The sequence below is a fragment of the Struthio camelus genome, chromosome 2 (genome assembly GCF_040807025.1).
Source record: "Struthio camelus isolate bStrCam1 chromosome 2, bStrCam1.hap1, whole genome shotgun sequence".
Classification (NCBI taxonomy): Eukaryota; Metazoa; Chordata; class Aves; order Struthioniformes; family Struthionidae; genus Struthio; species Struthio camelus.
Window position 1 is genome coordinate 107,128,515 of NC_090943.1, and position 72,089 is coordinate 107,200,603.

A 72,089-nucleotide genomic window follows, 5' to 3' on the forward strand; every position below is an offset into this window, starting at 1 on the left:
GCCTGCCCCCCTCGGAGGGTTTCTGGTAATGTCTTTGTAAAACTTTTTTCCCTAGACTGACCTGCAATTGGCATGGGCTTCAGTCAGTTCTGTGGAGATGTCGCTCCCCGTAGCACTGTGGGCTTCACACCGTAACATGATGATGTCACTTCAGATAGCACTGTGGGCTTCAAGTCACAAGGTGGAGATGTCACTTCTCTATTACTAACTGCTGCAGGAGAATCTGTCCTTTTTGATGGAGCTAGCCCCATACTTTGCTAATACCCTCTTGATGTCCCTCTCAGTGGGCTTGACTTCACTGGAACAGCATGACAAGTTAAAACAGGTCCTTGAGAAGTCATGTTAACTAATGCAGTGATGACCGTGACTACACAATGTGTCTGGGCAGGGACAAAGTGTCGTTTCAATCATGGAAAAACCTTACTCTAGTGAGGACTGACTCACAATCTGCAAAGTTGGTACTGGATACAACTTATCTCTGTCCACAATGACTGCAAACCCATGGTCATCATTGTGTCAGTTAACATGACTTCTCAAGGTTATGCTCTACACTGCTATAAATTTTGGAGGAAGATAAAGGGGCCTCAGGAATTTATTTTCTTTCTAGATGCCTCTTTGGCTCAGTTAACCTTTAACAGTGGTCTCCTCTTAAGTGGCTAAAACAATAAAGAACAATGCCATAAAGATAAGAGCATGAATCATAAGTTTCAGGCCAGTCTAGAAAGTTGGGGCTGTTTTTTACTTCATAATTCTAAACAAAATAAAGGTCTATTGATGAAAATACCCATGTATCTTGCCATTGTAAATTCTGAATTTCAATCATTCCGGCGTTTGCTGTGCGAAGAATAAAATTTCTAACCAAAAAATTGCCCAATGTGCTTTTCCCAGTTAAACTCAATGTGTGATCCCGTAAGTACAGATGACGCTTGGCAGTGCCCCTTTTGTAATTGCTTTAAATTAAAAAGCAATTAGAAGCCCACTAATTTCAGACTAGACCCCTTGGGTCAGGACTGAGATCACTGATAGAGCAGTCAGAAAGTATGCATTACACATCCCTCGCTCCATGAAGGCCAAGTTTATATTGGAGGTAGGTCAGTAATTCCTACTACTGTCAGTGGCAGCCTTTTAAGGCGGCCTAGGGACACAAGAAGTGTTCATTCATCCTTTGGCAGGTGGTGGTACTACAGACAAATTCACCTTCTGTCATTTTGCTACTTGTGAGTAATATAAAACTCAGACCTTCATGAGGTGGCAGGAACTGCAAGTCTCTGGAGCAGTCAAGTTTAGAGGGAATGAAGGTCTCCACTGTCTTGTTGCTGTACTTGGAACGGATGGGAAGATTCCAGCTGCCCAGCTACTCTTCTGCACACGTCTTCCCATCCCCTCCCTGACAACCCTCCCCCCTGCCCCCATCCCTACCTGGCTTTCTTTTACTGATCCACATCCTCTTACAGTGTCGCTGATTGCAGAGTTTATTTAACCAGGGAAGAGAGCAATGAGGATGAGATTACTGAGCATCGCTGATTGCCTGCCCTACCTGAAGGGCACAGCAAATGACCTGGGCCTGCTCTGTCCACAGTGAGGGGTGGCCCCGGGTGTCTAGTGGGCCTCCTCTGGAGCAGCACCCACAAGCATCCTCACTAACCCCTCAGTTGAACTTTCGCCTCAGAAAGGCTTTTCCCAAGATCCAATTTTTCTTGGCATGGCTTCCTGCTTTTTTATTTTTTCACAGAAACTGTGAAAACTTTTCCTAAAATGATCCTGCTCTGCTTTCTGGCTGAAGAGTATGACTGATGCCTTTTCTTCCCCAGTGAAGTAGTACATCTGTGGAGTAGAGACACTAGGTAACCAGCTGTCATGTCAGGTTCCCTAAACATACTTGCTTGTCATTTCTCACTTGTTGGTCTGTATCAAAGCAGAGAGCCTCTGCTGCTAGCTCCGTTGCACATCAGGGCTAAAAAATCATTTCATTAAGGCTGAAAAAAGTGTTGTAGTTAAGTCAAAATCAGTCTGTTCCTGGATCTGTTATTTCTGCTTCCCCCTTAGACAGGCTGATAACACTTATCCGTCTCTTCTCTCTTTCCTTCTTTCCTACATCAAAGATACTAACTGCTGTGTTCTTTAATTTAACAGCTTCGCAAGCACAAGGGAGAATAACTTCATTTCATAAATAGTGAATCCCTGTATAATATCATCTTCACGTAATCTCTGTTTTGCTGCTCTGAAAAAGATTTTATTTCAGTAAATGTACAGTCCACCATAACACTGACACTGTAGTGACTAAAGAAAGTGCTGCTACAACTGTAATCATTCTGTTTTAGAGCAAGCTGCTGAGGTGTGCTAATTACTCTGTTCTTCTAGCTGTCTAATGAAAAGCTCTTTGGTTACTTATTCCTGCCAAAGGGAATGGCATTACCACAGGTCAGCATATGAAACTGGCAACTTTAGGCATTGAAGCAAAAGCAGAGGCCTGTGACACCTATAAGTTATAGTTACAATTTGGATACACATTATACTTTAGCTATAGTTAGGATATAATTAATATTTGCTTGGCTTGCATGCTCAACTAGCTTAAACAACAATATAAGTATTTTGTAACACTGTCATGGCATAGCCATACATAATGTAAAATCATTTTAAGTAAGCATGGGAGCAACGTGTCCATCAAAGGGTAAATAAAAGCTTGTGTAATTGCAAGTATGAAGTATGGGAAAACATTTGAACAGCAACCCAAGTAACAGAATTTGCAAGATAAAGAACAAAGAAGGAGATGAGCACAAGGGAGAGTGAATAGGCAGGATGTTCTGCTGAATACATAAATATCCAAAGAGGATGACTGGCAAAACCGAAACCATGGTAAGCAGCACTGGGAGCTTAGCACAGCTAATTTAGGACTAATTTAGCGGACTAACAATTTGGTATATGTAATGATAAGGAGTGATAATGTGAGAGAACTAACCATTGGCACAAAATATGTCATTAATGAATGTCAGTCTGTAAAAGTTTTATTTTAAAGTCTAAAACTGTCCAGAATTACCAATCTTCTAAACATTCTCATCACAGTTATCTCAAATTCCCTAACTGGTATGTGTGTATATATATACATGTATATGTATATACACACATACACATATATTTGTATGTATATACTTGTATATTCTGTTGCAATAGTCTTTACAAAAACATCACTGTTATGTTGAATAGCGTGAGCAATTGGTACTTCACATCGAAAGAAGGTAGAGAATGATAGGTCTCCTCATTCAAAGGATCAATTCCTTGTGAAAGAGTCAGAGGCCAGTCACTGCCGCATGCAGGTAGTATATGGCCTATAGGACACAAATGAGCATCTCTGATCCTGTCTGAAATGGCATATATAGCTACACACTCTACACTGCTAACCAATAAAACACGGTTTCTTGTAGAGCGGACAAGAGATACTCTCTAATTTCTACTGCTTTGAAACATCAAAGGAAATATACCACTGCTACAATGATTAGTAGTGGAGTAGCTGGGTTCTGTTTATGTGAAAAGTTCTGATTTTTTTTTAATAACTTTTTTTACTCTTTGAGAGCCTGTGGAATGATCTGCAAAATAACTACAACCCATAGCATATCCTGAAGCCTCTGAAGTATTTGTTTAAATTTTAAATGCTGCATCTGTACTCAGTTTCAGATATTAAACCACGAAGTATGTTTCGAATGCCTACAGATTACTCTAGTTTTCTTTTCCTTTCCTGCTGCTTCTCCTCTCACAATACTACCATATGCAATTCTTCATTGCATACCAGGACTGATACTGATTTCATCTACAAAACCCAGGCTAGTCACAAGTTACTTCATCACCAAGACACAAATTTTTTACATTCATTAATAGAAGAGTAGTAGCAACAGTCCATGTAACCTTGGCTATCATTTTGCATTCTTCTCTTTCATATTTAATATCATGCTTTTAAACTGTTAGTCAGGATCTTCACCTGATGTAAAGTTATGCCATCACCTTGACTTATTCCAGGCTCAGAAAAGATTGTATGGTCACATAGAGACGATCTAGAATTAAAATATCAAAGTCCTAGTATAACATGAATTTGTCCTGCACATCTCATTTGAAAAGTGTTGGTATACATGTCAAAGTTCGAGGCATGCTATACTAGCTCTGTTGTGTGAAGATTTGTAAATGTATATGTGAAGATATAAAAAAGTACTACAATGTTCATGCCAATCTTTCTTTTTATTATTATTATTATTATTACTTTTTTTTATTTTGATAGACTACCTGGATACAGAGTCCATAGTTTTGAAACTGCAAGGCTGGATGGAGTTGGACTATATCAACAGGGATGACAGTAATTCTGCAGGCGGGTACAAAATATGCTAAATGTTGTGAATGGTTTCAGTCTTTGAGGGTGGGTCACACGGACACAGCAGAACATGCGAGGGAGGGGTGGCTTCACAATGTTGAGCTGCAGTAGGATGCTCTGGTCCTGCAGTGTAAGTTGAAATTTTCAGCTGTCCTAAATGCTCACAAAGTCTAGAAATAGCTGGAGCAAGACAATGTGAAAGAAGAATTGTCATGGCACTTTTCCTTCAACTGCCTGCAAGGAGCAATGTATGAGCTGCATGCTGCTACCATGTCTTCCTGCGTGGGTATGATTTGCCCATGACTGTGTGCACAAGCCGTGAGGAGCTGGACTTGCGTGCATAACACCGAGTAGAACTGCTGTGGCTCAGGTCAATGCTGTAAATATTACTGAACCGCAATTTCCATCTGATCTATAGTGAAGAGATTAAGTTTAGTAAACCGAACATGCTCAGGAGTATTCTTTGACACAGAGGTCAATTACCATGGTGGCCTGGGTGTGAACTACTTGCTAGTGAGCCCTCAAAACTGAATTCCTGTTGGTAAACAGCCTACTGGAGATGGTCCTTGGAGTATATGTACACTTTGGTGCCTGAGAACATCCCTAACCACGCTTTAATTGACTACTATAGACCTAGCCTTAGCGATAGGACTCCTTTAGGACGTAGAAATTTTAAAATGATTTTGGTATTGAGGCTGCTAGTGAGTTTAGAACCAGTGATGCAGTTACATGCAACTGTAGCTTCCCAGCATTTGAAATAAATTTTTCTGGATTACTGAATAGTATTATCTGGCTACCCTATGTCCTACTGTGTATAGGTTTTCACATTGCCTACTTGCCATAGTATATGTGTCTTGTAATGATTTGATTAAGTGATATCACTGAAACTCTTAGTTCTTCCTCTCCTCCTGTGTTCATGAGGGGAAGGAGGAATATGAGGTAGATGTTATTATTTTGAAAGGACATTTAAATTATATGTATATATTTTTAAATGGTGCTATATAGTCATGCTAAAGAAGGTGAAAGAAAAAGACACATTTCATGAAACACAGTGAGGTTTGTTGTTATCCTTAGACCCTTTGTTAAATCATTCCACAGTCTAGGATTGATCATGAAAGCAGTTTCCTGTGCAGATAAGATAATTCCAGAACATCTATACTGCAGTGACTTTTGTATTATTTGAACTGTGGTTGAGAAATAATTAAAATTAGAGACTGTGCTTGTCTAAAATGTCTCAAAATACTCTTCCTACCTCTAGATTCCAACTAAAACATTAAAACAACAGTGATTATTTGTGTTTATTTTCTTCCTAGCAAAATTTAAACCCAACTAAAGAAGTGAGATTTTTAGGGGGGAAAAAATCTTAGATAGGCTTCACAGATTACCTCTTACCTTTCTTATTTGTGTTTATACAAGGTAAAATTGATTAGTGATGGGCTAAATGGAATACAAAATCCACTTTGAATTCAAATGAATATGAATTTGGTAAACATTTCCATGTATTTTCTGCATTTACTAAGATTGGAGGAAAAAATATATAAAAAATTGGATTAGTATTGCAGTAGGATCTTAAGGCCTGAAATAAATTAAGTGAGGCAGTATATAAACGTATAACAACATAACAGCTTTTGTCCTTAAGGGTTACAATCTAAGTATTAAACAAGATGCAGCTGTTTGTTACAACAGATAGATAAGGTAAATATTTCATATCTGTTGGTCTGGTTTTGTTATTTTTATTCAGGACAACTTCTACTGAAATTAAAAATTCAAAGGAAGTGTTATCTGATGAAGAGAGGTAAGATCAGGTGATTTTTGATTTGAATATCACTAGGAAGCAAAGGCAACCAGCTTTATCTTGCTAGGAAGGAAGATTCTGCTATCAAAAAATGTCCGGGTTTGACTTTTGACCAGCAGTCTTCAGATGTCTTTTGATATGATATGTTAAGTGCGTCTGGTGTGGGAAGTTACTCTTGGCTTAATATCCGAAAAATGAGGGTTTTTCCTATCACTGCTGTGGCTCTTCTTCCAGCAGAAAAGAATTTAGCTTAAATTTTTACCTAATCCATTTATTCTAGTAAAGGTGTTTGGAATATAATTTCCTTTGTAATCAAAGAAGCATGAAGTTTTATTTCCAGGCTCTCCAAAGGTGAGGTATTTATCACCTGTTTTCAGACTTTCGGAGGAAGGGATAGGTTTTTTTTTTTCCTCTAAACCACATCACTGACATACTCTACACTGCAGGCTCCACACCAGACTCTTCTATGAAATTTGAAATGGCTTTACAATTTGGTCATTCTCAACTCTTTCTTTAATATGATTTGGTTTTGCATAGAAAGAGGTTGCACAATGTTTAGGCTGAATTCTGGGATACTTGCAAGTCTCTCTGGTGAAACTCCTGTGATCTTCAACAGGATTTAAAATTCATTCTTCATGTCTAGTTTCCTACTTTTCTTATCCTTTTCTTTCTAAAACAGTTAGACCTCCCCCCCCCTTAATTTATAAGTCACAATCTCTGCTGTAGACAGAAGTAAATTATGGTGTTTTTTTGGATTATGCTTTATATCCCTGACCAAAGGGATTTTAAAAGTATTGGAATATAGTATAGCTTTATCTTGCCCGTAAAAAAAACTGCAAAACAGCTATGAACCTAGGAATCTTTTATTATGGTAAGGAACACCAAATATCAGCTTGAAATACCATTTATTTAAAAAGATGATTTTAATATAGTTTCAGATTTTCCATTTTCTTCTGTCTTTCAAAGACTTTGTGGCCTTAACATTCGTTTTGTGATAAGTGGTGTTTTTCTTTAAGGCCTCGTTGTTTTAACAATAACAGAGAAGCTCAATCTTCATAAAAAAAGGTGACGCTTCTAAACCTTGTGACTGTGAAAAAGCTTGGATATACAAACCTTAAGAGTTTTAATCCCACACAAGGAGAAGAATAGCATAGTATTTATTATTTTTAAAATTTTGTGATTTTAAGTCAGTCTCTTGGTTTGTAAGTATGTGCGTTTGTCCGCACTAGGTCCTAAATCTATTCTGAAACAGCTCTGCTCATATTTGCATTTTTAGAATCAAATTTTGCTATTTGACAAACATTTTTCCTCTCCTGCTGCTATGTGGAAGACCTACACCAACAAAAGAATTTGACTACCTGGGTAAAATCATGAAGCTGAATACAATAATGTCAGAAATTTTGCAGCACAAAAATTATATTGGAAAAATATTTTTCTTTTGTCTTTCAGTTATAGCATACATAAGTGTTTTTTCATACCAGTAATACAGCTTCAGGCTTGACGTAGATGTATCACTTGACTTTGTTTAAGCTGGATATACTCCTTTAAGATCTATACATAAGCAAAAAAAATTTTATAGAGTTGACAGGAAAGCAAAATTCTAGCCCCTAAAAGATGGAAGAATCCATTGAGTCCTCTAGTGCCAGCCCAGTTCCTTGGCAAAAGGAGGATGTTTCCCAGGCTACGTTTACTCGTGCAAGAATAAAAATCAGCTTGCACTTGCTAGGCTAGAGTTTAGAAACTGCATTAACATTTACAAAAACAAGTTTTACAGTAAAATAGTGTTTTGACAGTAAAACATACACTCGTGACTTAGGACATACATATAGGGCTGATTTGTTAAATAAGATCTGCTGCATTTTTGCATAAGCAATTCTGAAGGATAAAAAACTGCCCGTTCTGTTCAGTAAGAGCTCACTTTTTTTCCTATGTCCTTTTAACCAATGAATGGATGATGAAAGTTAGCCTGTAGTAGCCGGATTTACCTGCTGACTTCATGGATTATCTGCCAGACGACTGTCTTCTTGTCTTGCAAAACTGTTGTGTGTCTGTTTTGGCTTTGAGTTTTGTCAATACTCACAGTAGTTCCATGCCAATAAGCCTTGATCAGCATTTTTTATTTCCAATTTTTTTCTAACACATGTGGCCTTGGAATCATTATTTGAAATTAGATGAGCTGGCTGCCCCCAGGATTTGCTTATCTGATGGATTTAATACATTTTTTTAAAGAGTATAAACTTCCTTCATTAAAGGAATACTATCAGCTTGTCATGAAAACTTTACCACTGCTTTTGCTCTCAGATAACTCCTAAATTTCTTAGACTGGCAAAGGTTCATCGGAAAAAAAAAAATAGTGCAAAAAAAAAAATTGGTCAGTGCAATTTGTGTTTTAGGGAATGACACTCTTCTGTGGACATCTGAGCAAGAAGGTTTTGGGTGGGAGTAGCAGCAACAAAATGAGATCTGAAAATGCAGTAAGCTGTGGCTGGAAAGGAGGAAAGGAATGTGAGATAGATAAAGGCCCTGCATTTACTGTGATCCAGAAAATGCCTTTAGCTCACCCACACCTTTTCTCTCTTGTGTGGTCTTACTTCACAATGTCTTCTGCTGATTCTCTCAGTAGAATCTGCTGTAGCACAAGGGTCAATCAACTTTTTTTTGAAATAAAATAATTTTTGCCTTTTTGAAGAAAATGAAAGGAAATAAAAATACATTTATATTGGAACTGAAAAGTGGCTAGGTCTCAACTCAGCCAGAACGATTTTGTTAGGATTTTGCTCATCTTTTGTTTCTTTTGATCAGTATTACAATAGCCTTCAAAATAAACCAGCTGTTTCACAAAGCTTTATTCTTGTCTTTGACCTACTCTATGAGTATCTTTCCCCGCTGATACGTATTAACTGATTTTTTGAACTGGAGGAAGGTGGTGTTTAAATGTTAAGGATGCAACTTTGGGAGCACTTGGTGAGTAGGCTCAAATCTCAGCAGAAAGAGTGAAGTGACAAGGGAAGGGAGAAGGTGAAAAAAGCACATTTGGCTGCTTTTGAAATGGTCCCATTTTGTTTCTTTCACCAGGGCCATGTCATCTGCATGGTACCACTTGTTCAGCACCCAGGAAATTTGACTTTCTGCTGAACAAGATCCAGACACTTTGGATTTTATTGGTTAGATTTTTCATTTCTGTAGTTGGACAAAGATATACAATGTTTAGGGATTATGTTTTTCCTTTTTCAATTGCAACCTATATACTTCATTGCCTAAGTGCTACTTTAGCATCACTTGCAAGAATATAAATAAAAACCACTACTCTATATTTGTTCATCTAAGACCTTGAAAAGTAGTAAATCAAAATCCTTCCGTGGTCTACCTTCAGTTCTCACGACAGGACCAATACATTTGGACTGCTGCAACGTATTTAGATGATGTTTGTCAAGATGGTGGATTTAAAACACATAGTAGCTTTTCCACAGCAATGCTGATTGCTATTTTATGTGTCTAGCCCCACGGCAAAGTGAACCCTAAACATTTGCCTTCCCAAGCAAGTTTACTCAGTGGCTGAAGACAGTGACAGTCTTCGTGTTCCCAGGGACTGCTCAGGCTTGCTTGTGTTTATTGTCCTTTGGAAGAAGCAGGATCTTGTCTCTTCCACCCCTTCCCCAATGCACTGACCTCCAATCTTTGCTTGCTCTTGAGGGGGTCAGTGAGAGAGAGTGAGACCAGGGCACTGAAAAGAATGGTATTTTCCACCCTAGAAAATTAAGCATCCTGCACATTTTCCTCACAGAGGAAAATAATCTAATCGACACTGTGGCTTGACAGCTGCAATTGAGTTTACCCTGTCTAAAAGCCTGATTCTGCCTTTCAGTATATGCTGAATAACATGGAACTTACCCTGTACCAGGTAAGGGCCCCAAATAGTTCAGTAAATGACGTTTTTGGTACACGCATCTTTTCTGGGGGAAGTCAGAGCAAAAAAAAAAAGTTTGTGTTTTGTCAAGAGAGATTGAATGCAAAGCACAGAACTTTCTTAATGTTCTATGGAAAAAAAACTCACGCTACATTCCTGTTTCCAAGAGTTTAATGGTGATTACTGTTTGGTCCTTGAAAGTATTTTATTCCCACTCTGACTTTTTCAGCTAGCACCCTTTTTTTAGGGCATGACTTTGAGTGCAGGTTAAATCTTCAAAAATATGTCAATGAATTTTGGTACTCAGACCTGTAATTAATCTTCATATATCTCAGGTGGTAATGCAAACACACCTGTAGGATGTTTTCCATTGAAAACACAAGGAGAGAACCTGTAATAAATCTCAGAGTGACAGCTTTACTGTGACTGACAGAGCTGCTGGAGGCCTCTTCTTTATGAGTATAATTTGAGAGTATATAAAGGAGAGATTGATTTCCACAGAACATTCTCTTTTCTTTAGTGTTTATTCCTAGTCTATTCAACCCACCTTAGTTTGTATTTTACAGAAAGGCCTAGCATATGTGACTTGATTAAAAGTCACATATTGCATTTCTATTAATCAGCACAGGCCAATGTGAACACAATTTAATTTTGTACTTTGTGCGTTCCATGAACAACATGATTTATCAGGGAGTTGCAGCTCTCTTTCTTGTCAAGACTTGTTCTTCTGGATCCTTTGGAAACAGTAGTTTAACCTTTCAAGCTGAGCCGGTACCTACCAGAAGGAGAGGATGAAGTGCTTTGAAAAGAGGCTATAGGAGTAACGAGATGTGACCATGAGATGAGCCTTGCTTGACAACATACAACAACTCTCAGGTCTCATGCTAAGAAGCAGCTGTCATGCTGATCTGCATGAAGTTTAGCGCTTCGTGGATTTGAGACACTGTGCATGTGTTGAGCTAAATCTTTCTTTTTCAGGTGGAAAGTTCTGCTGATGTCTACAGAGCCTATTAGTGAGTTAAAAGGCAAGAAACTGGCTTCTCGACTAACTGGCACAGCCTTCTTTTGTTGCGTATTGTTATCACCTTGCACTGATAGGGAAACTGAAACCTTATATTTAAAACAGCTTGCTTAAGGTTTCCCCACCCTAAGCTGAAACTCTTGTACCGTATTACCTTTAAAACCTTTTCTTTTTTTACAAATCAGATATCCCTGAAAATCCATGATAGCTGTTTTCATATATGCCCCTCCATTATGAATCATGATAATTTCTTATTTATTCTGTGGTATGACTAAGCAGTAATTCCACATGTGACAGAGAAAATGAGTGTTAATGGGAGTTTACCAATACACTAAATGAAATGTTGATGGAAATAATAGGACCTATAGAACAAATAATCTTCTTTCTGCTTGCTTTTGCTGCTTTATTCTTACCCAAATCCACAATAGGACCTTTTCTCTGACGCTTCTTTCATTCTGAATGCAATCAGAATGAGGAGAATATAGCCTGACCACAACATGTCTTCATTTCAGTTGATCTCAGTGCTGCGTCAAACAGTGTATTAGAGAGAGAGAGAGAGAGTTAGCTGAAGTAAATCACTGCAAGTGATTATTTTCTTTAACAGTTCATCCTGATGAAAGTATTAATGAAATAAATAGAGTTTTTTTTGATTGTGATGTAATTCAATGCCAGCTGGCTGACCAAAAGCCTGGACTAGTCTATATCTCTCACCCCCTCAATAGGAAGAATGGATTTTTCTTCGTAAAAAAACCTTGTATGCTTGGCTGTACTAGACCAAATAGATTGCTTGAAGTGATGGTTGCCAGTGTAATTTGTGTTGGTAAATAAATATAAAATGTTGAGATCTTTCAAAGATGGAATCAGGAGGCAATGACTGATGCCAAGAAGAGTGAAGTCATTTCCTGAGCAATAAAACTGCTCTATAAGCTCACCTTAAGCTCTGTCTGCACATGCTCCATTTGTTGTGCCCCTTCATAAGCAAAGCAGTTAAACTGAAAAATTCCCTGTGGCTATTTTGTAATGCCAAGCTCACCTGACTCCCTCTAAACCAGCCTAAATAAAGGGCTATCCATAGCCTTTTCGCATAAGGTTCTTTTTTTGTCTTCCTGTAAACCAGTTTAGCAATGCTCACTAACAGGCTTGCTGACGTGAAATAGTTGGACAATAGATCTGGACTTGGAAAGAAACTAGCTCAGATTCTGGGGCAGTATTTCCAGGTTTGGAAATTCTTCCAGAGGAGGGAAGGTTACTACACAACATGAGGCAATCTCTTCTTTGCCTGAAGAAGTTAGTACTACTTCAGAAGTGGGTAGTGCTCGTTGGAAAAAGATATAGAGAAATTCTGCTGCAGCTTCTATTGAAAGATCTGCTGTCCAAGTCTCTTTTCTTTCCATTCCCTGGCAAAAGCTCTAGAAAAAGGAGTAATAGAGTATTGCCTGTTGTCAGTAGGAATAAATTAATTCCATACTGCACTGGACTTCACTGACACTGGAAACTCGGATTGGCTTTTCCTGCATCACGGGGAAGATTGAAGGTAAATTGAGAGTTATTACTGAGATAGGCATGTGGTCAGAGGAGAGAGAAAAAACAATTATTCTATCTGTAGAACAATTCAGAAAGGGAAAAATCCTTTGCAGAAAGAAATAAACTCTACTAAAAGCAAACTACTATGCAGTTCAATAAAAGGTTGCCCTCCCCAGTCAAACAGATACAATTTGCCTCTGTGTGTATAAAGAGGATCTTTTTCAATTTAGCTATTTCCATTAATGTATGAACCACTGATCAATATTAGACATTGCTTAGCTTCTCAGGTCATGAGAAACAACTCCCTGGCATGCATTGTAGTTCTGGGAGACAAAGTCTTGGTGCAGTAAATATATGACCATGCAAACAAATTGAATACTTTCCTTGGAAGCTGAGGGCCAAATTAATAATTCTCCCTCATTGTGTCAAAGGTGTAAAGGGCCATTCCAAAAGCTACGACTTTCTAGAAGTTCATGTGAGCACCATTCTCAGATACATCTGAAGAACTCTAGACAGAGAAAAAGGCCTTTGGTGGAGCCTCGTCTGTCCTTGTAACCTTGCAAGTTCTAGCGTTTTTACATTTAAGGAGGCTCTGGATAAGAAGCCTAGAGAAACATAATCAGAAAGCTACATGTCAAAAACATTATCTGTGATTTCTGAGGGCATTTTGTTGGAGTAACTTTCTGAGGCCTCAACTATCAACACATCATCATATCCAGCGCCCAGCATAGTAGTAATTGGACACTGTTATTGTTCTGCAGTCTAGAACAATCAAGACAACTGGTATATCGGCTGTTATACAGATGGAGGACTGGGAGATGAAATACCTTGTCTGGGGTCACACTGGAAATGTGTGACAAGTCTGGGACTTGTGAAGCTGGAAATGTCTAGTTAAAGGCCTGAGCTGTAGCTGTATATTTACTTTTGAGTGTTAGCTGGCTGCACCTTTAACAAAACACTCCAAAAGATACCAATATGTTACTATTCCTATTGGAAAATGACTCAACAACCACACTTCTTTTGACAAGTAGCCAAATCTTGCCTGAGCAAATTACTCGGTTTTGATAAATTGTACAAAGTAAAATGAAGAATAGATTGTTTTGTCTTCTGAGTACTCTTGTACAGACTCTTTGGAGAAGAAACTGTGCCTTCTTCTTGTAAATATTAATAAATAATGCTTTTTAGATTTCACTCAGGAGCAATCAAACAGGCAAGAAATAACCACAATTGTAAAAGCTGAGCTACGAACTCAGTTCAATGCCCTCAGAAGAGCTTTAGTCAACAGTGAGTTCAGACAGTTAGAAAAGATGAACTAAATACAGCAGGAATTTTGCCTTGTTTGAACTGCAGAGCTTCTCTTTTAGCTTGGGAAAAGAACAAATGCTTTGGGAATCAGTGACCCAGGTTATGACTCCATTGGTAGTTTGGCCCAAACTTAATTAGCTGATGATGTGTGCACATCTCTTGCTAATAAGGGATGTAATGATTTTAGATGCACGTTGTTATAAAGTTCCCCACCAAAAGTTATGCTTGCACTGTCCAACATTAAGCCTTCTAGGCTCTTCTGGGTCATTTCCATTTCAAGTGGGAAGCCTGTAAGGATATCCAAGATTGAATGCAGCAGAGATCCTGAGCGCAGAGCCTTCCTGACTGGTGCTGTACTACAGCGGCTTTTGACAGCTGGCTAACCAAATTCTCCCTGTAATTAATTGTGTACTGAGGGTCCATTAGAAAGGCACATGATGGCCCCAAGCCACAGATTTATGGCCTCACCATGGCCCTGGAAATATCAGGTTAGCAGTGAAATAATTTCAGTTTACATTGTGTGACTGAAATGGAGGTAAGCTTTTTAATACTATGAGTAGAGGGGTAGGAGGTCACTGAAGATAGCATAGATGGTGCTTTTTCAAAGAGAGTTATTTATTCTTTTCCATGTCGCAGAAAAAGAAAAAAGAGTAAATATTTATTAATCAAAACACTTGAAGAGACTAATTTCTTGCTCTCTATTTCATACGTGTGCCCTCTTCAGCAGTGAGACCTGTTCTTCTGAGCAACAAATGAGGGAGTTTATAATTTCATGTCAAGGGGGATTCATAGCATCTAATTTTTGCAGTCTAATAGAGTTTCCTATATGGAAAAGGAGAGAGGCAGGCCCCTCCAGAAAGGCGGTTCAGCACATTTTAGATGCCTATGACAGAAAATATGGGCCCCTCATTGAGTTTTGAAAATAGAGTGAATGCGTGTGTGTGTTCGTGTGCGTGTGCTTGTGATGTAAGGAGGTGTTATTTTTATTTCTTAGCAAAACGCTTCATAAAAAACACAATCAAATGTATTTTAAAACACCTGTTTACCAATAATGCTTCTCATCAAAAGAGAAAAAGTGAAATGCCTAGTAAAATACCCTAGATATGATCAGGAAAATGACCATCCACACTAACAGAGGAAGCTCTGTGCAATGTATTACCAGTGCCAGAGGATCTTACTTTTCTAAATTCTGCAATAATTCAAAGGAGCCTCAAAGTTGTTCCACATTTCCTCTCTCCACTCTTCAGTTTCTATATTTGCTTATTTACTGGAGTTTCTGCCTCTGAGAAAAACGAAGTGAGCAGCTCCTTCCCTTATAATAAGGTTGCATATAGAGCTTAACTAGGTGCTGGATCTTAGCAGACCCTAGGGGATTGCCAATCTTAGAGGAAAACCAAATTCAAAAGTAACACTGCTGGGACTGGCAGCTCTGCAAAGCTCATTGTCAGGCTGACCTTCTGCTAAAATCCCCAAATAGGTGTGGCAAACCCCTTTGGGTGCCTAATGGCAATGTAGTATTCCGTTTTCATTAACTTTTGTATACAGGCAGCTATCGTGCTGACTGGATACTAAGCACTTTACTGCCCATCTGCATCGAAGTCAATGCTACTTAAGGCTAATCACATACTAACTACACATCCCAGTGACAAAGCTACATCCCCACTCTGTCTGTATTGATCTCCCATCAGTCATTTGTAAAGTGACCGTGCTAGACATGGCCCTTGGGCATTTTTCCAATACAAAAGCCACTTAACATTAAAATTGCAGGATCTCTTTTGGCTGTTTTACAAGCCTTTATCAAAACCATTTAAAATCCTACCTTTAATCATAACTACTCTATGAATTTTTTTCACCTTTGACCATTGACCCCTTTAAGATAACAAGAGCGTATGTGCACCAGATTGCCCTTCGTCAAGTTTTATTCGTTGTCTGAGAGAACCATGAGAAGTGGTGGCAAAAATATTGAAAAGAATACCCTCTTATAGCAGTGTTTGCTTCATTTTAACAATAGCAACATTAAAAAAAAAGACCAGGTCATTATTTGAGACATTTCTATATCTTTTGCCTCAGGTACCAATACCTTTATTTCCTTTAAATGAGTAGGCAATCAGGCTGCTTCTTTCTGGTTTTCTACTTTATACCCTTTCACTTCTTGGCGTGGAGACTGTGTTTGTTTTGTATGTCTATGTGAAAAGCCAAACTAGTACAAATTCTTTTACTCCATCATTGCCACATATGAATGCTGAATACATAATTTCAGACACTCTTTGGTTGTTGGATCTTGTTCAGGAGGTTAGGCAGGAGTTTTAGTTGCATAATCCTGCCATCCTTCCTTTTTTGCACTGTTTCAGGTTCTCCCTAATTTAAGGATACATCTATGGCTTCAGAAGAAGCTTAATAGCTATCTTTTTCAAATTTAGTACTCATCCAGCTAAATCAGCTTGTAACATAGTTTGGCCGTTTGGCTGTTGGAGTAATAACTATTTTAATTATCACTTTGGTCTTGGGTAAGGCTGTTCACACAGACCTGCTGAAATTATTAGAAAACAGCTGTAGTGGAAATCTGTACTGCTTGCATACAAGCCTGTAAGGTCTCATACTTACTGGAGCTACAACGTGCTTTGTTTGTTGGACTGGTTTGAAACTTAAAACACGTCACAGACAAGCCTTACTTTATTCCCATAAGAGGATTCATCAGTGCATTTGAAGGGCCACACGTTGAGTTGACACTATCATCTATAGGCAATATGCCAACGAAGTACTCAGGCAGGCAGCTCTTCCTGAGTTCCATACTATCTATTTTTTGACTATCTATTTTGATTTGTGTCTCATAAAATGCATCAATTACATATATAAGGAGAATGTCTCCACAGGATGTTAATGGAGTAGTGTACAGTAAAAGGTCAAAAGCACTGTGACTGATCCTCTCAGAATAACAACCAGGAAAAGTTTTCCCTTAAAAAGACAAAATATTTATAGCAATGATAGCAAAATACAAATGTCACTTTGGAGTCTATTTGTCTAAATCAATGGTTCTCAACATTTTTCATTCTGTGCTGAGACCAACTTATCTGCTCCAGATTGCACACATTTTCTGCACACATAGCATGCTTAGCTGTATAAAAATAGATCTGTTAAGATACTGGGGTAGAATAAAGGATGCAAGATTAAAATGAATTATCTTAATGTGATGTGTTCAGCTGCTCTTTACATCCCTTTATGTCTGGCAGTATCATTGCTATACAACGGCATTGTTGTATTTGTAAATGTAATTGTGAGGGAAGTCTCTGTCAGTTGATGACCAAAGACACAGAAACAAATAAAAAAGGCCCCAACACCCTTGCCAGATATCAACTGATGAAAATATGTGACTTACTGAACCCTTTGGTTTATCTGTTCCCAAAGCATCTAGGTATCCTCAGAGAAACCCAAACTGAAAAATGACTAACTTTGGAATCGCTTTGGAGATTGTCACATATTTCACCAGGTGATGAAAGCACGTCTTTGGAGTGTTAGCAGCCCTGGATCACAGTCTTTGAGGTGTGGGTCTAAAGTATGCCACTGGCACTGAATCCTAGGCTAATCTCAGCTATTTTGGACAGGAGTTGTATCTTTAAAATTTCAAGATGGGCATTAGGAAGATATTTTTGAAGCCAGAGGAATTGCAATATGCCTATTGTACTAACCCAGCTCATACACAAATATTATTTTCCAGACTTAAATTAAGTACATAAATAATGAAATTAAAACTCTGCCCTAGCATTAATCACTTTTCTGTATATTCTCATAAATACTTCCAGGTGCAAGGCATTTTGGTTAACTGACAGGTTCAAGGTATGTGCAAATCTTCAATATTAACCTGTTTAGCTTTCCTCATTTCTAACTTGTGATTGGTATTTTTAAACAATAAAAAGTTTATTACATTAAATAAACCACTAATAGTATGGAAAACATAAAAGAGAGTAGGGATTCCAGACAAGGAAAATGCTCTTACTTGTAGGAAACAAAAGAGCAAAAAAAGCTTATACAACATGTACGTCCATATGCACAGAATGCAACAGTGATGGTTTGCTCATAGCAGCATCGAGCTATAGTTGGTTAGTGTGCCTTTCTGCAGTAAATTTTTGATGGTAAAATTAGTTATGAAAGGTAGTCAGGCCAAAAGCACTATAGACCAAAGTCCTCTGATGCAACCAATAGCTTTAGCAAGGCTAGTACCTGCTCATATTTTCCACGCTGCTGCTTACCTTCTAATCTGGAAAGACAACTTTGCAAGCTAGTGCCCATTCAAACTTTAAACTGATTACACATCCATTAGAGCTTTAGTCAGTGGCTTTGTAATGTGGGCATTTGTCTCCTGAAGCCTAGTTTGAGACCACAGGATGACCTAACTCATTCCATCAAACAGCTGTCATATGGTAACTTTGGGATACTCTTGTGATGAGCTAGAATTGATTCAGAGATGGAGGGTAGCCAGTTCCATTTCCCTTTAAAAATCTTTCAAATCATTTAACATTAGTTTTCCAGTATTGTTATAAGCAGGAGAAGTTAAGCGACCCTAGAAGGAAACATAACTCTTCATGAGTTTTATGACAAGCCCTGCCATCCTCTCTATGATCTGCATGGGGGAATTCTAAGAATTTCAGGAAAAAGGATAGTTAATATCCATATTACAGTAACTGAGTCCAAACAGAATTCATCAGTTTTTATTAATTTCAATAGTGTCTTCAAAGTTTACATGTGTTCCAGATAGGGAAAACAAGCTTTTGGGTGATACAATGGAATCAGAACTCAAAAACTTTTATAAAGAAACACAGAAAGACTTAAGCTCTCATATCAGAAGCAGTGCAGCAAAAGTGACTGTTATTAGAGTTCTCTTGAAGAATTTTCAGGAGAGACAAATGCCAAAAGATAATGAATGGGGAGATATAGGCAATATTCATGGAGAGGAATCAGAATGCAAAAAGTTGCAAAGAAAAACAGAATACTTCTGATACCAAAAGAAACTTGAGAGGACTGACATGGGGGTGAAAAAGAGAAAAAAAAAAATCATCATTAAATTCAGATACCTGTTTTTTAACTTTCCTCATCTGCTGAAAATCCCGAAGGGCAGATGCTCTAGCTGATATCAAATTAGAGAAAATTTTTTCACTGTTCTTCCCTTAAGATGCTGAGATAGCTGAGAGAAATCTTCTGGCATCCAATACAGCAAACAGAGAAAGTTTTTCCTAATGAAAAAAATGACCATCAGGGAAGGTGATTATGGGAACAGCGCCTACGTAGGTTTGGCTAAGAATCTGGACTGTTGAGTCTTCATCCAGCTGGAAAACTCTATTAGTTAAGTTAACCTAACATTCACTGAAATTAATTGATGCATATCTGAGAGCCTACCCTGCCCAAATGCTTAACTCATTTGGAGAATCAAAAAGTGACATATATGGCAAGCAAACTTCTGAAGTTACTGTGGAATCAATCTATTCTGTTGCAGTCCTACTAGTCACCTTACAACCTTTATGAAATAATTTGGTGCTCTTGTAATTTTCCTGTTTTATATGCATCTTCTGACACGTGAATCATTTCTTGTGATGAATTCCATAGGATTGCTTTAAACAGATAAAGTTTGGAGCAGAGTTGTTCTGTCCGTAGAATCTTAATGCCGAACCTCAAAAATCTGAATGCTAAATAAAGTCTTTCTCTACACAGCCCTAACCATATACAATTCTGTGTTTTATTTCTTTACTTTTTTTTTTTATTCCTCAACAAAAGAATAAGTAAATCCTCATTACCTAGAATTGGCTGAAGCCTTTCTATATAAAGAATATTTTGGTTTTAATGTGAGCGCATGTGTGTGTGTGTGTGCATGTGGGTGGGTTTGGGGCTGGGGGTGTGGGAGTGTGGGTTTGGGAGCGTGGTGGATGTGGGTGCATATATTTGTGTGTAGAACTGCTTTTCATTAGCATTCCTGAATATAGATTTTTTTAATGTGCTAATCTTAGGAAGGTAGAATCAACATTCAAATAGTAATTATTTAGGAAGTAAATTGATTAATTTGTCCTAAGCTCCATGAAGATGAACTGAGGTCAAGCCACTTTGCCTATTAAGATTTTGAAGATATCTGGTTGGATTACTTTCACAGTAAAAGCTGTTTTCCACTGGGGTTTAAGGCAAGGTAAAAAAAAAAAAATAGAACTGAGCTTTAATGTTAGACCTTAAGAAAAATAAACTTTTCATGTAAGTGCAATTTATCCAGTTCCAGCAAGCTGTCCATGTAAATAACCTCTATGTTATTAGCTTTTAGTACCGTAGCTCTTCCTGTGGTGCAGGTAAATTGGTTGCTAACTAAGTAGAGTTGAGCTGTCTTGGTTCTACAACCTTAAACATTGTTTCTGAGCTATTTTTAAGGCTTGGGAATGTGTGGATGAGCAAGTATAATACACAGAAGAGAGACTGAAAAAACTTAAAAGTAATCTATTCAAATAACACTGGCATTTCAAAACTGAGCACAGTGACTATTTTTTCATTTAAAGTAAAACACTACAAAATTCTTATTACAGAAATAATAGTCCATGAGTCTTAGAATTAATACATTAAGAGTTAGGGGAGAAGTTCATATTTCCTGAGGGCAAATTACTAGATCACATGAATTCAAACATCAGAAAGATAGAACATTTTTCATTTAAAAAAAAAGAAAAATCACATTTTGTAGAAAGATGGTGTCCATCTAGCTCTTGAGCTTCAAATACTCTCAATATAGAAACATTTTTCCACCATCTCACCCCTTTCCTAGATGCACTTTCCAGGTGGCTAAGGATTCCCTAAGCCTTCAGTATTGTTTCTGAGATTGTCATTAGTATGGTAACTTAGTATTGATTTTTCCTAATGGTTTTACGATGTAAGGCACTTCACAAACAAGAAAATGAATAAGACCACTATCTCATTTCATGCAGATTACTATCAAATAGGAATATTTTTCAGCTCATCACTGTCAGCAAAGTTTGAACTGGTGACTTGAAGACGAATTTCTCTGGGTGCCCAACTCATCTGCTGGATGCTTTTCTGCATTCACCTCCTAGCCTTGGACTGGATTTCAATATCAAGACTGTGGAATCCAAAGAAGACTGATGGTCATTGCAAAGCTTTTTCAAGACTGGGTAAGTTTTACCATGTAAGTTATCAATCCAGTCACTGAAACAGTCGTATCCTATTGGTTTCTGTTCTTGTATTATTTATAGCAAGAATGAAGAACAATGATGGTAAAGGTTCTTGCTTTATGGCACTGATGTTCTCTTGTCTGTTCAAAAGTGCTCTCTTGCATACTTGTAGCTGTGCAAGCCTAAAGAGGTGAGGAGCTACACAAATAAGTAGCTTCAGACACCCATTTGGGTATTTTATTCAAAAATCAACCTTGTTATTGGCTTCCCAGTAAGATTTCCTGGTTGTATGTAACCTGCAGGACAATTGCATTTCACACTGACACCATCAGGTGTTTCCCAGCTACTTCAGGAAAGAAACACAGGTGCATGAGCACAATGAGAGCTAGGGTACAGTGCAAGAGTTTCCCTCTCTGGACACCCAGGGGGCTTGGATTATGAAACAGTCCTGACCTTCAGTGAATATGCTGTCCATGTGCTTTATGAAAATTTAGAACTCCTTTAACACATGTAGTATATAAACACAAGTTCATATGTACCTGTATCTTTACATCAGAAAGTGATAAGGGGGGATAATTGTTTTATTTTTGAAACTCATATTTTTCATTGAAAACAAAGGGTTTTTTGGTGACACACTTAAGAAAAAGTGAGAAAAGCTATGACAGTTCTTCCACGTCAAAGTAGGGAGCAGAGAGTCTGGATTTTAGTGCAAGAGGGTTTTGTTTGCGTCTACCTTTGCAGTATAATCCGTAGCCTCTGTCTGACTTCCTTCTCTTTCCTTTCCACTAGCAGAAGATGCATGCTAAAGTTTTAAAGCAACTGTATGTCTGAAGAAAGAAGCGCAGAAGAGAAAATTTCTTGCTATCATAGGGATCCATCATAATGGCAACATTCTGCTGGCAATTTATAGCTGTGGCTTTTGGCCTTTCTCAGATGTTTTATAACACATTAAGATCTGTGGTGTCTAGAGACAGGAGGAATAGATGTTCTTGTGACCCTTCTGGACTACACACATATTGTATGTTTGTGACTGTGGGGGACTAATCTAAAAGACTGATACAGTCTTCCCTAGATCTATGTTCCAAACCTACTTTTAAGTATTTTATTGAATCAAAATACTCCATATTCTTTGCATGGACTTCTGTCCTCCAGGTTGAATTTTGCTTAATAACAGTGAGCTTCTGCTTGGTGGGAAGGGATAAATTCCAAATAACCTTTGACTATACAATAAAAGACATTAGTGAGTAGAGCAGTACATCAAATATTTTTGTGTGAATATGCAGCTGATTAATCATTGGAGTAGTGTTTGGAGATTGTCTTTAGACAGTTCAGTCCTAGAGTTGAACCCTTTCACACATTTCCCAGCCCTGTGCAGTGATGGTCTCATGGAAAGCAACAGAACTAGCAGCAAAGTGAGTTTTGTGCCTTTTGTTTGTATAATAAGGGTTTTAGTGCAGAGACCCCTCAATCATCTCAGCAAAATAAAAATTTTGCTGCCCCTATAATGAGAAACTATTGCATAGAGATGGATGCCAAGACAGAGACCAAGTACGTATACATGTGTGCATGTGGAGCGAGCCTTGGAGACCTGGGCTTGGTTTCCTCAATGATGCCAGGATCGGTGCAGCAGAGGTGATACCTGCTTCTAAAAGGGGAGTGAGTCCCTGCCTCACCAGCAGCTACTGCCTTACTCCTGCTCTCTCTGGCTGTAAAAGTAGCAGCAATATGACCATCTTTCAAGAGCTTTGGCATAGGATGAGCCATGTGCATTTCACTAGGACTCCAGTAATATTCACCCAGCACATATGGGTTATGCTTATGCTCAGAGACGACCTTATTCGGCATTTCAGCTTCCTGGAGTGAGGTGAAATCTAACTCAGCAATACAGGTAAGGCAGTGCAGAGACATCAGTGGTATGGCTTATGTCACAGTAACACCAACAGGACATTTGAAGCACAGCTATGAATGTAAGGTTAAATATTTTAAATAAGGAGAGGAAATTAAAGTGGCAGCATCTGGGCATCCTAAAAGAATTTAAATAGACAAAATATAAAGATAAATTGTACACGTATGAACTCAGACAAGATATGAGTTGGGAAAAAATTACTAAATCTCTGAATTCATCTTCCTGCCAGTGCCATATATTCCCTAATATAACTGCACCCGGTGGGAGAGCCAGTACAGGGAGCAGAAGGACAAGAACAACCATGTCATTTCTAGTTACCGTCCATAAAATAACACTAACTTAACATTAAAATTTAAGAAATACGGGTTAAGGGAATAGAATACTGAGAATAGCTGAGTTCCCTTTCCCATAAACCTGCCCGCATGACTGTTGAATGGCAAGGGTTTATTTGGACATGGGAGGACTTCCAATGAGAAAATTCTCACCGTTACGAACAACAGGGATCTTCCAAGTTGTGAAGATGGATCTGAACCACCTGGTGCGTAGTTGTCCTATGACTATGTTCTTTAGAACGGATTACTTTTAATGGGAAGTGAGACTATCAACTGCAAAAAAGATTAGTGACAGCTCCTTTACAAAAGAGAGAAAGATGCACACTATAATTTGCAGATTGGGAAAACAAGCAGGATTTAGGATCACTCTTGGGTAAGAGGACTATCCATTACAAGAAAAAGGCACGTAAAATAGTATTAACCAGAAAATTGTACTAAGAAAGAGAGAGAGATAATGTTCTCTTTTCAGTTCTTGATATCTCATCTTAAGTAAAAGGCTATTTGCAAAGGAATAGAAGTCCCTTTGTATTTAAAAAGGTAAAGAAAGAATATTAGGTTTCTGCCTTTCTCTATTTCTTTTCTAACTTTTAAGCTACTAAGTTTAGGAAAGGATGCTCTGTAGTCTTCAGGAATGATGGGGGCAATCAGAAAATATATGGGCAAATGCAGAAAACAGTGTATAGGGGAGGGGGAGGAAGGAGTTCTTTTTGAAATATCTCCTAAATTGACAGACTTCAGTATTCACAAGCTGAACTAACTCTTGTCTTACATTGGGTGGTTTTTTTTTCAGCCTATGAATACATCTGGTGAATATTTTATTTCTATAATGGCATTCTAAATATCAGTAAGAAAAGCAATTTTATTGCCTATTTAAAATGTATTTATAAAGGATCATTTCTGTTATGTTTGTGGGAGAGCCATCAATAACAGGGTGCAAGGTTTCGTCTTATTGCTGAACCTCGGGCAGAGCAACTTATTGTAGATCTTGGAAAGCCCCCTATTCACTTCTCAGGAACACTGAAAGGTACTATGATGTAAAGTTTCCAAATTTTCCCAGATGAACACAGGCCAAATAAAATGCCTGTTTCTCCACATCACTAAGTTACCTTGCAATCTGGTACAATCGGCAGACTCTGTCTACCAGAGGGATTCAAGACAAAAACTGCGAGGGTTTTTCCAGGTCAGATTTGAAGTACGCTGGTAGAGCTGTGTTAGGCAACTTGTAAAGTGTCTTCCTGAACTCCAGGGGCCAATCCTGAGATGTTCTCAGCAGTCCGATTCCCACAAAAGCCAAAGCTATTAGTGGCTTGCTTTCATGAATATTATATTCCCTTGCAAATCTGTACATTTAAAAAATGTGAAATATGCACTACTAGCTTTGTACCCTTTATTACTTCCTTTACTATCTTCTATTCTTATTGACATTGCATGACTTTGTTAATAATATAGTTTCATTGCCATTTCTTTGTTTAATTTTTTTTAAAGTGAAGGAAAGATGTTTTATGTTGCTGCAGCACTAAAGCTCAGCAGAATTCTATGAAAGAATTTTTTAAATGGGAAACATAATACAAGGTAAGTCCTTCCTATAATAATATCAATATTCTTCTTGTGCAGTCCCAAGCCCATTTATATAATGGCAGTTTTATATTAACTTGTTTGCTCTTCATTATCCATAGAACACAAATTAACCTCTTGTGTTGTGGTAAGACTTGGCAACCTTAATCAAAATTGGGACAACGATGTGCAAAAAGACAGTCTCCTCACCTGAAAGAACTTTGCCTAAACAGACAAAGGGTGAAAGAAGAGGGGAGCAGAGAGAGGAAAAAATGATTTGTGCAAAGTAACATAGCAGAATTAGGCCTAGATTTCATGGTTTCCGATGCTAAGGATTCTGTTGATTACTTAAGTCTTAAACACTATATTGAAAGAGTAGATTTAGCTTCAGCATTATTTGTAAAATAAAGCACTGCAAGCATGGAAAGTGCCTTTAAAATAGATCTTCAAATGAAGAGCTTGGTTTCTGCTGTGAATATCTTATGTACTAAACATTCCAATTTACTCTTTTATAATAAAAGCAGAGAAGAAGCAAGAGAAGGACACAAATTAAAAAACCTCAATGCATAACAGTCCTACCCTTCTACATCAGAAGTTTATCATAGTTTGATTCCGATGAAAAGAAACCATTTTTTATTTTTACAGAAATGCATGTCCAAAAGTGAAAAATATTTTTGAAGCAGAGGAACCCTGAGGAACACCAGTGGCATCTCAAGAAAAACCTACTCTGTGTAGCAGATTGAGGGCACAAAGGCTTTCTTAGGTCCTGCTGGCTGTATCTGGCCCCACGGTGCAGAGGAGCACAGGAAAGTGTGGCACCTATCAGAACTACCCAACACTTCCTTTCAGGTACAGCACCAAACTCACGTGGCTTTACTACTTCTGCCTGTTGATTTAGGTGAGTCCTTCCTAGCATATAAAGCAACTCTACCCTCCACTGTCCTGAATCACTTTCCTAACTAGGACTTAGACTCCTAAGTGACTCAGGTGGGTTGAAAGTTAACCTCAGTGGGGAGCATCAGCTGTATGGTCATCTGTCTTTGTTTTCAGAAGCTTCCTTACACTTTATTTTCTATGTTAAGTAGTTTTGGCCACACTGCTCACCTGGTTCCTATAACAGGCTGAGTAGCTTTCACTTCTTGTAGGGACATGGGAACATATGCAACAACTTCTTTGCAGCAGTAAAGTGTATGAGATAGCTGAAAAAGGTGCTTGATCCTCAGAAACAATATAATGAGGTACATACACAAGTAGACATTAGGTATGTGTACAATGAATCACCTCCTTACTTGTCTTCCTTGGCTGTGGCTACCATGGGCTTCCTTTTTCCTTTTCAAGGATGAAAGATGTGTATGTGTTAATTCTGAGTACCTGCTTTTTGTTAATACTGTGGCATAGAGTAAAAAAGGAAGGCAAAAAATAAAATATATCTACACCTTTTCAAGTCTCTCCCTTGAAGTTACTTTTACATATATTTTTCAATGTTCATTCATTTATGAATGTGCTCATGTGCATCTAGCAATTGTGTTAAATAATAAGCTTTTTCTTTAAGAAACTCACATGTAGGCATTTACTTAATACCTCGTGCTCCTATATTACAGTGACTTTTTTCTTCCAAAAACTCATAGCTTATAAATTACAATAAGATTAAACTAGATATTGCTAATGTATTTTAAACAGTTGTTAAATTACCAAAGTTGGTTGATCCCTTCCTTGAAATTTGCTGATCCTAACTTTAAATGGCTCCTAGGTTATTATTTATATCTTTTAAATCTTTTATAGCTGTGCACGGGTGCTTTTATGAAACCTGGTGTAACATATTCTAAGAACAAAAGCATATTTATGTAAGTAGCGCTGGGAGCTGAGTTGGCAGGTGTTTGCCACGAAGTCTTAACCCCTGAGCATTAACAGTAGGCACCACGACATCCTCAAAGGGTTGTGAGAGCCTCTTTTTTCTACTGAGAAACTATTCAGCCTGGAAGTGTATTAAATCGGAAAGAATGGAAGCATTGGTGCTATCATCAAGTTTGTGGGCTGCAGAAATAAATGAGGCTTTGGGGATAACATTTGCAACAAGTACCACCAACAGAAAATAAAGATAGCTGCAGTGGCCAGGCCTTCTCAAGACAACTGCAACCTTATTTAGCTCGTGTGAGAGCCAGGCAGAATTGTTCATCTCAGGAAGAAAGAAGCCCCAAACGGGCAGAAGAGCAGATAAGGCCATACATAGTCTTTTCTTTTGCATAAACCAGAGAGAGGAAATGGCCAGCTGGAGGAGACCTCGGGCTGTCCCTTATGAAAAAGGGCAGCTGAAGGAGCCCAACCTTTAAAATGAACAGGACTTTTTTTTTTTTTTTTTAACTAGAGTAAGGGTCTGTCAACATGGGTTAAAGTAGAAAAATCTGGCACTGGAAACTGAGTTTCTTTGGCTTCTGCTACAATCAGTGATTTTAGTGGATCTACTGAAGGAGGCCAGCAAAGAATGAAAGAGTTCCTGAGAGCAGAATGAAGTGTGGCTGGCAACTTCTTTTCAGTCTATAAGTATGAAATTTACTGACCCTTTATCTTCCTCTCTCTAGGAGGCACCCTCAATAATACAATATTTTCACCAAAGCTGATCAGAAACGTTTCCAAAAATAATACTTTTATTGAAAAATGCCACTTCACTGAAAGCACACTTTCAGGAAATAAAACATAGCCATTTCAAGAAGATGGTGTTAGAAAAAGCTTCCTGGTTTCAAGATTTCATTTCACAGTGACCAACCCACCCCAGGAGCCCCGGAGCCTGATGGTCATAGGCTACACATGTGAAGTGGGAGACCATAATTAAGCCACTGCCCTGTTTGAAGGGTATTAAGGTTTAATCACTTTCTCTAACTCAAATGAGTACTTCAGGCTGCAGGTTAATTTTCAGCCCTAAATGAAAATAGTTACTGAGAGGATGTTGTTAGGATGTCCCTGGAGAACATGAGCAGCAGATCCTTGCTCATGCTGTAAGGTAAGAGCAGCAAAACATGGGCTAGAGTGAACTCAGCCATCTGTTGGATGCATGCTCCAGTTTGGGGGCTTTAGGGCTGGGAGAGGTGTGGGGGTGGGTGTGCGTATGTATTTATTTGTTTGAGGGTTTTTTTAATACAGGACTTGAGAAGATCTTGGTTTTGTTCTTATGGAAAAGTTGAAACATTTTGCAAATCTGAGTTTTCATAAGAGAGGATAAACTTTCTGTATTCAGTTCTTGTCATGTTAGTACTTGCTAGTGTGTAACTGTGTGTTAAGGGGTTGAACAAAGTGTCTGTACATGTATGGGATCTGTTAATGTTTTTTTCTGAAGATGGGACTTTAGGTATTATACTGTCAGACAGGCCCCCTCAAAAGGGCTTTATTAGGCTTAGATTGCATAGAACTGGCATGAGCTTCCTCTGTTCTCCACAAGCTGTTTATCTGATAGCTTTCCTGGGAGTCTCTTTTCTGAGGGCTTGCAACATCCCCAAGAATCCAGCTCTGTTCTGTAACTAATATGTTCTCAGTGGAAAGTTCTATTTTAAGCTTATTCAAAACAGAATTCTTCTATGAGGAAGTATAACTGTTAGTTAATATCCACTGCAATTATACTAAGCAAAATACCTATTAAATACCTTCCTTGTAGTTCCAGTCAGTCATTTACTTCTTTTTCATATGTCTTCCATCATTCGGGTACAAAAAAAAAACCTCAGACATACTGAGAAGAAGAGAATTTAAAAGATATTTTTATTTAAAAATTAGATAATTATCTAAGAGAACCATTTCTCATTGCTGTGTTTTCTCAAACACCTTAAGGAAAACTCCTGATGCATGATTCCATTGACTTTCATAGAATTATGCAGGCAGATAACTTACATGGTAGTAGTGAGGCTTCAGCTAGAGTCTTGGATGCAGTTGTGGCCACCCATGTCTAAGAAAGGTGAATTTAAAATCCAAGTGGTAGCTATAGGGCTGATCAGGAGTGTATAGAGAATATGAAAGGAGAGGAAGCTTGAAGAGGTTGGCTTGTTTGGCCTTCAAATGGAAATCAAGAGAAAAACTAAGAAGGGGAAAAAAAGCTGTTGAGGGATGCTTAGTGTGCAAACAAATGAAAAGGAATGGGAATAAATTCAGCCTGGAAACCGATAGAGGTCATTGGCTTCTGGAGGAACATCATTGTTTGAATCCTGGGAACAATACTGTGTGGCACTTGTGAAAGCAAAGGTGTTGGCATCTGTATAAAGGAGGTTCCCTTCTGGCTGTATGTTCCTATTAGCTTGATAAGATGTGAGAGACCTCCTAATGGATGAATGGTGTAAACAGATAGGCCTCTCTCTCATTAACTAAATTCTAGGAAAGTAACCGTTTGGATAGGCTATGTAACAATTGTAGGATTATCAGCACCTACAGCCAATATTTTATAGTTTGCTGCTGTGTCACATGGGTTCCACAAGGGCAACTGGTGTCCAGTTCCACATGCTCATCAGCACCATCTTAATGCTTCTAACTGTACTATACAGGGGCACTACTGTGTCATTGACTTTTTTAAAGCAAAATTCCCCACTGGAATCAATGAGAAGTTGTGATTAAATTAATTCACAGTATGACCCCAGATTAAAATAATGGCTTAGTAAAACCCTTGTGCAATCAGATATTCAAAGAGGGGAAAATCCAATTCATGCCTATAAAACCTGAATAACTGCGTTGTATGAGGTGAAGTATGAAACAGGAGGGGAAGTGCAGTGCTCTCCCATCTCCCAGAACTGGTGAGTGGGTTTGCTGTCCAAGTGCAAACTTCCCACAATGTTCCCCATACAGTTGGAGACTGGACTTAGCTCCTGTAAGCCCTCTTTGGCCTGATGCAGATGGTTATTATAGGCTGTAGGGGCACGTAAACCTCCACGGTCACTTTCCCTACAGTATAATCCCCAAAGGTCTCTAATGAACCTCCTATTTCCTCTCATCATAGCAGTGGTTTCACCCACTAAATATTAATATATATTAATGCTATTAAAAATGCATAGGAATTGCTTTCTGAGAGAATCTCTCTTGTTATTTGGGCTGGATATGTTATAAGGAGCAATTGTATTTTGTTGTATTTTAGCACTTCAACTTTTAGCCCCAGCTGGAAAATGGGAGTGAGATATTTCTAAGAAAATCAAAGGGATTAACATTTTTCTAGCACTGAGTTAGCAGAGTGTCCCAGAGTTTCAGCTGAAATGCCATGACATGGGTTATTCTTGTCCAATTCTATCTTTCCACCTGTGACACTACTATGCAAAAAAGAATTCGTAATCAGATGGCACATTGTCTCTCATTAAAAATGAGAAAGGAATTGTATGCTCATAAGAGACTTCAGAAGCTGATGGATCTCCTGTTTGGGCTCTCAAGCCGACGGACTTGCACTCTTTCTGAGCTTTGCCTGCCTTCCTTCCTTCGCAAAAAAAATGGTTTGACATTTGTGCTTCAGCTTTTTCTTGAGTGTTCTTCTTAAGGACAAATCTTTCTTGGGCTGGATGAGGAGAACTAGTTTTCCCCACGCCGAGGTTTGAATGTGGTATGTGATGATCTCAGGGAGAATCAAGTGGAAAGAGCTGTTACCTACTCTTATAGCAGGTTTATTATGCCAAGGAAGAAAGAAAAGCACAAAATGTGCCTCAATGCCAGGTCAGGACCGGCTGCCGGTCAAGCCGGCATAATAATGCAAACCAGGCCTTTTGTTTCCAAGAATACTTTACTTTCCGTTTATACCTCTAGCTGTTCCTGTCTTCAAATCCTAGCCTTCTCCCACCTTCCACCCCCAGAAATTAAGCAAAGAGCATTTATTCTCCTAGGAATATTTTGGATATTTAGCAGATAATTTAATTCTCTGAGAAAGGCATGGACTGCTGCAGAGTGGAGGCCAGACCCTCGTTGCAGGCAGACAGGCTCCACTTATTTTCCTGGCTCTTCAGATTTACTACTAACACACTGGCAGGCAGCAGTAGTGGATATGATGATGTAGTGTTGGAAATAATCCTGGGTTTTAGTAATACCTACACATTGCCAGACAATTATGTCCAGAAAGCCCAGATTTTCTAGAAGTACTGTCCCACCCTCCCTTCTGTTGGAAGCCCTAACTTCCTCTTTTGCCCCTCTTTCCTAGCTGTCAGCCCTGTCATGTCTCCTGTGGCCAGATCAAGGGTGTTTAAATATAGATTTAAACTTTCTGAGGGAGGAGCAACTCTGGCAAGGCTTTGTGGCCTAACTGATCTCACTAAACTAGTACTGACTATTCAGGATCTCTTCCAATACTATCTGGCCCTTCTTAAAATCTGCCAATGTTTTAGAAATTCAGTGATAAAGCAGTAAACAGATGCAATGAAGCTTCTGAGCTTTTTGCATGATGAACTCCCTCCAACTCCCTTTTTCTTTCTCTGCCTTTTACAGAATTCACAAATACTGCTAGGGATTACACATAAGGTAGCAAGGAACCTTTCTAAGCTAGCAGGCTTGGTCCTAACCTGTCACAGTATATGTCAGTGAGGGGATATTTGGGAACATGGGCAAAAAGCAGAGTAGTCTTGAAAGGGTATGTGATTTTTGTGGGGCTTTTATTATTATTTTAAAAACAAGTGGATTAGATGACTCTACCTCTTCTTTTCTTTCCCTGAAGTTGTCCTGAGGTTTGTTTCCTTTTTAATAATCATGGCCCTAAAATTATTAGGAGGTATTTTTGATGACTTGAGCTTCTGCCATAACCTGGAGAGGTTTTACTCCTCTGTGATCACTTGAACTCAGTAAAACAGTTCTGAGCACTTGCATGACTGTGAGGGCCCAGCAGAGTTATTAGTGGTAGCTGTTGAAAGTTGGGGGAAGATCAGAATCCAGTGTTATTTCCTGAACTGCTCACACATGGTCAACTTCTCTCCTGTGCAGAGTGCTAGCACCAGCCCTGTGCAAACATACTCACAACCTCAAAATGAACTTCAGAGTTTCTTATACCTTGTCTTGGCCCACTGTTGAACCTGGTAGAGGGTGAAAGCCACTCTTCAAGTGGTTCCAAAGCTTCAAGGAACTAAAGTGCTTTTTAAGAAAGCAATAATTCATAATTGTTATTTTTCAAAGAATGATTTGCAGCAGATTTTCCAGGTAATACTATGGATAGAACACAGCGAGAATGTTATGGATAACATAATACACGTATAAAGCACAAAGAAAACAAAGAACAGAACTAGGAACTAACTCGGACACTTAACTCTTGAAAAAGTAAAGGCTAACACCATAGTTGTCACTACTGCAAGGCACTTCTGTTCATGAAAGCAAAAGGTAATGTGTGTATGTACTTGCGTAATATTCTGAGATGCGTAGAGTTTCGTAATATATAGACATAAATAAATAACTGTAAAAGGTTGATTATCTTTGAAGTGTATGAAAATAATGTTAAGAATAATTTAAAACCATTTATAGGGCCAGTTATCTTTGGGAATAAAGACTAATTAAGTCCATTAGTGACTGCACGCTATATGTTGTTTTAAATTGGCTCTCTTCTGCCCTCAAATCTGCCTCCTTGTTTTTTCAGAGTGAAAATCATCCCTGGGCAGAGTACATATACAAGGTGTTGAGTCTGCCATTTATTGTAACATCCATAAATAGTACCTAAAACTGTGCATATAGCCTTGATAGCTGTCTACAGTGTGGTGAATTTTCCTTTTGCATACTGATTCAAGATGAATGGCTGTTTCCCATCAAAACTTTCTTCTTCAATGTTTTATTAATAACAAATGAGGACTTCATGAATCCATTCAATTAATTAATTACTTCTTAGCATCCTTTCCCTGCTTAACAGGTTGAGCTGTCTCCAAAATGTGCATTTTCTGCATTCCCATTGGACTAATGACATTTAGATCATTTTTTTACTTTGGAGTATAGCCATCCAACTTAAAAGTAAAAAGAGATATTGTACATTTGAAGAGTGTGTTAGTGCCATTCCCTGCCAGTAAATCCCAAGGCTATGAAAATGAACAAGGACAGGATCTGCTTTCTTTTAGGGTTATTAGACTGGGTGTATCACTGACACTTCGGGAACCCTTCCCTTCCTTTGCTTTGGCTCATATGGCTCTTTATTTATGTTTTGACTCAAATAATCATTTTTCAACCAATTTAGGGATTGTAATATCTGTTCTTGACCTTCTATTACAACCTGTGAACCATCCTGCTTAATGTGAAATCACATCATGTAAGAAATTCCCTTCTGTCCATTATCCTGGTCACTGAGTTGACAGGGCTCTCAGAGTCATGGGAGTGTAAATCAGGGATGGGACTAGGAAGTGAGGAACTCGGGAGTGATAGATGTAAGACTAACATGGTGATTCCTACTGTTCTTAAGGCCACAGCAAGAACACAATGAAGAATGGACACTAGGTGTTTCTTCCTGGCACTGTGTCAAGTGCAGAATATTTTATGCAAATTGAAATATCCTGTTCCGAGAAATAATAGATCTGTAGTGATTTCATTGCCATGTTAGAGTAGGAAGGTTTACATTGAAAAGATGGGTTGGCCACAACTATGACCACTTGTTGAACACAAAAGGAATATTGAGAAGAAATTAATTGTATGGCATTAGCTAATAGGAAGTAACACACATACGAAAGGGAGGTCACAGACAAAAACGTGATGGAGCATAATTGATTGTTGTGATTTGCTTAACTGGACTTGAAAATTATGAGAGAAAATGAATGTCACAGCGAGGGGAGTTTAAGTCAAGGCTGAAGGATATAACATAATATGTTATATGTGTCCCCCATCCCTTCTTCTGCATAGCATCTTAGACCAGCTACAGCATTTCTACCTTGTATAACAAAGCTAAGTGTGCGTGATATGACACGAGTGTGAAGTGAAGATAAAAGGTACTAGCAAATAGGGTTCTGCATGCTTGGGGGAGATGAGGCATAGAGTGGCATAGAAGGAATATAGTCACATCTTTGGAAAGGTGAGAGGCTTTACGGAGGGACAGAGTTCAGTCTTTGCATGCTTCTGTAGGATGTACTTTTGTCCTATTTTAAGTGTTTCAAAGTAAGCTGTCTCAGATATTTCTTTTGGGATGGAATCCCCATGGTTCTTCCTCTCTTAACTTAGGGGTCAGTTGCCAATAACTTATCACCTCATATACCCAACTGGAATGCGAGCACTGCTTTCACCTCTGTTTTCACCAGTGACCTTGACAATGCAGTCCTTAGGGCAAGGTAAAAATTAGGACTTTTAAATGAAGCATCAAAGAGGGGGGAATTTTGCAATAACGCACGTGAGCAGCCTTATCCGTTCCTAAGCCTTGTTACAGGCCAGGTGATATGGCCTTTTCTCCTATGTTATAGGAAAAGAACCAAATCATCGTTACCTAGAGAGCTAACACCTTGCTTTGGATCTGCCCTTTAGGCTCCACTGCAGCCTTGCTCTTGCTCTCTTCAAGCACATCTACTTGTCCTACGAGATGGGTTATGCTCAAATCCGAGTCTATGCTATGTGTTTTCATCAACACAGCTAAGTGGGTCAGAAATCTCAAGGGACCACCTCTTCATTTGGTGGTGTAGCAATGACAATAAAGCGTCTAGTGTAGACGTCTGTGGCAGTAGAGGCTATTTTTAATACAACAAATAGTGCTGTGGAAGGACTTAGTGAAACTGGACCATGGACCCTCTGCCAGCCAAAGCTGTGCCTCCATGGGGGAGTGTTATAAATCAGCATATGGGTACCAGGAGAAAGCTGTATTCTTGAGAAACCCTCTAATAAATAGAATAGGAGATCCCAATCCCTAATGGGAACCCTCTGCCTTATTACTCAAAAGGAGTTTGAGATTTCTGTTTTTTCTTTTCTTTTCCTTTCTTTTCTTTTCCTTCCCCCCGCCCAGGGCCCAGTGGTGAGGTGTCCTTTTATCTCTTCCCTTAGTAGGGGAAGAATTTGGTTGTTTGTCAGGAAGGTGACTTCTGTTTCCACTGTCCCGTTGCAGAAATTATTGATTCCTTTCGCTTTTCCTGGACTGCCCTAACAGCAATGTCCGCTTCATGGCTGAGAACAATTCAGCTGCCTGAGTGAACCGAACTCCCTTGCTCTTCCTTGTTAGTTTAACATGCAGTCTTAGAAATCACGTGCATAAATCACACTTTGGATACAAATCAAAACTTATGATTAATACATAGACATTTATGGCCATATAATGTAGTACCATGGTTAACAAGTAACATTTGGCTACGTGGTCTATGCACCTGCTAAGCAGTAATGTGCTACTAATGTTTTAATGAAGGATCCCAGGGAAAAAAAATGCCTTTGTAAGCTAATGGTAAAGCTTGTGTTCCTGGAACGCACATATGCAGACAGAAGAGATGACTGACTGGGAATATAGCCATTTATTTTCCTGTGTTACAAATAATAATTAAAATGTTTTCTCACGGCTGTAAGCAGGGAGTCAGGAGAATCAGCTGGCAAACAGGCTGATATTTAAGCTGAGCTGCTGAGAGTATTTGCACGTTACTCTAGATCAGCGGCCCCAGAACGAACAATGCTGAGGAAGTTGCATGCTGTGGACAGGTTAGCGCTCTCTATTGGCCTTAGTTTTAACTTTTTAACTTACTGTATCCATAAGCAAATATTAGCAATTCCTGTGGTCAACATGTTTCACACGACCCAAAGACTGGGAACTATGACTCTCCTCTGATATGCCAGGTTTATGGATGCTATGGCTCGCTGTACAGCTTTTGCAGACCGAAACGTATGTGTGGAGGAGCAGAGATCATGGCTCTTTCCTTGAGAAACTGGGAGTGGGTGGGTGGCAGGCAGACAATTTCCACTTTAATTTGGTGCAATCTGGGCTAAAATATGTCCTTTAGCATTTTTGTGATAAACTCCACAGGTGCTACCTGGCATGGATGTCTCAGCACTGCTTCAGAGAGAATGACTGTGAATGAGAAGTAAAGAGAGAGGCCAATTGCTTTCTTCCTTTTGGTGAAGAAACTTCAAAAGACTCTCTGAGATTTCTTGAGAATCCCTCTAGTCACCACTTCAAAAATATGCATTTTTTCGTATCTGTATTTTACAGAGGGCCTTCATCAACCTATGATCTGTTTGCTTACTGTGGCAGGTAGTAGACTTTTCAGCAAAAGGTGTCTGGAATCTAGTGCAGTTGAGCTCATTTTTTGCTATATTTGTGAATATATGTGGTCTGTTGACTTCTCTACTGGGCAGTGACTGTAGATGTTTAATATTAGGAGAATGTTTTATTCCTCATGATGACAGAGAGAAATGTTGTGGAAGAGATGCAAGAGTTGCCTCCAGATAAAATTGTACGCTTATTCTTGGTGTATGTTTCTCAGTGCTCTACAGTATCTCCACTAAACCTGACTTGGCAGTGGAAAATAAGAGCTTTGAGGTGTTTTTACTGACCTGATTTTTGCTTTAAAAAAAAAAAAAACCTTAAAGTGATGATCAGTAAAACAGTTTTGATAAAACTCAATTTGCGTGATATAAACTAACTTTCTGCCCACAGAGAGTTTTGTTTTTGATTAAGCATCATTTTACAAAGGAAATTTTTTTGGATAAAAGATTCTCTAATGTTTTTATTTTTCACTTATATTTTCTTTAAAAGTATCTTTTGCCTTACTTCTCTGCTCCCATGGCAGAGGATGGTTCAACACGTCCTCTGAACGCTGTCCAGATTGGTTCCAAATTAATAAGCTGGCATGTTGTGAAGCTGCCTTTAGACACTCAGCTTAGTCTGGAACTGTTTTGGGTTTCCTTGAAAACCAGTTTTTTTCTCTTTAGCTTTTCTTTCAAGTAGCAGAACATTAATCCAAAGCATTTTTAATGAAAAGCCATTTTCAAATTAAAATAAAAACATTTTAATTGGAAAAAATGTTGATTGACTCTCTATGCAAGTCTCATTAAGAGAGTGGTAGAAGTGAGTGAAAGAATTTGGGAGCATGTCTCTACAGCAGAGTTAATTGCAAGCTCTAACTCAAGTGCCGTATCAAATCCTCTCTGCAATCACACACAAAGTGTCTAGCACAGGAGGTGTTGGTTTCTAACTGAGCAAGCTGCCTTAATTTGTCTTACAGACTCAGGTGTCACCTTCATGCAGTGTGGTAGCCTGCCCACTTCGTAGGAAAGAAAGAGGCCAAAGCATGCAATTATGCAAATCCCTCAATGCCTCCTCACAATCCTCCTGTGTATTGAGGACAACGCTAAAGATTTTTGTATAATTTATTGGGAAAGGCCTCAACGCTTCAGTTCTACAGCACTGAGAACAATGGAGATTCCAGAGGCTTCATAGAATTTAAGGCTACAAGAGGTAATTGGTCTGGCCTTGTAAAAAGACCCTTACCTGGTCACTGCTATGTTGAGCTGAATAACTTGCACTTCCTGCCAGTAAAAGTAACAGGAGTTTAGAAAAGGGAGCAGGAGCAAGTCTTCCCAGTGCTCTGCTGAGCCATGGCTGCCATTTCTGCTCTGTGGGTCATCTGGACATCTGCAATTGGCACCCTTTGTAGTTGTGTGCTCTAAATTGTGCCTTGGGGCTAGCTCAGCAGTTTAGCTGTTTAGCTGTGCTTTGAATTTCTTGACTGTAGGAAAGAACTGGAGCCTTTGTACGCAGATGTAAATAACTGGATGGAATAGAAAACATTGGAGAATTGAGTCTTCTGTTTTAGCAGGGGATTGCAAAATAAGCATTTCATTGGGGGGAGGGGAAGGGGAGGGAATCATCGCTATCTCTTGTTGCAGGCATCATGCTCAACCAGTGATTCAGCCACAAACTTTCTAAGAGGCACCAAACAGCAGACCAAAAGGCAGAAATAAGAAGTGTGAGAGAAAGCTGTGGAGCACTGTTGCACAGAGTCATGGATAATGACTAAAGATTATCTGGAGAGCAGTAATTTAATTTTACTATGCCTAATGAATTTTATAACTTTTCTACTTTAGGCAGCTGCTCCATATCTTTCTCACTTAAAAAAAAAAAAAAACTTACCAAAATTTAGGTGAAACAATTTACTAGATTGTATAGTTCCTTGCAAAGTCCTTTCCATTGTTCCATCCCTGAGGCAAAGTATTCTCCTAAATTAGTAAGCAAATAAAGCAGAGAGGTACTGAAGGTACTTCTTGCACTAGTATAGTGATATGTGGATGTGTGTGTGTGCACACACACACATATATATTCTTTATCTTCGTGTAGTATGTTGAAAAACGACGGAATGACTTGTTTGGTATCACATGGCTCACAGAGTCACATCAGAACTTTAAAGTTAAATTTCTTAATGTTGGTGTCCTACATGCTGACCCTAGTGAAAAAAAATTTCCAATTCATCAATCATATTATGAGTATTGTAGCAAATTGAAGTTCTTGATATGTACTGGAGCCTACTCTTAGTTTGTTTATTGGATATATCCCATTTCATTCCACATAAATAAATGAGTTTCTCCTCTTCTGTGAGGATATAACAAACAGCAAATGTAATTTGTTACACTGCCTCCTTCTGAAACACATGAATGAGAACATCCAGGTCTTAGAAGACTTCCCAGTTCTTTTGCTGGGGTAGAAGAAGAAGGAATATTCAAAAAGAGATGGGGCTCATTCTCGTCTGACTGACAGAACCAAGAAGGTGGATGCGGACGGTGCAGAAGCACTGCCTGGGAAGTTTAGGCACTGTGTGCTTTCCTTAGCATACTTCCACACGCTTTACTTATAAGGACATATTTTTCTGAAGAAGTGGTAGAGCCTCCTGTACCCTGTAGGTAAAATTAGCAACGGTTTGGTGGTAAATAGGCTCTAAAGTATCATGGCAACTCAGAGTGTCTTTGAATTAGTTAGAACTTCTTTTATATTCAGTGAAATATAGCTACTGCTTAAATATTACTACTGTGAACTACTAAGTGTGTGACATCTTCTTGTTTGACTTTTTGAGGAGAAAAAGGTTAAAGACAATTTCTTTGTTCTTAAATAGTAGCAGGTGGTAAGATCAATGTAGATGTTTGAGTATTCAGCAATAATAGTCAAATGCTAACAGTAACAGAGTGACCCACTCATTGGGTGTCATTGCACTTACCTGAGTCTTTCCAGCAGCTGGCAAAGTAATTCTTATTTGTCAAAGACTAAATTTCACATTTTAAAAATCTGTATTAGCATAGTCTACTGTACTGTCTAGCATAGTAGAACCACTTTAAATAGCGGAGAACCCATAAATATATTCGTAATATCTCTCTGAAGAAACACCTCAAACCATGATCAAGCGGAGCAGTAACTGGGGCACGGCGCCTAGGTGTTTCACCTCGGTCTAGCAGCTGGCACAGGGCATCTTGGAAGACGACTGAGCATGCCCGTGATGACTGCCAAAGAGCTGAATGGGTGGGGAGGAGAGAGGAGGCCAGTCAAAATCTATTTTCCTTACTTTTCACTCACTGCTTACTGCTGTCTTTCCAAAGAATTTTTAACTAGCGCTAATGCTTTGATCAAGGAAATATTCAATTAGGTGCTATAGGAAGCTGTTCTGAGCTAGCTTGCAGGTTCATCCTGCCTTAGAATAAGTCACGTGACCTTTTCAGACCATTAGGACAAAGCAGTAATAAAATTAGATAAGCTATTGCAGTCAGTATCAATAGTTCAAAAATAAACAAACAAACTAAAAATAAGGGAACAAAACTGCTGAGTCTTACCTGCAAATCTCAAACAACTGAGTTAAAAATTATATGCTTCAACAAACCAACAGCACTATTTTGAGATTTTGGGCTAGGTACATCTTCTAATTTTTCACTGCAAACAGTTACTCACCTTTCAAGTAGGCACAGAGATTTACCCTTGTTCACTTGTATTCAGAGTTTGGAGAAAACCATCAAATGTACTGCAATGCTCGTGATAAAACTCTGAGAACTGACTGGACTGTGACCTGGACTTTTAAAGTACAAGATCTTTTAAATGGTCGTGCACATTTTACAAGGCCGTAATCTCAAAGTAGATGGGTGCAGTGTGGATTGTATTTGTAATGCGTTAATAGGAAGGAATAGAGAGAGCTGGCTTATATAAATTTCTCAAGGAGAAAATTTTACAGCTAGACTTTATTACCATTTCACTAGTATGTGGCTACCTTTAAAGAATCACTAGACTTTGCATGTGAACAAGAGAAAAGACTGAAAATGAATGACTTAGTTGCATCAAGGTTGCCGCTTCCCAAACAATTATAAGTAGTTGTACAAAGTTTTGTAAGACTACTGGAAAAATATCAGTGATTTCCCAACAAGTATAAATTGATGATGAGTTTTACAGTGCTTAAAGAAGGGGAGAGGAAGGGTTCATTAAGCTTTTTATGGAACCTGAGCTGTAGCTTCAACCTATTGTAGCTTTGCTTTTTACCCATAGTGGCCATAATCTTATTTTACTGTCACTGGAACCAAAAGTAATGGTTAGGCCATATGACTGCCTTTCATAAGTAGAGTTTTTGCATCTGAAAGAAAGACTGCCTGTATAGAGGGTGACTGCCACCTCCCGTTGCATCTATGAAGATGGAATTGAGAGGTTAAAAGGTAAATGATGGTTGTTTAGTCCATCCATGTAAGGAATAAGAGAGAGATTTTAGTATGAAAACTGAAACAGTTAAGAATTAGGAGGTGCTGCAGTATTTTAAATGGAACAAAGTTTATGTGAAAGAACTGTGGCAGAGAGGAACTAAAGGACAATGATGTGAGTAAAATGGCACAATGTGGTCAGCTGAAAAACTGGAGGAGTTGTTGTTTTTCAAAACAATGATAAGATTTAAAAGGAGGAAAAAATGGTAAGGGGCTAAAGGGTAAGATTTTTATCAGAGATGTTTGGAGTCTGATGGGGCATCTGTTTTAAGAGATTGCAGAGCGTGAGGACGGCAGCTCTCCTGACTGAGGCCAGGAGGGACTCTGAGAAGGTGCTCTCAGCCTACAGTCACGTCTGCACTGTGCGGGATGCCATAAGGATATTTTAGTTACCTCTAAACGAGCTTGTTCAAATATCCAAAGCAATCTAGTTGTGGCAGCACAGAGCTCCACGTTAACTATTTCTTGTTCATGATGTATCACTATTACTCTGATAAATATTATTTGTAACTACTGGGAAACTTATATTACTATCACCATCCACAGTAGTGAGAAATATCATTATTTCATGAAAAGAAAGGGAAACTAAAAAGTAGAAACAAGTAATTTTTAATAGGAAGTAGTCATGAACAAAGTGTCCTCTGAAAGTAATTAAAAGTGCTGTGAAAGAGGCCAAACTTCTATGCAATGTTACCACAAAGTTACAAGGATATATACAAAATAAAACCACTTTCAAGTCAGGCTTTTGATTAAAAATTGCCGAGGGCAGGGGAAAGAAGAGAGGGAGGAAGGTTCAAATCATGTGTTTCTAGTACCTAGCAAACACAAACTGGCCAAACCTCCTTTTGTCTCTGTGAAGATGAGAAGCCCTTGGCTCCTTACAGGACTATCATCTTCGAGTCATCACGCTTGGAATATTATCTCCCATTCCACAATTTGTTGGAATTATATCTACTGATCTCTAGTGAGTCTTGCCCAAGAAAAGCCATTCAAATTTAAATCTGTTAAACTGTGTCATCACCGGGTAAAGCCAAAGATGGCTCTTACAAAAAGAGAAAGACAGCAGAAGGGACTGAAAATGAGAGTGAAAGCAGTAAAGGAGATTCAGGAAGAAGAAATTTTTAGGAAGACCCTTTGGAGTAAAAGATAAGTAATGACAAGCCTAAGGAACAGAGACAACGACACCTGCAGAGAGCAGGGCCAGTGAGAAGGGAAGGGAAGACATTAAACACTCTGAAAGGAAAACCAGCATCATTAGAATGAGCATTTTCTCTCTCTTGATCTGAACGACAGAAGTAAGACAATCTGCTGTTTGTGTAGTAAAAGTGTTTGCAGTGGGGACTACGGTATATACACACAGAAGGAACATCTGCTCTGAGAAGACTCTTGCAAATATAAAGCTGCAATAATGTGGTTAGAAACATCTGCACAGCTTATAGCAGGGCCACCAGTAGTACTGTTAGTTGGGGGAGGGTATGAGATACGCCTTATGCAAGAGAAGGTCACAGGGAAACAACTTTATAGAATGGTGTAACTTTTTGTTTTTACATCGGTGCAAGAGTAAGATGCCTATAGACAAATTGCACCTTCAGTACTGCAGCCTACTGCTAGGGAAATATTGGAAAAACTAGCAGAACACATCATAGGTCATTAATTTATTCATTAAAACCTCAACTTTCCCTTGTTCTCTCCTAGTCCCAAGTCACCCAAGGGTTTCAAATAAAGTCAAAGCATAAAGGTGTTCCTCTACCCAATTACAGGAACCCCAGGGTTGCATAGTATGTTCCCATTAGCAGAGGACCAAGAGATCCAGAGTTGATTTAGGAAGCAGGCTGGACCACAATCCAGTGCCAGCTGGTCATCTACTAATGATGGTATTGCTGCAGCTCAGTCACAGGCCAAAGTGCCCAGACATGGTTCTCTGCTATGGTTACACACCTACTTGTACCTGAAAGGCTAATTTGTAGTTATATGGGGCATTGTTACGCTACAGACCCTGCAGGGTAGATCAGGATTGTGTGATTTTAGTGACCTTTGCCTCAATTCCTTTTTATTTCAAACAGCTTAACAACACATACCTAAACAGGGCAACTTTGCTTGCGCGTGGAATTTTTAACGAGAAAAAAGAAAGGAAATCTACAGCTTATTCACAGCCTGAAATCTTCAAAGCACGTTGTTTGGCGGTATCAGGGCTGGGTTTTACCAAGGCACTCGTAAACCCTTCCCAAGACTGCCTATTCCTTTGCTCCATTTCAACTTTCCTCCTTCAGACTTGGCTTTAACGCTAGTCCTGAAAGTTTTACAGAAATACTAACAGTTTTTATTCTTCCTGGGTCTGGCTGAACTGTATTAATTCAAGGCTCAGACACATACACACAGTGTTGTTTACCTCCAGACAGTGATCACTTTGACAGTGTCTAGGGCTCAAAGTGTAATTTTTGGAAATTGCAACTTGAATTTAAATAACTGAGAATAACTAAGTATAGACTTGTAACTAGGAATCTACTTATAAACGTGGTATTTATAATGGCTATTTCTGCTTTTTTTGGCATGTCTCTACACCTGGTAGACTTCTTTTCGGTACGAAATATCCATTTATCTTATCTGATGATCACACTTTGAGCAGCCACTTGTTTAGGAAAGGCCTGTTGATAGCAATGATAATACGTTTATTGATTTCAGTAAACATTGGTTGAAGACTTTGGCCCGCAGTGAGGATTTTTAAAACATACAAACTTCTGAACTGGATGCCAGATGTCCTGATGCTTGCAGACAGACTAGGCTTTTACGCAGCTTGTCTGTTCTTTAACCTTTTGCAACAGCAGCTAACAAGAATTATTCCCATAAATGTGAACGTAGTTACCTAATTAGGTACAAAAGGTGAGTATATTGTTTCACTAGCATTAGCAGAAGTAAGAGTGAAATGGTATTTGTGAAACAAGATGATGGGGGCTATGCATAACATAATATTAGACATATAATCCAGATACCAAGAGAAGGGACTGTTTTCCCATGGCTCCTACATAATTTGTAGAAAGATATAAATGCCTCCAGTACAGAAGCTGCAGTGAGGTGCTCTGAGAGAGCCTGTCTCTCTCCGCTGGCTGTATATGGAGCTGAAGGGAAGAAGCCTTGCAATGTCACCTCTTGACTGGGATGAATGCTCTCCCTTTCCCAAGGTGATAAAATCCTATTTCAGCAAAGTGCTTTGGCATATGTTTATCTTTAAGCTTCCGGAAAACCTAGGGCAGGTTAAAAGATACTACACGCATGTAAAACAACTGAGGAAAGGTGTTCCATATTACAAATTTAAATATGAAGACTTTTTTTTTCCTTCCTTCCCCGGTAGAGAGCAGGCAGTTGAAATAAAGTTAAAACAAAGGTGTTATTTGCACTTAATGATATTATTCACTGTTACTTTAAAAAAAGTTTACCCTATCCCTTCTAAAACATGTGCTAAGCTCCACTGATTCTGGAGAGTGTGTAAATTATACCTGCCTTGGGAGAAAACAGCTTGGCCTTGAAGTCAGATACCTCTTCCAGAACAGCCCTGTGCTTCCTGGCTCTGGAACACTATATTGCATCACACTCTGCAGAAGGATTATTTTAAAATGGGAGGTTAATCAAAAATAAAATGTTTTTCGCTTTTATTTTTTTGCCTGCTAACATCAAGGTGACCACACATGTGATCAAAATCCACAACGAAAAGATAGGGGAAGACTTTGTCATCTGTAGGATATGTCTTTACCAGAAGCTGTGAAAGGGTTGAGTTCAGTCCCTGCTGTCCATACCACCACACATTAGAGATTTGCCAAGTCTCCACACCATTGGCTCTTTTGGAGCAAAAGTCACCTTCTTTGTCTTACGAGAAGTATAGATATGTTTTGGGTTTGCTGCCCCGCAGAACAGAGAAAACTTTTTAAAAACTCACAGTGTGTCACCAGACAGGAAAACAATTTCCTTTCTACTTCTAATGACCTAACATTTCTCAGGGAAAGTAATGCCAATAGCATGTTAGCGTTTTCAAATAAGATGGAAAAGAGTAGTTTCATCACTGATGTTACGGTGGAGGTAGAAGAGAACATTAAAGCTGAAAAATATCAGCCCTCAGGTCAGAAGGGGCTTTTTTTCCTGATCTTCCTTTTCATTCATTTTTATATCACATTTATCTCCAGCCATAGAAAAGGTTATTACTGGGCTCCTAGATGCTGGTCAAATAAAAATGACAATATTAAGCAGTGTCAGGTGAGATAGGGAGGAGCAGTGGCTGTGGTATTTTTCCAGTTCATTTTGACTGCAGTGATGTCATGTCATTGTGCGCAGGCAGAAGTGGGAGGAATCACATACACTTTGAAGAGAACAGTATGGGCACACTTGATGTAGCCAAGACAATTAATAGTGACCATCACAGATGCCATTAACTTCTGGTAAAGAAATGTTAATCCTACAGATCTATTACTGCCTGCAGTGTCCTGAGGAGGGAGGGCGAGGGGGAACATGTAGCTACTGGGGATCTTGTGGCAAATATAAAGAGCTGCCAGTGGCCAAATAATGTGCTCCTAGAAAAAGGCATGGTCCATTATCCCTGCTGAAAACAGAGTGACAAATTACTGTAAAAGTACTGTACTGCAGCTGAAAGAAGCCAATAATTTCATGAATTTTACAGGTACAGCGAACCATAACAGTATGTTCTAGTACTACCCTCTGCATGCTACAGTGCTTTACACTATAGTTCTTTCTACAGCACTCACAATACAACCCATGTCCTTTCTTAGAAACATCCCTCAAATCAGGATACTCAGAGAGTGCATCTGTTCTATCCTAGGAGACATATAACCTTAGGTTTAAGAAACTGTGCTATAACTTGTATGCTGGATGCCATGATCCAGTTCTATTCTCACCTCTGTTAGTTTTATTTTGCTCACACTGAAACTGAACATGCACTGAACACTGAAAATGCAATAATACTAGGAGTTGAATGCTGAATGTATTAAGTAGTACACGGATGCATTGCAAAAGGGAAATGAAAAGAAGGGAGATACTTGAAGAACTTAATAGGAGATGCAATAGGTGATGTGCTTCAGATTTGGATGTGGAAAACTCTGCATGCACAATGATGGTCAAAGAAGAAGAAAAACAGCAGGTGAAAGCCAGTACAGCTGAAATACTTGGAGGTGCTTTGGTTTAATCAGAGCATACACTGTTTCATCACAGATTACTGGTAGAAAGTCTTATTAGGGAGAATAAATTTCATGATAAAAATTTAGTCATTTTTTTTGTCAATTGGATATGCTGAAGAAGTGAGGATGAAGACCTCCATTGCTAGTGGAGAGCTGGTTAGGAAGGGACAATTTTCTCTCTGAACTTACCTGACGTGTTAACTATTGTTTTGAAAAAAATTACTTTGCTAGCACTTGCTCTGTGATTTAGAGATGGAAGAACTTAAGAACTGGGCAGTTAACTTATAAATATTTTGAAATGTAAAGGATTAATTGATTCGTTACTGTCAACAATATCTACAGTATCTTGGTGATTTTGCTGTGTAGAACCTTCCGAGTTTGAGATCTAATTCACGAATACTGATTCTGATTCCCTGCTGCACTATAGGCTACACTGGTCATACAAAGGGAACTTGAAAAGCGTAATCAGATCTATCACATTTACCTGTGTCAGGTAGGTAAGTGTTATCACCCCACTTTTGAAAAGAAAACTCATGGGCAAAGACCTTTTCTACTTTACTCTAAAGTACAGAAGATACTGGCAGCAGAGCAGAAAGTAGAACCTATTTTCTTCCAGTCCTACCAATCTTTTTTCAACCACAATAAATTGCCTATCGCCAGCAACTGGGGCCATAAAAATGGCTCTGTGTTGAAATGAGCTTTGACCATTTGGAGGCAGAAGTTATTAAACGATGTCCTGCTGCCCCTGACTGTTTTAGGGTTTTGCTAACACTCATCTTAACTTTGTATTTTGTTTCCTGCTTGTGTTTCAATGACAGTAGTTCTTATATTTCTTTGATTTGTAAATGGAGGAGAAAAAAGCCTATAGCATTAACTGCTAGTGTCATCACAGAGAGACAGGACAGGGCTATAATTGTTGGAACTGTTATTCTGATGCATGTGTTGATCCAATAAATGTAGGTTCCTGGCACCTTTGTGAGTGACACTTTTGCTACAGGATGCTGTTTATGTGAGGATTCTCAGGACAAAATATTGAACTGCTTTTGGATTCTTTCCCTAAGCTTTGCCTTTAAAGAGAAGGTTCGTGTAGGTCACTCGTATGATCAGTTAGCTTGGTTGGCTTCTGAAGCTGTGCCTTCCACGGGGTCTCTCTTTTTGTTGGAAGGACTGACTTCCTGGGAAGCTGTGGCGAGGTCTTTGCCTTCCCAATGTGTTCCGGTACTTTTCAGAGCTGTCTACCCACTGTCACAACTGTGCCAGAAAATGATCCAGGATCCTCCTGTTACAGAGAAGCAGAAAGTCTCGTCACCTTTTGTTACTCTGTATCATGAAGTATTTGTTCCCAATAAAACTTAGAAGAATGACTTAAAGAGTAAGACCTTGTCAGTGGTCTAAAGGATCAGCAGCTGTTGGGATTTAGGAGGAACCTTTAAATGAAGTGAAAACTGTTGTGTCTTAGATTTTAAGGAAGGGAGATCAGATATGGAGTAGTGCAGGTGGAGCAGGAGCAGCAGAGCAGGTGGCAGAGCGAAGGATAAGTAAGGTTGCCAATGATAAAGAGAAGACAGTGAAGGGACCATCTTTAGGGATGCTTCTCTTTTCTGTGTCTTTCACCCCTACTAATATTTTTGATGTCTAGGACATTAACAAACATAACAAAAAAACTCCTTAAGTAAAAATGCTAAAGGTGGGCATCCATATTGCTTCTTTGCCTTTGCTGTATTTTTCCCCATTGCCAAATTTTCCGCTATTGGACAATGGGTACACAAATAGAAAGAAAATGTAGACTTGCTCAATGTGTGACCTTTCAGAAGTTGGCTAAAGAACAATATGCTTTTTGTCCTGAGAAACGGAGTAGTGCAGCAAAAATCTTACCACTGGTTCAAAGTGTGAAACACAGTCAAAGAGGTAAAAAGACTCTCAGCAGATTAAACCAAATCCACAATGGCAGCCAAGCATACCAGCTATAAATGTTCTCACTGACCTTGCAGACACGGATGCTCTCCCAGCCTCAAGTGATAAAGCACTTATCCATTTGGCCTTGAGCCAAAAGATTTGGAGATCTGAGGCAAAACCGATCACTTTAGGAGAGAGTCTGCCACAGGTAATTAAAGGCAGATTATTGGATTAAGATTTGATGCAAATTTGAAGTCCTTCGTGTTCTTCCCAGATTTATTTTATTTTTCTTGTCTTCTTTGTCTCTGGGTAACATAATTGAATGCATCTTTAAACAGTAAATTGTAATTTTGCTGTCAGCAATGGAGTTTTAATTTCAGATGTTTATTAGAAAATTTCTCTGTGAGGCTGTGAGTTTTGTTAGCTGGAGGGACTTGAATCAGTTGTATAGCCTCCTCCACAAAGCTATGGACTATGTACCATGTTTTGGCACTTCAAATGTTTTATTCGCTAGTATAAGAAGAAGAGAGAATCTCCGTCCCCAACCATATTCCTCTCTCCCTCACCATAGCCATGATTCCTCAGCGGTTCTTCTGGACATGCTTAGCTTTAAACACATGGATTGGGTCCCAAACAGGCCAAGACTCATAACTTCCCTGTCCTTGCACGTGCCCCTGGCAGATGTTTAAGGCCATGGCAAAGCCACTGTGATATCTTACTCAGAACTGCAGTGAGAAGGAAAGTTTTCCACCTATACAGATGAATAAACACATCTCCCATCAGCACTGCTATTCTCATGAGTTGCTACTGAAAGATATGCGAGAGTAAATGAATGCAGAAAAATGGAGGAAAAACAGTTGCAGGAAGAAGTCAATCTAATTTATGAGCCCCATTGCTTCTTCAAAGGAAACATATACCATCTTGCAAGAAAAGCGGAGGGGGGTAAAAGCAGCAGCTGAGGATTCTTGGAGTGCAGGAGAATCCTCAGCTGCCATGGAAATAATCAGGACGACACCAGCTGTTCCCAGTCTGTCCGGCCGACTTTGAGGGCACAGTCAAAGGCAGGCTGACATACGCTGCTCAGGTGATGCTGTCAGTGAGGTAGAAATGCTGTGTGCTCATGCCACTATGGACAATCTCAAAGTATATTTAAAGGTCATCTCAGCAATAAAGAGCAGCAGCTTTTCTGCTTCACCCACGTTTCCTAAAAAATGTTCTGACGTCATAAGTGTGTGCCCGTGATGAGTAACTGAATGATCTCACTGTTGTAGATGTGTCTCTTCATCTTGTTCTCTACCTGCTGCTCTGTGACTTCGCTGCTGTATGTCCAGGATGTCTATAGGCTCTTTGGCACCTAGGCTTTGTGTTTGTAATGCTGGGTGACTCACACATTTTTAAGTGAATAATATGAAAAAAGAATTAACGTGATAACAACTCAATGGAGAGGCTGGATTGGATCAGGCTGTCATTCCTCCTTGGGAGGAAACCTTCTGAATCTGTCCTATAAAAACATAATATGATGCATTTTATACCTGTTCAAGCTGGATAGTTAAGGGAATTTTTATTTTTCTAATCCTCTTTTGCCGTGCACCACAGGTATGCTTTTATTATAGTGTCACTCTACCTTGTGGAATCTTGTTGCTTTAATAGCTGTAGTTACTCAACCGACAATAAAGCTGCATGTCTGCAGAGCGCATCTCTGCCTCTTTTCCCATTGTGTTACCTGCAAAAAACAGGAGAGCCAAGCAAACCTTTTAGATCTGTGTGAAGACTGGGGCCTACTCAAATGTTGTGTTGCAACTTTACTTGCTGGATGGCATTATGTCGCTGTCAGTCACTCCACGTAGTGTTCTAATATCGCTCGCTCTCGCTCTCTCAGTCCCTCTCTGCTCACTTTAATTGAACCCCTCATAATTAAGATAAACTCTGAGCAATCAAACCTGGAATGTGGATGAGCAGTCCCTTGTGCAATCCCAAAAGTTCAGCTTTAGGAGGTTATTTTGTACACTGTAAATCATTATCCCAGTTTAACTATAGCATATGGGACTGTGAGTTCTTGGAAAAGCATGCTACAGCGACTTCATTTATGAAGATAACTCAGTGGGAAAGGTTCTCTATTTACAACTCTATGATTTTTGTAAGGCATACCAGATTCTTTAACGTTAGCACCTTAGTAATCAGTGAGAGGCAGTCCAGTGCGTAGACCCTACAGCTCATTACCAGAAAATGAGGTGTGACTCCTGAAGATGAATTTCCAGTATTCATAAGTCACACTAGCATTTCAAGATAGAGGGGGACATGCAGCCTACGGGGCTATGATGCAGTACAGCTATGAGTCACAGAAATACTCAGAATATGATAGAAAAAAATGAAACAAAGGAGCTTTCAGAAAGAGGAAGAGGAAAAACTGCAATACTCCAATTTTCATAATGAAGACCAGAAACATTAATGTGGTCTGAATGGCTGAGAAACCAAAGGTGCTTGGACCAGCCTTGGGAGCCCAGTTTCAGACAACTGAAAGCCTCCCCAGGCAGAAGCTGGCAGACAGAATGATGTAGTTTCCTACAGGATTCACTAGAATTCTGAGTTTATTAGGTCTTCACAGTGTAGGTCATCAAAATTAATTCTTGCAGCTTTTCTACTGTTGGGCCTGTACATATTCTTTTGTGACTTTGGACCCTGGACCCTTCTGGCTGTCCATACCATTCTTCAAACTCACTTTGGATTTCTATCTCTTTGAAAACAAGAAAGGAAATGGCACAGAGAATGTGGCCAGCTCTTGCCCTGCTACGATGTTAGAACATAGTTTATAACTTCTGATATTCTCCAATTTAGATATAGCCTTACTGAGTGTGGAGGATGGTTTGAGTGAATGCCAAAAATTATGGCTGCTTCGGAGACTGCTCTTTAAGGAACTTTTAGATGTACTCACCGATTTGAATTCAGCAGTTGGAATCACCAGTTAACCTGATAGGATCAATGATCTTTTTTCCTTTTCAAATCATTTGAGGTTTGAATTTGTTTCTTAGGGTGCCTTGCCACTGCAGCTTCTTGAAACAGGAGAGCATAGCCAGTGTAACATTAAATATCCATAGACCTCTAGAATACCATGGCAGTTTGAGGGGATGATCCAAGTATGATCATTCCCTTGAGCTTGTTGCCTTGAACTTTGACTCACTGAGGCTGCCTTGAATTTCCTGATATGGCAGCCAAGTCATAAAACCATGTTTTTTGACCCAGCTGTATAAAGACAAACTAGAAAAGCAATTGCAAGTCTGAAGGCAGCACAAGGATTTCTTGTTCTAGCACTCCAAAGAGAATAAGAAAAGAGATAAGCTTTGCTCAGGCTGGACTCCCCTGGAGCACTCTGCTTCACTGCAAAGGAATTTGTATATGTTTTTTGTATATATTGTATGCTATCTGTGGGGAGATTGAAAAGGAATTTGACATCCCTAGGACCATCTCCTTTCTGTGCTACCTCCTTCCCATCGACAGGCTACTTTTTTAAGTATGATCTTAGTCCTAGGCTGGTTTTGATTGTGAAGAAAACTTTTTTTTTTTTTTTAAAAAAAAGAACTTTAGCAGTTTTTGATGAAAAAAATCCGTACAAAGAAATAACTATAGAGAGGATGAAATCTTGGTCAAGAAATAGTCTTTACTGAGCAAAAATTTTTACATGTTCAGATGTTATTTAGTTTTAGTTTGCCTGAGCTGTGGCCCTTCACGTATGTGAAGTATTTGTGAAGGTTGTGATTCACCTATATGCAGAAGGCTGGGACCAGTTAAGTCCCTCTTAAACTCTCAAAATGGATTTTATATGGGATTCATTTCTGAAGGAGAAAATGAATGGATTGTTTTAAATATATCACCCTATCTGGAATCTCTTTCTTCTGTATGCCATTGCTTAAATATAACCTGATTTATCTTATTGCATAGGAATCTATATCTTGCCACATATAGTTCTGAAGATGATTTTTTTCGCTGCTTTGGGACCCGATTCTCTAAAGTGCTGAGCTTCTACTGAGGCAGTGCTGAGCATTGTACAACCTGCTGAAGTTCGAGAGGGATGAAGTCTCTCAGCACTTCCATGATTAGGCACTTCGTGGCTGAGTGAAGTCTTTTCTACCAGAAAGAATTGCTCTTCTCATGGCATTTATTACATGTCTCCTTGAGTCTCCTTTGCAGACTCTTTCTGCCATCTTTCTGTAACATGAGGAAATTTGATCCTAGAGTTATGGTGACAAACCCTTTCAAGCCTTGCCACTGCAGCTTTTCTTATCTCCAGAAACCATCAGTGGAATTACAGCCCTCTATTATTTGGTTGCTTTTTACTTATGTTGCCTGACATACGGGCTTGAAAGCTCAGGTGTATATTACCACATAGAGACATAGGAGACGGCATTCACATTAAAATTTCTTTGAAGAAAGGAGTAAGGGTGGGGGGGGGGAAGGGAATTGCTAATTAAGTAATTTGCTGGGGTGTCTCAGTTTATGGAGATATAATTAATAACTTGTTAACAAGGATACAGTGCTGGGTAGCTTGTAAATAACTGCGCAGAACATTCTGCGGATGCAGGGCAGGATTTCCTGCTGTCCAGTATTTCCTACTGCCTGCACTGTTCTGCAGCCTTGCTCTCTTCTTCTACTTGTTCTCGTTCTTCTTCCTCCACCTTTAAAATGTATTTATTTTTTTTGTGCTGGGTTTGTGTTTCTGGAAATCTGTCATGTCATTGTCCGGTGAGTTTGCTTGGGGCCAGCTCCTCATCTGGAATGAACTGCCACAGCTCTGATTTATGACAGCTGAGGATCTGACCCTTTATATACCTCTAACCCCCTGTGCCAGACTGATTCTGGCAAGAGTACTGGCTGGATTGCAGATGTATGCTCTGCCTATGTTTTAACACATAGTAGGCTAGTATAACTCTTGTTCATGAGCTTTTTCTTCTTATTATTATAATCATCCCCCTGTCTGGAACTTCTAAGCTACCTCATCAGCCTCCTTTGTACTCAGAATACACAGCTGTGAACCACTGAACTTCCACGAGTTAGTATCTTCTGCAAGTATTTCTTTTGGAAAAGTAGCAGTGGGCCTCTCTGAGTGCAAAGTGTTTCTAGGCCACAGTCTGAGGTGGGAAGGATAGAAAAGTAGCTGCGGTAGACCAGCTAAGAGTTTTTTTTTTTTTTAGCGTGTTTTACCTTAGCTGCACCAAGTGCGTTGTTTTATTTGTGTTGGCTAATGCACAACATTACCGTTTTGTACCTGAAAAAGCCTCCATAGATTCTTCTTTAGCATCATCAGCAAGATTCAAGAAATGAAATCCCATGTAGTTTCTGGGCAGGGCCTTCAGCAGACAACCAGGTTGCGGTTGTGCCTGACGTAGCCACTTGTCTTTTACTGCTGAGGAAGTGCACAAAAAAAATGATTCCCCTTTGAATTCTTGTTTCAACAGACAAGCTGAGTTTGTTATTATTAGTATCACAGGCCTGAATGAACCAATGCTTTATACAGTTTGCCTGGATGTCTGCAAAGGAACAAACAAATTCTGTGCCCCTAATCCTCTCAGCCACAAAAAATAGATGGCTTTTCTCACACAACTTCAGGACAGAGATGCACCAGCCTGGTCCTGACGCATAAGGTAGAGCTGTGTAAGGGCTTCACTAAACTGTCCTCGGTGCCAGTGGCCTTTGGGAACAGTGCTGGGTGCTGTGAAAGGACAATGAAACTTTGGAAAGGTGACTCCTTCTGGCATGCCTCCCTGCCTCTGTGACAACATAAGGTTTTTCAGTCTATGAACTGCCTCAGCTTGCTCCATGCCGTCAGTTGTATCCCCTTATTTTTAATGGCTGTGCAGCTTTGATGGGGAATGAATGGCATCATGACTGAAAATTTAACCAGGGCTTCAGGCAAAGTTAATCAATTTGATTTTAAACTTTACATTTTTTATTCCTGTTTGTGGCATAAGCTGTTCTTCTTTGCATGTTTCATTGTTCATTAAATCTCCCTTCTTTCACTTTACTGTTCTATAACGATTTTATATAGAAACTAAAGAAGAAACATTCTGGTAATTGCACAGAGATCTGGCCTGGCTGCTCTTCCTAGAAGGCTGGTACATGCTGTATTTGACAATATTAGGCAACAATGACAGCATGGGTGTATGTAAGTTGACCATTTTAAAAACGAAGTTAGTTGTATTATTGTGTCTACTGTAGTCACATACTCCGTTATGCAGAACAGAAGTTTGAGAGTTCTCAGGTCATTTTGGACCGAGTTTTATTGGCCTTGGGCTGTGTATTTGATGTACTGTTGTGTAGTCTTGCATAAACATCCCTTTGCAAACATTAACAGTAATCTAAGGTTCAGCCTGAGTGGCAGCTATGCACTGAGAACAGGTCTGTTTAGATGTCAGGGTGATGTAAATAAGGATGACTAAGCCATGCCACACAAACAGAATTTGCCATATGATATTGTTCCCTTTACATTTTTCTAAGTCTTTTGAACTTAAGGAGGGGAAAATGACAGAGAGCATGAAAGCAGCACAACTCACAGTTCAGCAGTCAACTGCAGTTTGAGATTTGAATTGCAGTATCTTTGCCGGATGGACACCGATACCTATGAGGACAATAGGACAAGACGGCTTCTTAGAGAGGTCAAGTGATGCAGTGTACTCTGCCACATCGGTAAATCGAGAATTAAAAAACTGGAGGCATAATTGTTGTAATTCCTAACATTTAAAAGAGAGGAAATTAATTTTTTCCTGTTACTTTTTTTTTTCTTTGTCTGGAATATAGATTAGAACCATATTCGGAAGACTCATTTTTTCTTGTCAATCAGTAAGGGCAGCCAGTCAGACCTCATCAGTGTAATAATAGATGCTCAGAGTGAATTAGTTAGCCCAATCACATCAGAGGTGACACTAAAGAAGGGAGAGGAATACTTTATGGTCTGTGGTGTATTCATTTCTCCGGTAATTTGTCCTCATCTGGAAAAGAGAAGAAATTTTTTTTTTTTTTTTCCTCCCAGTCATGACCAAACAACTTCAGCAGGTACTGAAGTAGTGAGATCACCCTTTGAGTGATTCTGGTCTGGCTGAAACATCACACTGAAAGCTCTTTGGTGCCAAGGGCTTAAAAAATAAAAGCACCTCTGGTTTACTGCTTTCCTCCTTAACCTCTGAAATACCAGAAGTCTATGAATGGGAGGTCCAAAAAATTGGCAACAGTAACATTTAAAGGGTCATTTTTATTTATTATTTGAATAATGAATGCAGAGTACACTCAAGAATTCAGGCTATGGTGAAAGTAGATGTTGGAAGGACACATAATAAGCGAGAGTTCCTAGGCGAGAGCATTTTAGCTTGGCCTGGCCTCGTGTGAATGAAAGGGAGATGCATCTCTCTGCGCTCAGCAGATTTCTATAAGAGCAAAGAAATAAAAAGTCGCAGGTATAAATGGTGAACTCTGCCTAAACTCCTGGATGGCCTGGAAGAGGGGATGAGGACAGGACCTGCCAGCGTTTGAATGGACACGTTACTCCAGCTGCAGGCAACCTGGAAGGACACGCGGCAGGACAGAACAAGTGGTTGCTCTTAGGTATACGATGTCTGGCAACCTGTTAAGGAAATTCAGCACAAAATACTATTAGAACAGACCAAAGTGGCTAAGATAGATCAAGCATGAACTTAGAGGAATGCATCAGAGGATGAAAGTGCTGCAGAAGCCAAAGCCACCTGGAACAGTATGAGGCTGGAAGTTTAATCTTGCTTGGCTAAGGAAGGTCCACAGAGCCTTATAGGAGAAATTAAGGTATGTAAGCAGACCTTATTGTCCACTGGCATGACTTGGGTACAACAAGAGTTTGTGGGGGCAGGATTGCTTGCTGAGAAGCATGGCATATTAGCTTGAGAGAAGCACTAGGTTCCTTAGTAGTCATCTCCTTTTTATTAGTTTAGCGCTCTCTGTATTGCACATATCTGGCAGGATACCATTGCTTTGTATTGCTCAGACTTTCTCTACAACTATTTATGCTTACAAATAGGTTATAAATTACGGAATAGAGCACAGATAAGATGAGTAGAGAGCTTGCTGTAGTTACACTCCTGGAAACTCTGAGGTCCTATCAAAATAAAAAATACTCAAACCCAACAAATGCTTTTGCTATACTTGCTTGAAAAAGGCTCAAGATATATAAGCTAAAGCTATTGGGACAAGAACAAATGAATATAAAGCTAGGCATAAACTAGCTAAGTTGGGAAATAAATCGGGAAAACTAAATTGGGAAATTTGATGCCGGTTTCTAAACATCAGAGAGATGAGGCTCTGCACAGACCGCTAATCAGGAACGTAACTAGTTTTAACATGAAGGTCAGTACATTTATGAATAGAGTTCTAAGACGTGTTGGTCAAGAATAGCAAGGGCTTGGATGATGTCACCTTGGAAGTTTTTATGGTCCTTTAAACTATGTAGTCTATCTATATTCAGTATTTTTATTGTATGAACAAGGCCTTACGTGAAAGTGCATCCCATCAGACCGCATGGTACTTTTCTCTGACCAATTGAGCATCTTTCTTGGTTTATCAAATTCAGCCAATCACAAAATTGATTTGATAGATAAAAATTCCCCCACACCTACACACACGGACATATACATTCACACATATACATACGTACATATATATACAGGTATATGTGCATTCATACATGGAAAAAACAGATTTATTAATGAATCACCAGAAGATTGACTGGTAAAGATTTATGGAAGTGAATAGTAGATTTTAGAGGCCTTAATTTTAATATCCAGCTTGGACCATCTACAAAGGATCCGATTTTTAGAGTACAACACTTTCTGAAAATCAGGTCTATTAAAGGGCTTACTTTGAGCACCCCAAAATCTATTATCCAGTTAGCATTTGCAAAGTAATATTATTGTACAGTTCAAATGGGGAAAAAGTCTTAATTTGTGTCAGGTCATATAGCCTTTGTGACTTAGAAATCTGTGTTTACCACATAAACTTAATAAGAACTGCTACCATTAACTGGCAATGTGATGACAACCTGTATCAATCTAAATAGAGCAAAATATATTTCAAAAGGTCTTTGCAAAAGTTCCTAAGATTCATGAGTCTGTGACTGTTTTTCTTTCAAATATTCAAGCTGGTGAATTTTTTTTCTGCCTACAAGGGTTTTTAGAAGGTGATTTCTCTTTTGGGTTGTTCCATGGTGGTCTTGCGCAAAGCTGCTGATATGATGCCACATGACTTGGGAGACCAAATAATCTGTGAAAATATTGACTCGCAAATATCCAGCACATCCAGCAAACAGTTCACAAGTAATTCATTGGCTAAAATTAATTCAGTGAATCAGAGCATTATTCTGAAAAGCAAACAATTTTTTTAATACCATAGCCTCTTCATAGGAAATTTACCTGAGGGAAAAAAAAGGCAAAATCACAAAGTCATTGGGATTCTTTTAAACCTGGCGCCTAATGCAATGTAATATATTTTCTGCTTTTACCCCATACTGTCATCTTTCTATTGGCTTTTTGCTTTGTGTGCTACATTAATAGGGGTATTTATTTCACCAGAATAAGTTTCACTAACTTCTAGGATTTTTCTTTTTTAGTTTTTCCCATATAATATTCTCCTCACTTTTGGAGAGCCATGCATCAAGACTGCAGTATTTTTGGTACATAGAAATGGGTAGAGATATGTTTCAAATTTAGTCTTTTTCTTCTCCAGTATAGAGAATACTAAATATTGTTTTGCAGAAACCTCTGAATAACTGTAGGAATGTCTGCCTCAGAGGAGCCATGTATTATGCACCCATCTTCTTGTTTCAGTTTTTTCTTTTTTTTCCTCAGGGGTAAGAAAGGATTGTTGCAGTGAAATTTGCCTTCTGGAGTGAGGGGTATATCAATAAAATAACATAGAGTATACAAGCTGAGAATATTTGCAAAATCAGTTAAAGAAGCAGATTTTCTGTTCCCCAGCTGTTTCTCGGAAAGTTCACCAACAAGATGTTTCATATGAAAGCTTAAATAATTTTTTAGAACCTTAAATATCTTTTTATTAATGCTTTCCCAAAACATTTTAATGTATGGTATCATAGGCTGTTGTCATGGATGAGCTAGGCAATCTGTCATCAGATGGACAATTCTTCATTGCTTTCTTTCTTTTAACAAGCGACTTTTGTTTTCTGCACAATTTGCCATCCTGAATTCACCATAAATATAACCATTCTTATCCCAGAGCCACACCGTTAGTGTGAGTTGAAGTCCTGTTCAGAGGAGACTCATACAATATCAGTGTACCACTTAAGTCCCACTCAAACCCTAACAGTATACCTTGAATGAGAAGAAACTCACTCACCTTGAAAAGTTGAATTCGGAAAGTCTCTCCTATCTGATACTGATTCTTTTGAAAGCCTTCTCACAGAAGCAGCTTAAACTGATTTAAAATAGTACCATGTGTGATGAGACAGCTTCTCAGGAACAGTACCGTATATTGCAGAAGCACAAATGCACATCGGCAATGATCATTGAAAACTTTAGAGAAAGTGGCTACCCTAAGAGGACCAACTACAAATTTCCTTGGTAACTTGCCAAGGGAATGGCAATAGGACACAGACTGCAGCTGGAATTATCATAGAAGCACGTAATTTCTGGCAAGAGAATTAAAATGTCCAGCCATGCTTGCTGGAGTATTTGCCAGCTGAGTGGCAACACTTAAAGGAACAATTGAAAAACCTCCCAACAGACCCAACAGTAGTGGTCCAAAACCATCTTGAAGCAAGTTTCTTAGATGAGTACTAATCAAAATGTGGAATATTGCTACTTCTACTGTCTTCATACAATATGGAGAATGCACTCTCTTTGAAAGAGTTCAGGAAGGACCTCAGAAGAGAATTCCAAAGAAAAGCATGTTAAATTTTCATAAGATTAGTACAACAATATACATTTAGCAGCTTTCAGAACGGTTCAGATGGTTTCGCTTATTCCTTAAAAATATTCTATCAGTATTTGACTTGGAAAATAAACCCTGAAAAGTCCACCTTTTCCTTCGACACCACTAAGCTGAACAGTCTGGGACATAACCTCAGCTGGTGTCAAAGATGTTATCGCTGAAGTCAGTGGAAATGCACTGATTTATATTAGCAGAAGTTCTGGCTGTGTGCCTTCTTTTGTCCTCCATCCCAGTTCCAGGGTTATAACATACCACTCTTGAGTAGACTGGAAGGATTAAACTGATGATTTGGTATTTCAGGGATTAAAAGGCAGCCTATGATAGAGCATATGGTCTTCTTCTGCCCTTTACTATTCCTATATCATGCAGCTAATGCAATCTGCTGCCACAGAAATAGGAAGCCTGATAACCTATTAGAAATAGAATAAATAAGAGATCTGTAAACAATTACACCCTATATAAATTATGAAAACAGTACACAGTAAGTTTATTACCCCAAGAAAATGAATTGGTTAAAATGTGTGAACATTTTTAGCTTTTAAAAAACAAATTATCAAAGCCACAAATTATATAGGTCTTTAACAGTACAAATAAATACAATTAAAAACCGGACCAATCAGTATTAAAGATTATATGATTAGAAAATTCATCACTCTATTGACCCTAACTTGGGACTTGTTATATAGCCCAAATGTAATTAAAACACACACACAGTTTACCTGCCTCAAAACTGCATTAGGCTACTGTGGGTTAAACTAAATGCCACAAGCTTGGGTGAATCCCGAAGGGCTTTTGCCTCCTGCAGTAAAATGTCAGATAACTGCCCCTTATGCTTCAAGTTGCATCACAAGAAACATTCTGTGTAAGAGGATACAGCATTTTATGTTGCAAATGCACCATAGTTTCTGCCAGCACAGAACTGGCTTTTTAAAATATCCTAAAGCACAGCCTTAATCTTTCATTAAACAAAATTATCTTCAGGCTCATTAGGACTCTGGAGTTCATCGTAACTGGCACTGAACAGCAAACAAGCAAGGGAGTATCAACACTGATAACAGGCACCATGCGTGATTCTTAGTTGCTCAGATACCCTTCTGCCATGGCTGGCTGTAAGTGAATTGGCCGGACAGACTTTCCAGATCCCCTGAACATTCCTAAATTACTATACTCACCCAATTACAGTCCTCAGGGGTCACATTTCATTTTCTGAAAACTGGTAACAGGCCACCACAGCTGATGAAATGATGTGGGTATCCAGGCAACTATTGTGCTGTTTGATTAATATAGCAAACACTTGTGTGGCATGATCTCACATGCTTCCAAATGTTCCAAATGATCTGTCTCAAACTGGAGATCATAAAAGTTTGCCTCATAGTTACACTCCCAGTCCTGCACGGCTCGGATTTTCCAGATGAAAATATTTATTAGTACTTTTTTTTTTTACACCCCCCTTTTATATAATTTAACCCCTGATTTATGCATGAAGATATTCAGAGGGAAAAGGTAGATCTCTGCTATTTCTTAAGTCTTTTTCTTCACTAAAGTTCACTCGCTTCACCTGGGCCAGTTAGCTGGGGAGGGTTTCAGCTTGCATTCAGGTACTAAAATAGGTAGTAGATTTACTACAGACTTCTAATTCAGAATGTAATCTCTAATTCAGAATGTAATTGGGGGATATAGAAAAAAACCCTCAGCCTCTTGTTGTCATAGAAATAAGAAACATTTCTAAAATACTCTGGATCTTTCATTTTCGTGGAGGATTCCAGAGCTCTGCTTGTCCATCAGATGCCATGAAAGTGCCTTTTTTAACAAAAAAAAAAAAAAAAAAGCAGCCCCAACAGTGGCACCAGTGCCATGAACAAATATCTAGGCTGGTTTTGGTTTTGAACACTGACAATTTCTGCAGACCCTCAACGCACACTGGTTAGTGAACTCTGTACAAACAAGTGAAGAAGGAAAGCAATAGCGTGTGGCTGTGGCAATTCCCCAGACAGCTCGGTAGCAAGGTGGCTGTGAGAGCACCGTGTGCCCTGGGCAGCCCAGCCCAACTTACATAGAGCACTCAAGGAGTTAATGGAGTCTATAGCGGAGTGTTTGCTTTCTTCTGTTTGAAATCAAACATCTGATCTTTATCTGAGGTGACAGGTTTAATGCCTTTCTTCTCTGACAAATTTTTAGCCGAAGAGGAATGCAAACACATATATCGGTGTGGTTTTATAAGTGCTCATCTAAGCAAGCCAGTATCGGCAGCTTCGTTCTCTAATAAACAGCAAAGCCATGAGCTGGTGCCACTTGCTTAAAAAAAAAAATTTATATGCCTTACATCATTCAAATGACTTTACTTTAGATCTGTCAGGGGTCAGGTACTTTGACAGAGCTTTAGGCGAGCACAAGTATCACCGTTCAGCAATGCTGACTTCCCTTCTCTCTTTTTTCTTTCCTTTTTTTCCCCCTCTTTCTGCTGCTTTTTGTTTAAGTTAATTTAATGTTTGTAAAAGTACTCTATTTCCAGTCCCAGACACTGAAAGCTTAACTCCTGCACATGGCAGGACATACTCTGCTTGGCAGAAACTTCCTTTAGAGCAGTTCGGTCTCTGGCATGCTGAACTCACTTCTTGGGGAATCAAGTAAGGGATAGTGGAACAAATTAGTGCTGGTTGTGATTGTGGGCTGGGTGTGGACAGATGTCTACTGTAGAAATAAGACTCTAAACAACCCATTTTAAGGAGGACAAGGAAGATTCACAAAGTGATGGTAGGTTGGAGTCATTTCTATGCTGATTTTTATATTCCTAAGCACAGCAAATACTGTGTGAGTTAAAGTGGCTCTATATCATCTCTAACTTACTGGGAAAAAACATGGTCCTGCTATGCCTGAAACTTGTTATAGATTCTAAGCACCAAACAGTGTTTGCAAACAAAATCCTTAAAAGCTCCCTATCTCTAGTAGGTTAAAATAATACTCTTACTTGAGCAGCCTTTGAATAACTCCATGATTGGGTGGTATGATCATGGTGAAATACCTGCATTGAAATATCAAAAGATATTGTGTTACATCATGCAGTTTTTATTTGGGGTTACAATATTGCTTAACTAAAAAATGGTGGCAAAATGCTTTTTGACTGTGCCTTTTAGAAAGTCCCAAGAGTTTTATTAGATCACAAATTAAGCTAAGATTAATGATACTGAGTTTCTCTTTCAGCAGAGGTGGGAACACAGAGACAAAATTTAACTTAAGGACATTTGCAGTCAACTAAGTAAAAATGACTTATCATTGGGGTCACACAGAATTTTTGATCATGCTAATTCTCTGTCTACAGCAGAATGAGGACCAGATTTGTTTGGGTTATATTTTAGAAAACTTTTTGTCCACTTAAGTGATAAGTTTCTAGTTTACTTTTTCCTCCATTTTCTCATACCACATTAGCTATTTTACCTGTAGTACCCGCTGATAATGATGAACAAAACAGCCTATTGTTGTCATAACATTTTGCAAGCAATGTGCAAACACTACCATGGTGTTTGGGAATGTCACCACCTTTTGGCTAAATGCTTGCCCTCTAGGCCTAGACCTCTGAGGACAGAATGAAAAGAGCAGGTAGTGCTGCTGGGACACAGGACTCCTGGATTTTTAATTCAGACTCCTATTGTGGCTCACTTTGTGATTTACAAAATTGCATCCCTTCAAGGAAGGACTCCATGTTTTACCAAATACTGGCCAGCTAATAATGCCTCCAGGCACGTGGAATATAAGATAGTGTCCTGTCCATACCGCTTGATGTTCATGGAGTCCTTTGGTCTACCCTCATGGGCAACCCACAGCCATGCTGACTCTTGAGGGTCAATTCCAAGCATCCTGAGCAGGAGACATATACTGAGATTTGATCATGAGTTTGGGCCTCAAACAGCTGTGCAAACACATACAAATTGGCAGACAGGACCTGCAAACTGAGGATGAAAGGTCTTCTGTTCTTGGCCGTTTTAGTGGGTTCTCGGCTGTTTCAGTGGTGGAGGGCGCTTGTGTCGAGTTGTAACCAGGAGCTCTACTCTGGAGTATGACAAACAGTAGTGGTGGCACCAGACCTCCTATTATTGCTTCCAGCTCCGAACAGCTCTAATGTTCATGATTCATTACTGGAAGTGTGTGTTTTCTGCATGTCAGGTTTCAGTATCACAAGAAGTGTGATCACGACTGAATTCATGCCAAGGACATATTTACTATAGAGTCTCCAACAGACTTCAGTTCCCTAATAGCACTGCAGGTGGAAAGACATATGTGCATGGCTGGATGGGAAAGGCAGTTCCTAAAGCTACCTGAGGATACCTGCATATAGTCTATTTCCACTGTGTATGTTGTGACCAGTAAAATCCTGTGACCCAGCCTGCTGGATCACAAGAGGAGAACAGCTGAGAGAAAGAGAATTTTCAGACTGGCATTAAGTTCATTTATGCTGTGATGAGAATCTGGCCCCGTTGCTCTTTACTAATTTGCTGATTCAGGTCTCCTTTTTTTTTGTGCAGTCCCTGACTGTCCCCTTGCCCCCATTACTTGGGTTGTGAGTGGGCTGAAATGCTGGTCAGTTATTGCTTTTTTTTTCTTTCTTCTTCTTCTTTTTTTTTTTTTTAAAAAAAAAAAGGTCCAGTTTTCACAGACTTGGTGCCAAACAGGAATAAAAACTGTATATGGGCAGCATACTAATAAGGTGATATTGCTCTGCCATGCCTGTGAAATGCTGTTCTTTTTTTTTATTTGTTTCCTTTTTTTAGAAAAAGATATCAAGTTGGGGGGAAAACTGAAAAAAGTATTCAATTTATTTGAGTCCAGTCTGGAATCTCTAACACGTGCCCCACACATTTCCCACCACCTTTGGAATATCATATTGATGCAAACAGCCACCCCCTTGTTACATTGCTGAAGGCACCCGTGACATTACCCACAAGCAGACGGACCCATCCAGTCACCAGATGCGCGTGAAAGCACAGAGGTAGAGAGGGAGGGAGGGAAAGCGAAATATAGGCTTGCTGGCTGTGACTGGAAAACTTTGCCACCTTCCTGGGAGGGTGGCAAGGGCTGTGCCTGGTCCTGCGGATCCTAAAGCACCCTGCTCCTCAGCTGCTCGCTTTTCCAGCATGATCTATAGAGCGATGCTGACAGTAGATTTTCTGGCAGCAATAAAGGTGGCCTGATTCAGAGAATAATTACTGTATGCAAATGAGTATGATTTTCCTCTGCCCTTTTATGGATGACTCTGCTCTGCCATTCATCAGGGCCACAAATTTCACTTGGTGGGAGACGGATTTAAAGAGACAGGCGCCTCTAGAGCTTTGTCTTGGACTTACTAAATCCACGCTTAAGTGTCTTCATAAATAGACATGCATATGTTATAAAGGGGATGGCAGATTCCAACCTCTTTATCTATGTGTTATTGCTTAGGAAACTGTTGAGAAAACATCCGACTCTCTGGCCATACAGTATATGAAAGCTTTCATTGCTTTGAATAACAGTCTCTTCTTGAAACAGGGTTATATGTGGTTTAGTATGGCCTCTAGTGTGTTTTTTCTCTCGCACTGTGTCCTTTATGATGTTTATATGGTATGTGCCTCCATGTGCAGTGGAGGAGGGATAGAGAGCTGTATTTCTTCTGATGACGATTAGTTAATGGCTATCGTGTTCAGTGTGGTAATGGCAGAGGCTGCACTTACAGCAAGAAGACTTTGTGTGTTTGTACTGTTGAGATAACATCCACCCCATCACTAGGAGAAAATGTTCCCTGCTCTTGGTTCTTCTGAGTCAGAAGATGAGCTGACGATGCAATCAATATGTTATGATAAGAGGGGAAAAACCCACAACAGGAAAGAACCAAACCAACGTTTTCACTTCACAGCATGGTGTATTTGTGCATGCATATGTCTGCTAGACAGCAGGAAAAGATAATCATGATGAAATCAGTCTGTTGTCATTCCCTGATGCTGGACACAAGAACATGATGGTGTGTTCACAGGAAATCTGTAGTACATAAAGTGTCATTGTCAAATATCAATTTCTGCATTTGCTCCCAGCGTGTGCTGTGCACCCTCCTCCTCTGAGTGTGGAAAAAAGGGGAATGAGAGTGTTATAAATGGAACAGGCCCATCTGTCACTGGGCTGTCTTGTTACTCATATTGTAACAATATACTGATGTCAGTAGATCCAGAACACTTTTTTTCCAGTGCCACTCAAAAAAACAGAGAAGAGAATCTGTGATGTTTCTATGTTTACAGACAGTGTGCACCACTAGAGGCCATCAGACACTTCCCTAAATAAATATCAATTAACACATTCAGCTGTAAGGAAAACTGGGAGATGGGATCTTGGCCCCTACTCTCCTGTGTCTAAGCACTGGCACCACTTCAGCTAAGTGATCGGGGCCTTTGGCTCACCGAACTGTTCAAAATATATTTCAAAGGTGGAACTATTTTAAGGAAACCTTTGGCCCATATGCAGGATTTATCAGAGGTTCCTTTTCCTTTGAATATGACAAGCAGGTATCAAAGAAAAGGAGAAAAAAGTGGGCCAGGAGTGCATTTTCTTTCGACTGTCAAGAGAAAAAGGAAAAAAAATATTTGCAATAAAAAGGGGTGATCGGGAAATATTACCTACTTTTAAGTTCTTGTAAAATTGAAATCTTTATCTTATTCACTGATGGTTTTGGCAAAATTCTCCCATCTCACAGAGGCCAGTTTCCTATATCCAAACCTCTCCAGTCTTTGTGGCAAACTGTGATAGTTTACTCCAAAGATTTGACTCTAGTGAGTGTGGGCAACTAAGGAGTTACTCGGCATGAATAAGTGTTTTCTGACATGTGGAGGCGTGGATGACTTTTGGGTTGATTAATCTCATTTTGAGTAGTCCTGGGCACCCATATTTTTCTATCAAAATCAGGAATTTTCCTGGATTTTGACTTACTACCTTTAATTTAACTTTAGAATTCAATTGTATTGAAAGGGTTTTATTCCAAAATTCAAAGCTGAAACTGGGAGGTGTAAGCCCTCATGACTCCAATTTAACAGCGATGATCCTATGAAGCCTGTTGAGATGCCACCAGTGTATTACACATAGGTCTTTTGTGAAGCTGAACTTCACACCTGGAGAGAGCAGTGCACACGATCTCTCCAGAAGAAGAGCAGCAGGGCAGGGGGAAGTATCTGGAGAGTAAAGCTAATTATCAGCAGCAGAAAGAAGCTTTCCTAAATTATTAGAGGTATTTATCCTGTGTCTGTTGAGCTGCTGTTCTAATGTAAGTTGACCTCTGACAAAGATTACAATAATTTGACATTCTTACATTACATTAACAGCAAGACTGACTCATTCAGGAGGTTGATTCAGACTTACAACTTAAGAACCTATCTGCTCGGTATCCCATTATTATTTTTGTGTTAAGGCAAGCCTTAAGACTTGGACCCTGATGGGTTCCCATGTAGCTTTGCTATGTAGCAGGAGATTAAACTAGCTATGAAATTGTTTCCTAGATTTCATGTTTTACAGTCTTTACTGTTAGCAAATGGATATCCAGTACTGCTCACTGGGAATGTTTGGCACGGTTGTAGATCAGCCTCATGTCTCATTGGACAATAGGTTTTTTCTGGCTCTTCCCACTCATATCAAGCAAGAGAGATTACTGCTCATTTTCTTCGGATCAAGACATGGAATGGAAATTTAGGGAGGCCATCACATGTAGGGCAAACCCAGTGTTTCCCTGTAATGAAATTTCATGTTGTCCCGGGCAGACCATGAGCCACCAACGGCTGGGAGGGTGGTAATGGGGTGCCCCATGGAGCGCCCAGCCGGACCCCTGCCCAGCGGTGGATTCCTAGCAGCCACAGGGTGCTGCTGTCACAGCAAAATCTATTTTAACAAGTGTTTAACCATTACACTGTTCAAACAAATTTTATTGAGGCTGGGTAAGCTAACTCTGGAAGGACATCATAGTATGGTCCAGTGATCTGCTACAAAATCTGATCTAAGATCTACAGAGTAGCCAAGGTAGGGCTAGAGAATGAAGCAAGCATCTCAGAGGACAAAGTTTAAATAGGTATATTTTATTTCTTTTTACATTCACAAGATATTTAGGACTGAGGTCTTTTGAAAGTGATTAACCCAGTGCTGGCGGTGGTTGCGTGAGAGAAAAAAGGCATAAATTTCAAAACTAATTTTCATTGCTGAAAAAAATCCAGGCCAAAATCTGAAGAAAGAGAGAGAAAGGAGGAAAAAAAAATTCACTAAATAGAATCAGGAAAAGTTCATCAACGCTATAACTGAATGCCAAATCTTTCCTGTGCATCCGACCACTCCCACCTGCAACCTTCTTTTTTCCCATCTTCCATCTCCCTACTCTCTGTTACTGCAATTTAGAGATGGGTCCTGCAACCCAGATCTGTATATTGCATCCTATATGGTTTGAATATGTATTCAATATAAGGTCTAGAGTTACTCTTACACATTTATTGTAGTCCACACTGTATTCTAGGCACTTGTTAAACATTCAGGAAGGAAGATTTCTCCTCCAAGGAGTTTACCATCTAAGAACAGTGAAAAAAGTTGACAGAGGGTAGGGGAAAAATGATAGGAAGTTTACATACAGTCAGCTAGAAATGATAGAAACAATTGAAAGTTAGAAGGAAATAGGTCTTTTAGGTGAACTCAGGGAGGTCTTACTGTGCAGCCAGAGTCGCACAGAAGAAGTCTCGAAGCTGACAGGGAGATAAACAACCTGTCAGCATGGGAGTCCACCTATCTGAGCACAACAGCTTGTTTTGGTCATATTTTTAAATAATGGCATTATATGCCCAAGTAAAGCACAGTTCCCTATTCAATCTGACATTCTTTCTGTGGGGAAATTTCCATGAAACTTCAACCATTCTGGCTTATTTCAGCCAAATTTTCAGTAGCTGAAGTCCACTTGTAACTAGCTCTTCTTCTGCCGAACGTTTTCCTTCTCTTCTCATAAATCCCTAACGTTCACAGATAAATACTTTGCCAGTAGAGGAGCAGCTACGCTACCTCAAGCCAGAGACTTTTGTGTCTGTTACCCATAATTCCTTAAAGTGGACAAAAGATTTCTGAAACACACACTGAGATACACCACAGGAGAATAGTTAAAAGAAAATAGAGCATCTTTTCAGTCAAAACATTCTGCGGTATCTGCATAATGCTTCATGGCATATGACAGGAAGAAGATGACATCTCTCATCACTAGTCAAAAATAAAAACCATGTCAAGTATGAATTGCCTTCGAAAAAAATTGAACATGATTTCCATGGTCAGACATCCTGGAAAATCTCCAAAAAGGGGGAAGAAGGAGTAAAAAAAAAAAAAAAGAAAAAAAAAGAAAAAAAGTTATTGATTTCCTCATTGGGAATGTTATATAACCTTCATGTTTTATTAAAAAACTTTACTCTCACTTTGTGAAATGTCCTTTAACACATTATGTCATTTTGTAATACAATAGTTCTCCAGCTCCTTCCAGCCCCATCTCCCCGATGTGTTCTCTCCACTGTAGTTATTTTCTTTCCTTTTAAAAAAATATTTCTGATAAAATGTTTGCAAGTGTTAAACAAAGGGACGCGCTTTAGTGCAGCATAAGTTAATACAGGCATCAGACAACACTCAGAACATACTGACATACTTCAAGCAAAATTCAGGGACACTTCAGTTAAGAATCTTACTTTTTTTCCTGAAACGGATGTTCATAGTCTTTGTTTTAAGAACACAAACCTTGGTTTTTTTTTCTCCTCATAATAGTAGATTCCAGCTGTAAGACTCCTCAAGTTTTTCTTTCCCCCTTCCTCCTGCTCCACTTCTCCCCCTCCTTTTCTCCATCTCTCCCCCTCCTTTCCATCCGGCGTCTACTCACGCACACATACTCTCTAACTTTTTGTTTTTAGTAGCGGCTGCCCCATAAGAAATGCTATCCAACAGACCTGGTGCCTGTCACCGCTTCCCATCACATGCCTGGTAATTAAACTCTGACTGATTTATTGACTGACAGCCAACAAATCCCAACCCAGTTTTTATGATATACATGCTTCCCCAGGCTAAATTCACTCAAACAACAGCCCAGCTGAACAGGAGGAGGAAAGAAAAAAAAGAGTGATAGAGAAAAAGCAATACACAGACACACACACACACACACACACACACACACACACACCCCTCAACACACAAAAAAATCTGGTATTGGTAGATGAAGGGGAGACATTTTGCAAAGAAAAAAAACTCAGCACAACATCTCTTTCAAATCCAGACTTAGGAAGGGAAGGGGGGGAAAGAAGTAGTAAACATCATTACTTCAGCTTTAAGATTCATTTGAAACGTCTCACGTACAAAAGAGCTCTGAAGGGGAAAACAAGACGTGCTTGCAGCTAATATTACAGTCAAGTTCCAATTTTACCTAAGGGAAAGCAGCTTTATTAAAAGTCATGACTGAAATTGCGTGACAGGTGCCAATATTCTCCACCCTGACAGATGTGTCAGTTTGCGAATGCCATTTTCTTGTCAGCGGTCCCTAGATGGAGTTGCTCCCATCACCATTTGTCTCTCTTCCAGCTAGATCACACATGCCCGTCGCTTGCCTCCAAGCTGCGCTGCGTTGTTTGATATGTGGAATCTTCACAATGAGACTTATTAAAAGACAGTCCATTATTTTTATTTAGAGCATTTCCAAAACAAGCAGAGCGCGCATAGAGATAATTTAAAAATCGTATGGCGGGTCATCTCCAGGCCAGAGCAGCTCGATTGGAAATGCATAAGAAAGCAGTGTCTCCCCCGAGCCCCTCCTTATCCCTCATTTCATAATGAGGTTGATTTGAGTGACATTTAACCCTTGAATAATGGCCCTTCGAGTCAGCAGTCCTGTGTAGCCGCACTCTGCAGAAGCAGTTCAGCCTGAAGGATTAATTCTGCTCTGATTTTTCCTAAATCTTGCCCCTCTCCTTCTGTTCTCCTAATTTGTTACAGGTGGGCTTCACATTGTACCGACAGATATAAAATACTCTCGATCGGCTGTATTTATAGACCCTTTTCCTCCTCCTATTGGTTTCAAACACAAAGAAAAATGGCATCTCTCAATTGTGCCCGATATGAACAGCAGGTAAAGCTGCAGCAGACTCCTCTTCAGCCTCTGATGGAAAATTATTACAGATGAAATGATTCTGTAATGGAAATGGTAATAGGAAAGTTTCATTCTAAAGGATGTTTGTGCTAACATGAGAGGCTATAACATGTGATGGATTTGGATGCAGGGATAAGCGTGATCTCAAACTGAATTTTACTTCATCATTTCTAGAGGTGGCATTAGGGGGCTGGAGGAGGGCTAATGGACAGTGCTTCCAAACATTGCTAGGTGAAAGGACTTCCAATACGAGATTATTGATGTCTCATTGTCCCAGGCCAAGTGGCATAGCAGGTTGTTGCTTCAGCATTTCTTTATTAAGTACATGGATGCTAATTTATCTCAGGCTGGAATTAGCTCATCAGTCCTGGTGGATATTTGTCACACGAGAAAAGATGTGGGGTTAAATTGTAGCTAACCCTTTGTAGATGACAGGGAGCTGCTTTTGCTTCTTGTGAGGAGACAGCACTTACCTCTTAGTCCCTCCCTCGGCACACGGCACAGTCTGGATTTTCTCACTGCCTCACTGCCCGAGAGGAGTTTGCCTCTCGGAGGCAAACTCACAGCCAGCTCTGAGTGGACTGGAAGGCAAGGCTGGCAAACTGGCCTCAGTGTTAGGTACCTCTGGTCGCCCCATGGCATTGGGCTCACTGCACGCTTCCTTCGGGTTGTGCGCTCCTCAACTTTCCTCAGCTCTGTTCCAGACAGCTGGGGGTAGTCTGGCGTAGTCTTCCATCTCCAGAATTTGGGCAGATCCCAAAGTATCTGGAGGTAAGGGCTGAACTGAAAAGTGTCATTAACAGTGTTTGACAGCACCTGAATGGACAATGAAAGGCTCCCTCTGGAGTGAGGAAAACAAGAAGCAGGGAAATAATGAAAAAGAATAAACTGAATAAACTGGAGATTAATTGTATCACTTAATGTCCGCAGAAGGCACTCTGATACCATTTGGATTGATAAAGTTACAAGAATTAGAAAGGAAAAGAATATCTGCAAGCCTTTCTTTCGGGAGTATTTTCATTGCACAGTTGCATGGAAAGACCATCTGTAGTTCCTTCAGTCACTAGTCTGTCCCCCTTTGCAAAGAGCACTCTTTTAAAAATATATTCAAGAATTAGAAAACCATGGCCAAAAAATGTTTGTGAATTTCCTCCCTAAACTGGAAAATAAAGATGGGATGCCACAGGAATATTTCCTCTCCATTCTCCCAAAATAATATCTGTAAAACTAAAACTACCATGTTGAGAACAGCTCCAGCAGGAATTGTATCACAGCCCCAAACAGTCATCAGCTCTGGAGTAGGGAAGGAACATACGAAACTGTTTCTACATTACGCAGGATATTAGCATTTCTCACTTTAGAATATGGGCAGAAGGGTTGGGGAAGAAAGAAAGAAGAGAACAGAGGAAAAGATAATCATGCTGCTTGTTTGATTGATTTTTCTTATTTCTGATGTATTAATCTGCTCCTCTAGATATTTATCATGCTTCACATCTATACAATTTAGCCTAAACTCCCCCCCTTTAAGCCAAAGAAAGAAACAGTTAGCTCTCAAAAACTAGAGAAAAAGGAATGTTTTGGTACTGTGCTCAAACAGTCAAAAGATGTGAACTCCATCACAACAGGAAAAATTTTGCAGCGAACGCCTTTTGCAGGGCAAGATAGTAGACTTCACCCCCTTGTGGGCGCTATCTTAACCTGCTCAGATGACTGTAACCACTGTGGCAGATCTGCTCTGGAGTCCGTCTTTCAGGCAGGATCAGGGCCTGTAGTTCTTAATAAAGTCAAATCAACGCAGAGCAACGAAATAATAAGTCTGGGCAGCTGACAGATGCTAACGAGCATGCTTATTTAAACCACCAGAAAAATCCAGTTGAAAACTATGCATATATATAAAACTCTGAACTCAATTCTTTTTATTTGGAGAGAGATAATTAGGGCCCATAGGACTTTTTCTAGGAAGATATTTGGGATGCTGCATTAAGAGCCCATTTCTGAGCATGATTAACCTTACTGCAAGAGAAAGTACTCCTGTTTTAATCACGGAATACAGTTACTTATATGTATTTGCAGCATCAGATGAGATGGGCAGACAACGGAAATAACAAACAGGCATAAGAGAAAGAGGTGATGAAGAACTGTACCGAAGTGTAGGAGCTGAGCGTAGGGAGACTTACATATGCTCTTAACTTTTCCAGTGGAGTGACCTACACAGTAGACACACACATATATGGACCTTGGAGGATGTGGAGCCCTGGGTATATATGTATCTAATGGCTTCAGGTCCTATTCTGAACATCACCTTGACATTAAATGAGACTATTTGCTCTTGTGCATTGCTTGTGTTGATTATAAGAAATCATTTCATTTACATTATTGACTTCAGAATTATACCACTGTCATGAAACAGTGGGGCGTTCCCTGAGTCCAAGTTCATCAAGGTGACTGCAGCCAGCAGAAAATAAGATTTA